This window comes from Tinamus guttatus, unplaced genomic scaffold, assembly GCF_059628265.1.
Source record: "Tinamus guttatus ecotype Peru unplaced genomic scaffold, ASM5962826v1 Tinamus_guttatus_pri_ptg000770l, whole genome shotgun sequence".
Taxonomy (NCBI): domain Eukaryota; kingdom Metazoa; phylum Chordata; class Aves; order Tinamiformes; family Tinamidae; genus Tinamus; species Tinamus guttatus.
In genome coordinates, this window is record NW_028289304.1 from 105,155 (window position 1) to 172,954 (window position 67,800).

Below are 67,800 nucleotides of genomic sequence, written 5' to 3' on the forward strand. Positions count from 1 at the left end.
CAGCGGAATTTCATTCCTTATTGCTCCTGTCATACCACTCTGCAGCATGGGGCTGCAGATACCCCAGGAGATGGCATCCTGCAGTGACAGGTGACGGCATCCCTGGGGACCTGCAGCATAAGCATCTGCTGACGCGGTGGGGAAGTGCTGCCATCCGCGAAGGAAGCCAAGGGGAAATCATGCTTGACTAACCTGATAGCTTTCTATGATGGAATGACCAGCTGGATAGATGAGGGGAGAGCAGTGGATGTCGTCTATCTCAACTTCACCAAGGCTTTTGACACAGTCCCTCACAAAATCCTCCTGGGCAAGCTATGGAAGTGTGGGATAGATGAGTGGACAGTGAGGTGGATTAGGAACTGGCTGGATGGCAGAGCTCAGAGGGTGGTGATCAGCGGTGCAGAGTCTAGTTGGAGGCCTGTAGCTAGCGGTGTCCCCCAGGGGTCAGTCCTTGGTCCAGTCCTGTTCAATTTATTCATCAATGACCTGGATGAAGGCACAGAGTGCTCCCTCAGCAAGTTTGCTGATGATACTGCCATCCAGAGGGACCTGAACAGACTGGACAACTGGGCGGTGGAAAACCTCATGAAATTCAACAAGGCCAAGTGCAAGGTTCTGCACCTGGGGAGGAATAACCCCAGACACCAGTACAGGCTGGGGACCGACCTTCTGGAGAGGAGCTCTGCAGAGAAAGACCTGGGTGTCATGGTGGACAACAAGTTGACCATGAGGCAGCAGTGTGCTCTTGTGGCCAAGAAGGCCAATGGGATCCTGGGTTGCGTTAAGAAGAGTGTCTCCAGCAGATCAAGGGAGGTGATCCTGCCCCTCTACTCAGCCCTGGTGAGGCCACATCTGGAGTATTGTGTCCAGTTCTGGGCCCCCCAGTACAAGAGGGATGTGGAGCTGCTGAGAGTGTCCAGCGCAGGGCCACAAGGATGATCAGGGGCCTGGAACATCTGCCCTATGAGGAGAGGCTGAGGGAGCTGGGCCTGTTCAGCCTGGAGAAGAGAAGGTTGAGAGGGGACCTGATCAGTGTCTATAAGTACCTCAAGGGAGGGAGTGAGGAGGATGGTGCTGGTCTCTTTTCAGTGGTGGCCACTGACAGAACTAGAGGTAATGGCCACAAACTGAAGCACCAAAAGTTCCACAGGAACTTAAGGAATTTTTTTTTAACAGTGAGGGTGACAGAGCACTGGAACAGGCTGCCCAGAGAGGTTGTGGAGTCTCCTTCTCTGGAGATCTTCAAAACCCGCTTGGATGCAGTCCTGTGCCACATGCTCTAGGTGACCCTGCATGTGCAGGGGAGTTGGACTAGATGACCTCTAGAGGTCCCGTCCAACCTTAAGCATTCTATGATTCTATGATTCTATGAAGTGCTTCTTTCTCTCAGTCTCATGGCTCTCCTGTCTGTCTTCACCTCCTTGCCAGGTGACAGAGCGGGATGCCCCAGGGTCCTTCCCGAGCCCACACTTTCCGTGCCACAGGCCCTCCAGGCAGGCAGGCCTGGGATCTGCTCCTCCCCTCACCAATCCCACTCCTTGTCCCTGAGCCCTGAAGCTCGCAATCCCCTCAGCTCCAAAGAGGACGTCCCAGCTCTGCACGCCGCACTCAGAGGGGCAGGCTCAGGCTCTCACCCAGCGGTGACAGGACGTAAGCAGGTACTCACAAGCCAACGAGGATGGTCTGCATCAGCAGGAGCAGCAGGCAAAGGAGAGCCAGGCTGAGGGCTGCCCAGCACTAGGGCAGCTGCTTCATCTGCAGAGGAGCTGAGAGAGAGATAACCTGGATGCCCAGGACTCTGTGGGAGAGCAGTAGGGACCCAGGAGGGCACCTGGGGAGCCGGTGTCTCTGCAGGCATCGATCTCCTCCAGACCACGTCCCCAGGAGCTGTTTGGCAGCAGTGCCAGAGCAGATCTCAGGACAGAGCGGGGTGGGAGCACTGCTGGGGGGAAAGGGCCCTGCAAAGATGAGTGAGCTGCAGGAGGGCAAGGGGAAGTGGCAGGAGAGCTGGGAGTGCGACGGGAGTGAGCGGGACAGGGCGTCGCCGTTACCTGGTGCAGGGGGGAAGTGCAGGTCAGTGTACATGACCCTCTCTTCCATCTCTTGGGCTCTTGCGGTGCACTTCATCAGCGAGGCAGCACAGACCTCCCTGACCCCTCTGGTAGCTGGGAGTTACATGAAATGGAAAGTGTCACTTCCTGGTAGCATCCCCAGAGACACCCTTGAGGCCACAGCTTGAGTGAGCCCCAGGCAAGGCCAGGACCCAGGAGTTCCCGGCACGAGGGAACCCAGCAGCACCTCTCACACAGCCCTCACCACATAGGTCGGGCCTCATGTAGGCTCTCCTTACCAGCCCAGTCCCCAGCTTCATGGGGCATCAAACAGCACCACTCTGCTCCTCCCTGGCCTCCTTGCTGGCCCACAGCAGGTCGGAGGCTGTGGGCTGCCACATCCTAGCTCTTCATGCACTCTGCTTTTTCAGTCTGTTGCAGGGACTGGGGGGCTCTGTGTTACCCTAAGGAGCAGGGCCCATCCTTGCCCCCAGATTCGGCATGCTCTGAAGCAGTGAGGCAGCAGCGGCACTTGCACAGATACGGTTTCTGCTGCCTTTTTTGCATCGGGCTGCAGCTGCGTGAGCTCTGGAAAGCCTGTGGCAGCCTGTTCCTTCCCCAAAATACCTGTGGGCTACTCTGCTCTCACTCCCCCTGTACCCTGCTTGTGCCTGGGGGGGGCCTCCCGAGTCCCCCCTCCTCCCCCGGGGATGGGCTGTGCCACGGGGCTCCGCACGGCAGGGCCAAGGCCCAGGCAGTGGAGCGGGACAGGGGCAGCAGCGCCCGGGACTACGTTTCCCAGCGGCTCCCGCCGGGTCTGCGGGTCGCACATGCTCCGTGCGCCGGGTGCCCCTCCCGGCGCGGCGCGGCGGCTCCCGGGGCAGCTCCTGGCGCGGTTCTCCCGCCGCAGCCCACGCTGCGGCCGCCCCGAGCCCGCCTCGCCGTCGGGCCGTGCTGCCGTGTGCGCCGGGGCGCCGGCCCCATGCCCCGCGGTCGCGCGTGGACGCAGGCGGAGATCCGCTGCCTGCTGGAGCTTGTGGGCGCCTGCGGGGAGGTGGCCCTGCTCATGGCCTCCACGTCGCGGCCCAACGAGGCGCTGTGGAGGGACATCTCGCGGGGGCTGGCGGCGGCCGGCTACAGCCGCACCGTGACCCAGTGCCGCTCCAAGTGGAAGGCGCTCAAGCAGGCCTTCTACTCGGAGCGCGAGACGTGCCGGCAGGCCGGGCAGCACTCGCCGCGCGTGCCCCTGCACTACCGCGCCATGAAGGCCATCTGGAAGGTGGCCGGGCGGCCCGTCTTCGGCGAGAGGCGGCTGCCAGGTAGGTCCCGGGGAGCCTTTTGGAGCCAGCGGGGGAGCGTGCAGCTGGGCTGGGGGGGTAGGAGGACTGCTTGACAGTGTCTCTATGTCCCCAACCCCTGTGCTGCTACTCACTAGGAGCTTGCTCCGTGCTGCCAGCTCGGTGCCTCTTCCTCCTCTCTGCCTGATCCCTTCCTGTCTTCCCAGACCGGGTGAAGTTGTCTCCCAGGAAGTGCGGTCCATCCATCGAGGACCACGCTCCATCCTCACCTGAGCAGCAAGGTACCTGCAGGCTGGGGTGGCTGAAGTGGGTCCTGGCGAGGTTTGCATTGCAGAGGGGCTGGAGGGAGCTTACGTGGTTTTGGAGGCCTGGAATGGAGGGCATGGGCATTTATGTCCCTTCCTGGGATGTTGCATTTCTGTCTCCCCTTGTTGATTGCTGCCTTGTGGTGGGCAGCAACTGGTTGTGCTCCCTGGTTCAGGCACAGGACTGGTCCCTGTGGGGCTGTGTCCAAGGCTGCTGTATCCGAGGGTGGCTGGGACCCCTTGTCTCTGCTACTGAAGAGCTCTTCCCATGGCACCTCCCCTGCTGTCCCCTCTGCAGAGCTCATCAGCTGCACGGACACCCTGGGCACGCCACCATCGCAGTGCGCAAAGGACGAGCCCGCGAGCCGTAAGTACAGGTCTGCCCTGCTGCGCCGGGCTGCATGGCCATGACTCCAGCCCAAGCCCGCTCTGGCATGACAGGAACGTGATGGGCCTGAAGAGCGAGGGGCCTTTCTCCCAGGAGGGACCAACTGCAGTATGGTCCCTAGGCAGGGCTGCTCCTGTGCACGGAATGGGGATGATGGGACTTCTCCCTCCAGAGGCTTTGGCTCCGAACCAGCCCCAGGGTGTGAAGGGATAGGGAAAAGTGAGATGGAGGACAAGTCCACAGCTCTGACCCAGACTTGGGCACAGGGAAAATCGCTGGCTTGTGGGGACAGGTGATAGGGCTCAACGCCTCTTAGGGGACAGTGGCCCTGATCAAGTGCAGGGGGCTCTTCTGGCTGTGTGGCAATGCAGGCCTGTGACTCCTCTTTAGCAGGTCCTGGCTCCCCCGCGACACCATAAAACTTAGTTTGGGGAGGGTACGAGTGCCATAGCCCAGAGTGCATGTGCCCCGCAGCTGCCCTGCCGCATACTCGGGCACAGATCCTGCATTCCCTCACTGTCTGCACACCCAGACCAGTGCTTGGGAGTTTGCCACCAAGGGGATCCAGGGTATGTCCTAGGGCCGATTTGTCTAGGCAGGGGAAGGAAACAGTTGCTGTTCCCGCGAACCTGCTCGCTAGCTGGCCAGGATTAGATCAGAAACAGGTTAAACGTCTCCCCTGCAAACATGAGCAAGCAAAATCAGAAGGGTTAGATCTCTGGCTGGTCTTGATCCCAGGGCACTGCACTGCAGGAGCCTTCAGGAAAGCACTGGCTGCTTCATACCCCTCCGCATCTCCCCTTGCTAGCGCCAGGGAGTGACCCCCCAGCATCCTGACCAGCCTTCGTACTGGATAATTACGTTCTGTCTCCATAAATTCCCCCTGCAGTTTCAAGTGGATGTGGGATTCTCCTTCACTCCTGTCCTAATCTGTTATGTAGCGTTGCTGTGCACTGCTAAACAGCTGCTGCCTTCCACCCCAGAGGTGGCTTCATTGCAGTGGTGGGTGAGTGACTCCTGCTTTTGTATCTAGCTTGTAAAATGCTTTGAGGACTGGCAGGGCGCTGTGGAGCTGTGGCTAGGGCATGTTGGGCTGCGAGGCTGGCCGTGGCAGGCGAGGCAGGCCCTAGGCTGGTTGGGTTCCCACCCGGCTCCCAGCAGAGCGCCCATCTCTCCTCTGCTCTCTCCCAGCAGCTCACCTGGACCAGGTTGCTGGAGCGCCTCCTGCTCCCTCTCCTGTAGCACGTAAGGTTTTTTTTGCCCTGCTTGGCCCAGTAACCTTCCTCAGCCCCGTGGGCAGAGGGCTGTGGTGCCAGCAGTTCTCACATGATTCTTGTTGCAGACGCTGGCCGCCCGTTCCCTCCCCTGCCCCATCTTGGTGAGTATGGTGCCTGTTCCATGCTTGCGACGGCTGGGAGGTGATGGTGCCCACTCATGTGCTGCTCTCATTCCAGACTTCCACGTTGCCTTCCCAGCCCTGAAGCAGGAAATTGCTGAAGGAAAGGCTGGTAAGAGTCTGCATTCACTTCTTGCACGGTGCAGCAGGTTCAGCTTGCTTGGGGGGGCAGCTCTGGGCTACCTGCCCATGGAGATGTGGACATGTACCTCCCGGAGGCAACTCTGGCATCAGGGATGCCAGCACGGGCATGGAGTGTGGTGGGCTCTGCGAGCCTTGTGCTCTCTCCATGCCAATCTCTCCTGGCAGGTTGCCCTGGCGAAACATCCCTGGGGATGGGAGCAGGGAACCTGCCAGTGGTTACCAGAGCCTCAGGCTCCCCCAGAAGGGCTGCCGTAAGTGAGCAGACAGCAGCCAGTGAAGAGGCGTCAGGCACAGGCCTGCAAGGTGCGTCCTCACCCCCATCAGCTGCCCTGTGCGCGGGGCAGAGCCGCGTCGCCTCAGGGCACTGCCCAGGGCTGGCTCCTGCTGACCCCGCACCCCGTCTTGCTGCAGGCGCCGGCATTGCAGCCCTGCTCCAGAGCGTGCAGCAGCTTCTGGTGCAGATCCTGCAAACGTCGCAGCAGCAGCAGGTGCTGCTGGAGAGCCTGGCCAGCGACACCATCTCCCACCTCCACGTCATCTCCGACAACCTGGTGCAGGTGGGCGAGACGCTGCACGAACTGCTGCTCTGGGCGCACACCTGCGCCGGCACCCTTCCCAGCTCCCTCGACCGCTATATCAGTCATGTGCCTCTTTTCGAGGGCGGCCTCCGGCCCCCACTGCTCCTCGGGGTGCCCTGCTCCCCTGGTGCTCCCCAAGATTCCCCCTGCCACAAAGAGGAGCCTCTGTGGTCCCCTGCCACTGGTTTTGCGCCCCCGTGAGCGCTGCTGTCCCCTGGGTTCCCGTGGGGGCAGCCCACATCCCCGGAGGGGTTGGCTGTCCCACGCAGTCGCTGCACCGATCTTTATAGCAAAGATCCTGGATATTTTGGGCATTTATAAGAGACAGATTTTAATAAAATTAAAAATCGCTTTTGTAACAGCAACAGCACTCGCACAGCTCTTCTCCCTTCCCAGAGGGGACATTCTCCTTATCACTTTTGAGATGAACAGAAGGGGAACTGGGCTATGTAGAGCATCAGAGAAACCCCCAGGCTGCAAACCGCAGGGCAGATGTGCCTCCTCTGAGCTTGCCCATGCTCACCAACCACCTCCAGCTTGGCCGGGGGCCAGCAGCGCTCCCCGCATCCAGGAAGGGCTATGTAGCTCATGGGGCACATGGAGAGGCAGCGGTGGGCAAGCATGGGGCTGTGCATCGCCCTAGGGAGGGGAAGGCACTGTCAAGGAGTCAAGACCTTGGGCCACCCTGCCATCTATGGGTCTCTATGGGGGACCGTGGCCCAGAGAAGCACCAGCCCCCATGGAGAGGGTGACACTCTGTGCTATCCACATGGCACTGATCCCTGCAGCACCACCAGCCAGACCTGCAGCCCTCTCGGGCTGAGGGAGTCCTGGGCAGAGGGGCACAGGCCCACAGCAGGGCCCATCTGGGGTCTGCCCTGCGCATGGCCTGAGCCGCTACCCCAATCATGCTACCAGCTGGAGCATCTCCTGCTCTGGCCACTTGCCGCGATCTGGCCAGGGAAGGAGAGGGACTGCCTGAGGAAGACTGCTGAGCACATGCGTGCCATGACTGCATGTGGCCCCTGGGTCCACCGGGGCCCATGGCTGGCCTCTGGGTGATGCACAGAAGTCCTGCACACAGCTAGGCTCAGGCGCCAGGCACTCACTTCCAGCACGTGAGCTCGAGGCTGTGGCGGCAAGCACTGTGGGCCTGCAACATGCTCTGCTGGGCCGCCTCCTGCTCGTGCGGGCTCAGGTGGTGGATCACCATGAGGTACCGGTAGTTGCAGACATGCCACCGAACATTATGCTTGGCAAAGCAGGCGCTCATTCTGGCCTGGACCCCCGCCTCCTCGGCCAGGATGCCAATGTAGGCATCTTCCACGGGGATGGGGCGGACATGCTGCGTCGCCTCCAGGATCTTCTCGGCCGCGTCCAGTGAGAGGATGTAGCCGATGCCGCTGGTGTAGGGTGGGTACTCATCGGGCCGGTAGTCCTGGCACGACACGTACCACTTGCTGAGGGCTCGCAGATGACCTGCCGCTTCTTGCGAGAGAAGAGGGAGCCCACGTAGAGGCCCATGCTCACCATGTTGAGCTCAGCCAAGAAGGCAGGGAGGCAATTGGTGTTCACGAAGCAGTCTTCATCCATCTTGAGGATGTAGCGGGGCCGGCACTGCTCGCACGCCCACTTCAAGCCGTGCATGACCTTCAGGGTGAGGTTGTGGTACGTGTCCTGGTAGCTCCCCACTAGCATGTCCCCAAACTCCTGCTGTTCCCTCTGCACACCCAGGGCCACCGCGGCCTCGGCCACCTGCCCCCGCCAGGAACACCGTCTGCCATGGGTGAGTGGGCCAGCCCTCCTGGGCAGCCCAGATCCTCCTGACGACATGCCAGGCCTCTGTATTGCCTGGCGCCAAGGTCACCAGGATGAGCAGCACTTGCCCCTGGGTACAGCGTGCTCCGGCCTGGCTCCCCGCGAGCAACAAGGTGTTCCGGATGGGCTCAGGATTCAGCAATAATCAGCCAGAACAAGGTGACTACATCGAGCATTTATTCAGGTGAAAGCACATAAAATAAGCAAAGTATGGATAACTACTCACGAGGTGATACCTGCTGATCTGAGCCCGAACATCCTCTCAAGCTGGCAGATCAGAGAGAGTTGCTGACCGGCTCCCACAGAGACAGCGCAGGCCTCAAAGTTAGGAGTTTCTTCTCCCCCCGCCCCCACTCTCTCCACACTGTCCACTTTTATACCCAGTGCATCCTGGCACTAGGGTCAGTACGACCCAGGAGGCAGGCCGGAGGGCGGACAAACTCCGCCTCTTGTTGCGCAACTCTCCCCTCCCCCCGGGTGCGCAGGCGCGCATGCCAGTCGGGGGTCCCAGCCCTCAATTTGAGGGTCCTGCCTTCCTCCTCTTCTTCCTCATTTCCGGGTGTTTGACCTCCAAAGCTAGTTTGGAGAATGTCTGTGGTTAAGTTGGCTACAAGCCCAGCTGAGCGGCCAGCTTCAACAGGTTTCCGGGGGGGGCTGCCTGTGAATTGGGCTGAGCAGCTGCATCCGTGCTCCTTATCGCTCAGCCTAGGCAGGCAAACATCTTCTTTCCCAAGGTCTGGCCTCTGCTTCTCACAGGAGATTTTTATGACTCTACAGATCACAGAAATTTCCATCTCCAATACATGCCACCCCGTGATCCGTAGAGATCATAAACAATCATAAAGGTTCTCACCTCCTATACATACCACCCCGCGATCTGTAGAGGTCAATCTATCGTAGCCAAGCACCCAAACAGATAATGTTTTCATAGCAGTTTCAACCATGCCTTGTGTCAGCATCATTATGCAAGGGATACAGCATATGATAATATTGCAAATAGAAATAACAGCTCGAATAACAGTTTCTATAGCCATGGCCAACCCCACGTCCATCGTCCGTCATCGTCCATCATCGTCAATCACCATCCACTCTCAATTGATGAGTCAGGTCCTGTAACGTCCGGACCTGGGCATGCATATACGTGGTGTGATCGCTTAGAGTCATGCAGCACATGCCCCTGCCTTCTCACATCTGTGGTCATGCATAAGCAGAAGCATAGTCATTGCAGCAAGGTTGCGTGCCGAGCCGAGTCTACATCTACTAACAACGATGGCAAAGCTGTCGTTGTAGCACTGCTGGATTTTGCTAGCCAGCATCCCAGTCTGCATAGCGTGGTCGGTGCTTGTGCAGCAGTGATCCCTGGAGCAATGACGTTCTTACATCTCTCTCTCTCTCTCTCTCTCTCTCTCTCTCTCTCTCTCTCTCTCTCTCTCTTTTTTTTTTCTTTTTTAACCTGGTCTGTAAAATGGTAAGCCACCCTACTGTGCAGGATGGCGTAAGCAGTCCAGCGGGCCTACATGTGAGTTAGCAGAGTTAGCATAAGCAATTTTCAGGCAAGTTCTGTGTACTTAGTCACAAGTTAATTACGCTAGCTGTCACTCATGCCAGCAGCAGGCCGTTTGGCCTACACTTGCCTCCTAGATGGCCCTCAGAGAGAGAAATGGCCATCACACATCAAGGTCTGGCATGGCATGTGTCCCCACCGCTCAACGCCTAATGGGTTGCAGCCAACAGCGGAGCTCGAGGTTCTTCTTGGTGGCAAACACAGAGGCCAACCCAGTCTTGCCCTTGACTATGGTAGGAGGCGTTTAGACTTTTCAGCTGGTCATCAAGGTAGTGTCTCACTTGCCTCATGCAGTAGCAAGGTACAATTATGGCAACACACACACAGATTCTCATTAAACATGGGTAACATACACAAAATCACAGCCTCTAGTAAAAACTACACTGTGAGCACACGTATTAGAGTCATTAAACACAGTTTGATTATAACTTTCATTACTTAGCATGTATTTACAAGTTGCTCTAGAACACACACATCCTTTCCCTACATAAACTAATGTGGTTTTACTATTACTCTGTGGATTGATCCCATAATGGCATCTGCCCTCTTTGGTATCAAAAGGAAACATTGCTCGCCTTAAGGGCATCATCTTCAGGGGTGTGGGGGTAGGGGTGGGTAGAGCACAGATAGACCTCCTCGACAGTGACATCCACCAGGGTCAGTATGTAGGTGATGACTGCGCGGAGGACCTGGTCATGGGTGAAGTTCACAGGTCTCCATCATGCTTGAAGCTGTCGCTCTTTCTCTGTGGTCGCGTCCCACACGATTTTTTTTCGGATCTTGATAGGGAGGATTCCGTTGTCTCCATCTCTCAATATACCTGCAATGACACTCTGCACCCACGTCTGGGCCTGGGTGCAACTAAGAACAAAGGACACATTATTTTGTTCAATTCCCAGTGCTTGCAGCACACCTAATGATCTCTACATGGGGTCGCTGGCCCTTCCATGCCCCTCATACTGGACCTTGGCTGTCGCTTCATTCTTGTATTCTATACTGAAATTATGTCCCTGGTCTCTCTGCAAGGATACAAGTCAGAGTATGGCTCTCAATCCTCCTCCTCTTCCCAGAACATCTGGTCCACTTGCGGGGAAAGGCGGGGCAGGGAGGGGGGAAGCCGGGGGGGGAGGGTTTGCCTTAATTTTCAAGAAGTCCTCCTCCGGGATCCCATTCAAGTATTCCTCTATGGTTTAATACCAACCCTTCCCTAGCAGGGAAGAGACTAGAGTTTACTCCAGATTCATATGCTACAGTCGAGGTGGCTACCGCACGATTTACACGGGGTATCCCTCTCATCAGGGTAAGGGGTGTCCACTCTTTGGTCACCCCTCTATTGTTGAGCACCCTGGTTGATTGGATCACCTGGACCTTCCCTGGTCGCAGCACCCCAGCAGTTTCAAGAGTCTGGTGTATGGCTTGATGGCAGTCAGTCACAAGTTTTTCCTTGACAGGCTGGTCACTTAAACCCCAAACAGGGATTACTTCCCCCTTGTACTTTTCTGGGTTCCCGTGCACTACCGTGACCTCCGCTCCCGTGTCCACCAAGGCACGAACCGTTTGTCTATTTTGTTCCGAACAATAAATGGCACGTGTAACAAACGGTCGATCGTCTTGGCGAGCGATGTTACATTGGAACCCTTCGGACACTGGAGCTTGGCCACGCCCCTATTCTTGTTTCAGGCATCCAAGCCCCTCCTGAGGGGGAGAAACTGTCTCCAGCTTCTCCTTCGGTCTGAATCTTAACACTGTCTGCTCTAAATCCTCCCACGGGTGCAACACCTGTGATCTATCAGCCTTGGACATTATTCCTGAGCGCTGCTTCGCAGCCTGGACCGCACGGACATTATATTGGCGTGCTAGTTGGCGTAATACTTCTGTTGGTTTCCATCAATTTCCTGTCTATTAACGCCCTTCTGTAAAAGCAGACGGAAGATCCGAGCTCGCTCCCCGCATTCTGACCCTGCCTTCCCACTCAGACCTCTTTTCTCACTGCCGCCTTTTCCATCCACCTCTAACGTCAATCCTGGAAGGTCCCCTATCTGTTGCAACTTTTCAATTACGTTCTCAATAGGGTTTCCTTGTTCTGACATCAGAACTGGAATTAGATAGGGGCGCCACGCTCCTGAGCATCCCTCCAACAACTTATTTCGCATCACGGGTAACAACGGCTGTTGTAGATAAAGCTCTGGACTTCCCAATTCTATAGCAATCTTCATGGCCTCTGCCTTAAGCATCTGGCATGCTTATCTTATAGTTACCCAGAAGGAGCTGGATGGGGGCCAATCGCTGTCATTAGTGTGGCGGTAAGCGAGACCCTCGGCTACCACAGCAATAAGACTCTTGCCGCTTCCGTCCACTCTTCGCAGGGCGGACTGTACATACATGTCATTAGTTAACCCCAAAAACCTTGAGGCATCAACATTGTCAGTTATCACTGAATCAGCCCCTTCTTCCATTAATCTTACCAACCAGGACTGTGGTTTCTCCCCGGGTTGTTGTTTATATTTTGCTAGCAGATTCTTAATATCTTCAGGGGTAAAATCGGTTAGTTCATCCTGTCGCACCACCTGTCCCTGCCCTGTCAGCACAGCTTTCTTTCATATTACCGGGGCGGCTCGCCTTTTTGGTTTGTCCTGCGATGGGCCCTTCTCCTCTGGTGTGGGGCCTTCCTCGTCTGATTCCCAAATATCCCCATCCCAAGTTTCCGGGTCCCAGTCAGGGTCGGTGATAATAGTCCGCACCCAGCTTCCCTTCTGCCCCGGTTTTCTCCCTCTCCTGTTCTTTACCACTCGTATCGCGTAATGTGTCACCAGTTTAGCACATTTCTCCTCCAGGAGCTCCCTCTGATCATTGACCTCCAGCAGAGCCTGCCTCTGCACCACCTGGGTGGCTCCGACTGCCTGCAATTGCTCTTAGAGGAGCTGATTCCTCTCCTGATCCTCCTTTAACTGCCCCGCTAAAATCTTACATGCACACAGAAGAGCACCTCCCATCCGATCGGCATGTTCCAGTCGGACCAAGTTCTTAGTATGGTCCGTCTCCCCAAACTGACCCCAATACTGTTAACACCACCATGGGGTCCTTCTGCGTCCATGGTTCTGGAGATACCCGGGTGCAGGTCTCCCATCGGTTCCACAGAGTATTCCATGGTTCTGGCCCCCATTCAGGGCATTCCCTCGGAGGCGCAGCCTCCCTGCAGTCACCAGTGCTGCCTGCAGCTCTCCCGAAAAAGAACCACCGCATCTCCCGAAAAAGAACCACCGCATGTCACACACACAATAAAGAACGCAGACACAAACAGCACGAACACAATTTCTATCCAGTGGCATGACCTCACGTAGCTGTGCACTCCACTAGTGAGTCCCACTGTTTCAATAGCACACTTTCTATCCAGTGGCACGTTCTCACCTAGCTGTGCACTCCACTAGTGAGTTCCACTGTTTAATTGCCGAATCCCATCCTCGTCGCCAATTATGTTCCAGATGGGCTTGGGATTCAGCAATAATCAGCCAGAACAAGGTGACTACATCGAGCATTTATTCAGGTGAAAGCACATAAAATAAGCAAAGTATGGATAACTACTCACGAGGTGATACCTGCTGATCTGAGCCCGAACATCCTCTCAAGCTGGCAGATCAGAGAGAGTTGCTGACCGGCTCCCACAGAGACAGCGCAGGCCTCAAAGTTAGGAGTTTCTTCTCCCCCCACCCCCGCTCTCTCCGCACTGTCCACTTTTATACCCAGTGCATCCTGGCACTAGGGTCAGTACGACCCAGGAGGCAGGCCGGGGGGCGGACAAACTCCGCCTCTTGTTGCGCAACTCTCCCCTCCCCCCCGGGTGCGCAGGCGCGCATGCCAGTCGGGGGTCCCAGCCCTCAATTTGAGGGTCCTGCCTTCCTCCTCTTCTTCCTCATTTCCGGGTGTTTGACCTCCAAAGCTAGTTTGGAGGATGTCTGTGGTTAAGTTGGCTACAAGCCCAGCTGAGCGGCCAGCTTCAACAGGTTTCCGGGGGGGGCTGCCTGTGAATTGGGCTGAGCAGCTGCATCCGTGCTCCTTATCACTCAGCCTAGGCAGGCAAACATCTTCTTTCCCAAGGTCTGGCCTCTGCTTCTCACAGGAGATTTTTATGACTCTACAGATCACAGAAATTTCCATCTCCGATACACAAGGTGAAGTTAAGCCCCTGCCTGGCTCCAAGATGGGGCCGCGCTGGGAGGTGCCCCCACGGCGCCGGGTGGAAGCGTCTGGCCGCCAGCCACTTCTTGTGCACATCCCCAGTGAGCAGCAGCAGACAGCTGAGCAGCAGCGAGAGGAAGAGGCCAGCGCAGAGTAGCCTCTTCCAGCACCACGAGCGCATCGGTGCCCTGGAGGGAGGCCAAGGGCATGATCAGCCAGGCTGGGATGGAGGGAAGGGACCTCACGCACCTGCCTGCTCCCAGCTCGCCAGCATCATGGCCAAGGCCAGCACTGAGCTTGAGCTCTCGTGGTGACACTGCAGCCGGCCTGGCTGCTGGCAGGGCAGCAGCTCCGGGCCCGTTATGTCTCGTGGCTCCGTCGCTCCTTCCAGCCACGCTTGCCAAGACATAGAGCAGGGCTGGCGGCCAGCATGGAGCCGGCCCCCTGACGCAATCCGGCAGGGAGCCAGGGGCACGTGGGCCCCAGCATCCCGTGCGCCCCGTGCGCTCGCCTGGAAGCGGGGGAAATCAAGGCACAGAGTGGGGACTGCGCTCCCACAGCTCCGCACACAAACCCTCCTCTGTGCTTCCCACAGCAGGGGCTGGCTGCCTGCCAGGCCTCTGGCCTTGAGCCTGGGCGCTCGGGGGCCGCTGCGTGCAAAGAGCATTGGATCAGTGTGGCCAAAGGCCAGGGCGGTCAGGCAGGGAGATGGGGACCTGCTGCAAGCAGCCGCGAGACGGGGGAGGCTGCAGCGCTGCGTGGTCCTGCATGGCAGTGCTAGGGTGTCCATGCCTGGTGGCCTGTGAGCTGGGGGCGCCCTGGGCAGGCAGGCTTGGCGGGAGGGGAGCAATGGGAGCCCCATGCAAGGGGCAGAGGCAGCAAGGAGGAGCGTGACATTGGGAGGGGGTTCCTTGCAGGGAGAGGATTTCATATGGGAGAGGGTGCCATGGCAGGAGGGACAGAAGGCCAGGGCGCATTGCGGAGGTGTTGGCTACAGGGGAGAGGGGTGAGTGGGGCAGGTAGTGGGGGCTGCATGTGGCGGAGAAGGCAGCAGAGATGAGCGGTAGCACATGCGCTGGGGGTCAAGCGCGGTGGGTTAGGGCTGCAGCAGGAGGCGGGAGCAAGGGGAGCGGGTGCAGCAGGGATGCCATGGGGGCAGTAGCAGGGTAACAGTGAGGGCACCGAGGTGTAGATGGCTGCAGCGGGGAGGACCCTGGGATGCAGCAGTGGGTGCAATAGGGGGTGTGGGGGGGCCTGCAGTGGGATGTGCTGGGGTTGCAGTCAGGGCACCATGGAGCACAGGGGTGGCAGTGGGGATGCTGTTCTGTCCCTCCACATGGAGATTCCCCCCAAGGTCACCCCCCTTACCAGAGGCACCCCCTCACCAGAACACCCTCTTACTTTGCGGAAAATCTCACTGTCAAGAACTGAATGTCCAAAAAGGAGACAGAGGAGTCCTAAAACTTTATTCGAATAAAGGGAGAGTCCCCTGGGCATATCCCTGTGGGGTCTCTCAAATTGCTGGAGGTCGCAGCCCCCCTTTTATCCTAATTTCCCAACCGAGGGACGCCCTCTCCTTTTCCCCATTGCCAAGGTACTCAGAAGTTACAGCCTTCCCTGCCCGCCTATACCAAACTCCTGCCTTGGCTCATCTGTCGGCACCGGGAGGCGCCTGTACTCCTTGCGTCCCTTGCTGAAGAATGTGGGGGAATTCCCTTATTTCCCTTATTTGTAAAGGCCCTCACCTCTTGGCAGATGCTCTTTTGTCCCACTCGCTCATGGCTCCGCTTGGTATCCCCCCCTCCCTTTGTCCTGTTCTTCAGCCAAACTGTGGGGGAATCCCCTTATTGGCGAATACACAAACTTGAGCATTCCGCTCATTACCAATCCCAGAGTGGGGAATTGCCCCCCAGTGTAGGGGAGGGCTCCTTGCTAGGGACTGTGTCCCTAGTGCCCGGAGGAGCAGCCTGCAAGGAGAACCGGGAGCTCAGGGAATGCTGGAGGTAGCCGAGGGGTGGGTGCTCCCATCGGGTCAGACACAAGCCCTGTGCCTGGCAAGGTCCCTCAGTCTGCAGCGCCCGGCGGGGAGCAGCCTGGAGGGAAGCCCCACTCATTTTAGGGCACAGCAAGCCTTCCGCAGGCTGCAAATGGAGGTGAAAGCACCAGCAAGTCAGCAGGATTTCGGTGCTGCCATGTAGTGGTTCAGGGACCGCTCCTGCTCCACAGGCAGGCGCTGAAGGCATACAGTTCTTTTGAAGATCTCCAAAGAAGGAGACTCCACAACCTCTCTGGGCAGCCTGTTCCAGTGCTCTGTCACCCTCACTGTTAAGCAATTTTTCCTTAAGTTCCTGTGGAACTTTTGGTGCTTCAGTTTCCAGCCATTTCCTCTAGTCCTATCAGTGGCCACCACTGAAAAGAGACCAGCACCATCCTCTGCACTCCCTCCCTTGAGGTACTTATAGACACTGATTAGATCCCCTCTCAGCCTTCTCTTCTCCAGGCTGAACAGGCCCAGCTCCCTCAGCCTCTCCTCATAGGGCAGATGTTCCAGGCCCCTGATCATCCTTGTGGCCCTGCGCTGGACTCTCTCCAGCAGCTCCACATCCCTCTTAAACTGTGGGACCCAGAACTGGACACAGTACTCCAGATGCGGCCTCACCAGGGCTGAGTAGAGGGGCAGGATCACCTCCCTCAACCTACTGGAGACACTCTTCTTAACGCAACCCAGGATCCCATTGGCCTTCTTGGCCACAAGAGCACATTGCTGCCTCATGGGCAACTTATCATCCACCATGACACCCAGGTCTTTCTCCGCAGAGCTGCTCTCCAGAAGGTCAGTCCCCAGCCTGTACTGGTGTCTGGGGTTATTTCTCCCCAGGTGCAGGACCTTGCACTTGCCCTTGTTGAATTTAATAAGGTTTTTCACTGCCCAGTTGTCCAGTCTGTCCAGGTCCCTCTGGATGGCAGCGCAGCTCTCTGGGGTATCAGCTCCCAGGTTTGTATCATCAGCAAACTTGCTGAGGGAGCACTCTATGCCTTCATCCAGGTCATTGATGAATAAATTGAACAGGAGTGGACCAAGGACTTACCCCTTGGCTGCAAGGATGCCCTGGGGCTGGGATACAGCAGGATGTGGGAATGGGGCAGGGGCCATGGGTGTCTGGGTGCAAGGGGACATGGGACGAGGCGGCACTGGGACATGGAGAAGGGGCAGTGGGGACTTCAGGGCTGGAGCGCAGAGAGCAGACGGGCGCTGGGCTGCAGGGGAGATGGGGTGACAGCATAGGGCATTCCTGGCTCCCACTGTGCCGCGGACACTGGAGCCCTGCACGGTGTGGGGTCTGCAACGCCCAGAGAACTGGAGCGCATCTCCAGGAAGTCATCAGGGATGCCTGAAAAGACAGGGCTGGGGAAGAGCTGGATGTTGGAGGGCACTGAGGGACTGGGGGCTGAGCAGCGCTGTGGGCCCTGTTAGTGCAGGGTGGGCATCCTGGCTTGGGGCATATTCCCCCCGCAGCCCATCCTGCAGCCATCCTTGTTCCACGCTTGCTGCAGGCAGAGCACCCCGGTCTTCCTGGGAGAGGGGAGTGGGCCTGGTATGCAGGGATGAGGGCAGCCCCACTGGAAATGAGCTCGTCCTGTTTCCCCAAACTGCCCTGACATCATCGTCCTCCTTGGCCACAGCTGATGCAGCCAGGTGACTTGTGGCAGGGTCCTGCAGGAGCACCAGGACTGGGGATGAGCTCAGCCCCACGGCAGCGCACCAGGGGCTGGGAGCGCCAGCATGGCGGCACTCAGAGCCAGGCCCTGCAGCGTAGAGCGACTGCGGGACAGCCCGGACAGCCCTGCTGGGACCCTGGCTTTGCAAACGGAGACATCCTGGGTGCGAGCACCGTCCATCCTTGCTCCTGCCTTGTGCTCTCAAGCATGGAGTACCCCAAGCAGCTTCCTTGGGTCCCAATGTCCCCAAATACCTATCCCCGCTGGCTCTGCTGCGGGGAGGAACATCTGTTCTGTTGGTCTGGGTCTGTCTCTGCCAACCTGCGCCTCTCCAAAGGTCACTACATCCCCTCAGATGGCTAAATAGCATTCAGGAGAGGTTATCTTTGGCCAGGCAATAGGGTGCAGAGGCTGCACCCCTGAGACAGCGAGTCCCTGACCTTGGTCAGAGTGCAGCCACATCTGCCCTGTCCCACACTTGCCCAGAGCACGTGCGCCTGTCCCCAAGGCAGAGACTACTCAGAGTTGATTTAGCCTCTTGGAGACGAATATATCACTTGAGAAACTGACTTCACCTCAAGCCAGTAGCTCCCCAGTGACACATTAGGGAAGAGCCAGGAGGTGGCAGAGGCTAGACCAGCCCAAGCGGTGGCACCACACAGACCTCTGGGCTGTCTGTGCCTGCTCCCAGACCCATCTCCCTCTTGCCTTCCCTGCAACGTGAGCCCTTCTGCAGCCTGGAGAGCTGCTCTGGGCCCAGCGTGGCAGCTCTTGCACAGAGCCTGGCTCCAGGCAGGGATCTCCGCCTTGTGCAACCACTGCAGGGAGGCACACAGACCGTCCAGGAGCCAAGTGCTCCCTGTCCCCTTTAGAAAGGGACAAGAGAGCCTGCCTAGGGCACAGATAGCACAGCTCTGATCCTCCACAAGATATTCCCTGAAGGCTCCAGTTCTGCCTCCACGGTCCTACAAGAGCTCTGAGGGGCAAGGATCTGTACCCTGTGAAAGACACAGATCTATCATCTCTGGGAACTCAGACAGGAGAGTGGGACCAGAGGGGCCCTCAAGGTCAGCCTGCGTGGGCATATGGGAAAGAGGAGGGACTGGATGCTACAGGAGGCAGAGGCAGGACAGTCTGCACGCTGAGGAGGGTCACACATGAAAAGCAAGGCACAGATGACTTGAGGACACCAGGCATCTCTGGACCTCAAGGGTCTCTTTCACAGATGGCTGGATCTCAAGCCAGGAGAGACCCATCAGTGGGAACAGCCTTGTGCACAGCAGTGGCCAGGGCCTTCTGGCAAACGCATGCCCAGAGGCTGCCAGGAGCCCAGGAGATGCACAGAGAGGCTGGCAATGCTGGGCTGAGGAAGGACCCGCTGGCCTAGCCAGTCCCAGCCTGCCCTGTCTCCACAAACAGACAGGGACAAAGCTCACAGCAAAGTGTCACATTCCTTTGGCTCCTCATTTCTACAGAGAGGCAGCCCAGATGACATCACTTGGCTCTAGGATCTACCATTAGCCCTCGGGCAGGGGTTATTTCCATAGGGACATTCCCCAGCACCGGTGTCCTTGAGCCATACAGGGGATGCAACCAGACAGGCAGGGGACACACCAGTCCCCAAGCCAGCAGGCAAGGCCGAGTGCTGGGGTCCCAGCCTGGTGACAGGTCCCACACACCATGGACCTGCCTGGGACCGAGCTCTGCCAAGCGCCCTGTGCCCCCATGTCAAGGGTCACTCTGTTGAGTGTCGAGGCTCACCCCACGAGTCGGAGTGAGCAACACCTTAATATGAAGCAGGTTTAACTCACATCAAGTGCCAAGGCCCTCTCCACAAGCCAGAGTGAACAACACCTCTATGCAAAGCAAAAAACCAACCCCACTCTACTGTCGTCTGCAGCAGAGCTTTATACCAGTGCACGTGGGCATGTGCTAAGAAGCAGCATTCTCATTGGCTGGCTATAGGCTCCCAGCTGATTGGTGCTCCTCCCAGTGTTTGGTTCCCGGGCGTTGGTCCCGTTCCCCACGAACACGTTCTTCTCTTCCAGGTGAATCCCATTACTCCAGTTTCTTATATTCTTACTAAGGCCCCAACAAGGCCCCAACACCCCCATCCTGGGGGAGAGAAGGGATGTGGTGGGAGCAGGTCCTGAGGGAAGCTGCCCGTAGCCCCCTGCTCCGCAGCTATCGGGAGCTGCCCCGCAGCCGCCCCCGGCACCCTCCTTCCATCCATATGTCACAAGTCACCACGGTTCCCTGGCAACCCCGAGCATCCGGGCCGGGGTGCCCTGGCCATGTAGCACCATGGCTGGGTCACCCATGGAGGCTGAGGAACCCCAGGCAGAGGGTCCCACCGAAGGGCCCGCGGCCCCAGCCGACGGGGCACAGGCAGAGCCCCCACTGCCCATCGGGCCCCCCCACCCAGCCACCCTGGACAGCATTGTCGGCTGCGATCGACAGTGCCTGGTGGGGGCCCCACTGGGAAAGCAAGGATATGTGAGGCATGTACCCACCTCTGGCTGTCCTGGAGGGCGAGGAGATGGGAGAGAGCTCCCAACAGAGGCAGATGAAGCCCAGGACGGCCAGGGGCCAGAAGAAGGCGGTGGACAAGACGGAGGCAGCGGACAAGATGGAGACAGTAGGTACGCAGCTCTGCCCCTGGGCCAGCTCCGGGACAGTCTGAGGATGAAGTGGCCCTTAGGGGTCTCACAGTGGGAGGGCGGCAGCAGGGGACCGAGAGGGGTAGCAGGGAGCCCCTCTCCCCTTCCTGATGCTTGGGCAGAGCTCCCCCATCCCAGCCCATCTCCACCCTTGTCACGGAACAAGTGGTGGTGGGGGTGAATGACACAATGCACTTCACTCGTGGGAAAGAAATAGGAATAGGTTTTATTGGTAATGACAATGGTTTCATGAGATTCTATGGCAAGGTCACTTATTAGTTACTGCATGGAGGTTCAAGATATACACAGAATTATCAAGGACACCCTCCTGTTGGTTCACGAGGTTCAGACTGGACCCCCTTGCTTTCCAAACTCCTTCTGAGAGGAGTCTGGGTGCGGCTGGATCCAGTCCTAGTCCCAGACCTGGTCAACGGTTTATGTCTAAGGGATTTGTGCACAGTTACAAAGTAAGGTTTACAAGTTCAAAAAGAGAAAGGCGCGCTATAGTCACTTACCACGAACCTGTAGTGGGAAGGATCTCTTAACCTCGAGGAGTATCCTTGAGAGGCATCCCTGCTCAAGGGGAGATCCCAGCGTGCAGCCCGCTGCCATGCAAGGAGAGCTCAATGGGCTCTTGGGCTGTCTCCGTATTTATGGGATAAGATGATTGACTGATAGTCATTCTTTCAATTCGGAAATGACTGTTGGCTGATGTACTCACAGTTAGCCTCATCTCCCCATCAGGATAGGGCCATCAGGACTGTTATTGATGGTTAATGTCTGGGTGGGGGAAGAAATCAGGGAGGCAACTACCAGGATCAGATAATGTGGTAGTTAACACCTGAACAGGGCTACATGTGAGAAGTCAGGATGAGCTGGGGAAGGAGCATATCCGTCACAACCCTCAACCGCATCCCCTCCACAGTTACAGTGACTGCAGCGTCACCGCCCCTCTGCCCGCGTCCCTGCTCTCTCCTCGCTCTCCTCGCAGCCAGCTCCGTGCAGCCTGTGCTCCCAGCCGAGTAGGCTGAGCTTGTGTTGGTGGCCAAGGGCATGCACTGCAGCCATTTTGGCCAGCACATTGAGGAACTGTTCCAGCAGGAGAAGGAGGCGGTGCTCAAGGCCCTGCACACAGGTGAGCGCCGGGAACAGCACCGCGGGATGCCAGGGATGGCACCACAGGGCACTGGGGTGGCCTGTCCCATCTGTGGTGTGGGGCTGAGCTGCGGCGCATCTGGCCAGGCTGTACGTGGGCTGGCGCTGCCCCGACTACCTGTGGGACTGCTTCTGCATGGGCGAACACTCCAAATGCTTCTGCGGGTACCTGCTGAGCGAGCACCAGCCATATGCAGGTGCACGCGGGAGCTGCCAGGGGGACCCCCCGCAGGGTGCCAGGTGCTGATGGGCTGGCTATGTGCCTCAGAGGGGCTCAGAGCTGTGCCCTGCGCCGCTGAGCGCTGCGAGTGCCACAGCTTCACCTTCGTGCCATCATGACTTGAGGACATGGGTGAGTTCTGGCTGCGGTGGCCTGGCACACCATGTGCTGCTGCAAGCACAGCCACGAGAAGCACGCACCCGGCAGCGTGCGGGCCTGCCGCGCCGCAGGTGAGCCCGCCGCTGCACTGTGGCTGCGGGTGGCTCTCGGGGGGCACAGGAATCCACCCCCCAGGGTTTCACACACCCCGGGGCCAGCTGAGACTCTGCTGGTGATGCCGCACGTCCCCTGGGGCTGGCATGGGGGCCATAGGGGCTGCCGATGCCTGTGTGTCCCACCCCTGTCACCTCCACAGGCTGCTCCTGCAAGGGCTTCGAGTCCACCTTCCTGTGCATGGCCTGCGACCAGTGCTGGGAAGAGCACCAGACGTTCTTTGAGAGCATGGAGGCGTGGAAGCAGGGCAGCCTGCCCTACGGTATGCAGGGAAGAAGAGGAGGAGGAGGAGGGGAATGAGGAGGAGTGGGGCTGTAGCCCCCTGCCCCACGCCGCCTCTGCCTGCCCCCAGGAGAGCAATACCTGGTCTTTGTGGAGCTGCTGGAGATGAGGAATGCTGTGCTCACTGGGAAGCTCAGCGACGACTCTGCGTATCTGGCACTGCTGGGAGAGCTGCCCAGCCCATCGGGCTCCCAGCCACCGCCCCTGCCCTCCCCAGAGCTCCCCTGTGCCCCCAAGTAGGTGCCCATGGGCTGGAGCCCCATGCCACCCCAATAAAAGGATGCTGTGACATGTGGGATGTCTCTGCAGGCCCGGGGAGCTGGGAGTAGCGTCCACACTGCGCTGGGAGCCTCCACCCGACCCTGGGAGGAGCGAGGGAGGTAGGAGTTCGTGGGACCCTGGTGGCAGGGACCCATGTGGAGGGGATGGCGCAGGGTGCCCCTGCCTGTTCCACAGCCTGCTGCGCCAGTGCTTGGGATGCTTGAGCCTTGGGCCTGGAGCCCTGGGTCTGCCCCACCTGGGGGACCCCTGGGCGGCACCACTGCCCGGTGCTGGGGCACAGGCTGGGGGCATCCAGGGTGGGTTGAGGGCAGCTCCTGAGCAGCCCAGCTCCCAGCACTGCGCATCACTGCTCCTCCAACTGCTCCCAGATCCGCTCGCAGCCCTGCTCCTGCAACTCCCCCCCATCTCCAGGACCTGGGCCCAGGCCCGCAGCTCCCCCCGCTCCCAGGCCTGGACCCGCACCCAGACCCGGTTCTGCATCTCCCTGCCTCCCACACCCGCTCCAGCTCCTGTATCTCCCCCGCCGGCCCGCTCCCGCCACCGCGCGGCACCTCGGGGCAGCTCCGGCCGCGCCACTCTGTGCGGGCTGCAGTGGCAGTTCCACTTCCAAGCCCCGCTGGTGCCGCGCGCTCCCAGTGCCCCCCGCCCCACCATGTTATTCCCCGCCACGCTCTTCCCTCGTACTTCGCGGCAGGGCCGCCACACAAGGCGGGCAGCAGTGGCACGGCTGCTGGCTGGGGTGAGCGCGGGTGCGTGCTGGCCAGCGGCCCCACGACGCCCTTCGTGCCCCACCGCGGTGGCTCGGGCGAGAGCTGGGAGGCGGCCGAGGCGGCAGCCATGCCCCTGCTGCCGCCCAACATGGGTGAGCGCAGCCACCGCTCCAGCGCCGCGCAGCGCCAGCCCCTCCATGCGCCAGGGCCCTCACAGCCGCAGTACCAGCCGGCTCCTGCCCTCTCCCCGCAGGCTGCTGGGGGCACCCGCTCATGCCCCAGGACATCCTCTACCGCGGGGTCCTGCACAGGAAGCTCCGCTCAGGCAAGGCTGGAGCGGCGCTCGACTTCGCCAAGCAGGTGAGGCCTGGGTGGCGCGTCCTGGGGGTGCCCCAGGTTGCTCTGGATCTATGGGGCTACACGGTCTCTGGCACTGCAGGGGAGCCTGGTCTCCCTGCAGTGCCCCCATCTCCCCCCAGCACATCCAAGCCCTTGCTCCCGCACAGCTGGGACACTTCTTTGTGGATCACCCAGAAGACGCGTTTGGCTCCCTGGGACGACTGCTGCACAAGAACTTCTACCTGGGTAATGTCAAGCTGAGGGTCAGTGTCTTTCTGGGGGTGCCAACGCTGCATCCCACCCTGTCCCATGCAACTGGCATCCCCAACCTGTGCCCCATCTGCTCCCTGAACAGACAGGCGTGGGACACCACCATCCAGATGACATCTCTGGTGGAGGAGATCAACCGGCTAGAGGCCAGGCAGTAAGTGCCCTCTACGAGGGAGGCCCGGGGAGCTTTGCCACAAGGGGTTTCGCTCGAGGAGATGCTTGAAGAACTTGCCCGTCGGGGTGTGGGAAACCCAGGAGCATTTTGGGGGGCTCAGGTAGAGCAGGCATTGCTTGATTCAGCAGCGCAGCAAGCCCAAGTATTTTGTGTCTTAGCCGCTGCGCTACAACCTTTGGTGGGCCCGAGAGGAAACCAAGGAAAGAGGGAAAACGCGAACGGCCCTAAGTGCTTTAGGTGTGGAAGGAGGGGGTCATATCCGAAAAAACTGTAGTGAAGGGTGAGTTTGGTGTCCTTGATGCCAGAATAACACCCATGCTAAACTAGAGAAGAGGGAAACACAGTTATTGAGTACTAGTAAAGAAAAGGCACAGCTGGAGGAAGCTTATGATAACCTTAAAGATGAAATCCTTAGAATGAAGGAAGAGAGCAATAGCATTTCATCCCTTAAAGAGGAGTTCACTCAGCGAATAGCAGATGCTAAAAAGAAGCTCCAGCTTGCATGCAAAGAAAGGGATGCAGCTAAAAAGGAAGTAAAGGATGTTAAAGAAGAATTGGCTACTAGACCTAATTGTAATGAAACAGCTGAATTACTGAAAGAAAAAGATGAGCAAATCAAAGGATTAATGGAAGAAGGAGAAAAGCTTTCTAAACAGCAGCTGCACAATTCCAACATTATTAAGAAACTAAGAGCAAAGGAGAAAGAGAGAAAATACTAACACAAAACAGAACAAAAAGATTAAGGAACTGGAAGAGGAATTGCAGCATTTAAAACAGGTACTTGATGGCAAAGAGGATCTTGAGAAGCAGCATCGAGACAGTATTAAACAACTGAACAGTGTTGTAGAGCGACAAGAAAAGGATCTTAATAAGCTCCAGGCAGAGGTGGAAGATCTTGAAGAAAGGAACAGAAGTGTCCAGGCAGCACTTGACAGTGCTTACAAGGAACTTGCAGATCTTCATAAAGCTAATGCCACAAAGGACAGTGAGGCACAAGAGGCAGCCCTAAGTCAGGAAATGAAGGCAAAGGAAGAACTTGGTTTAGCTTTGGAGAAGGCCCAGGATGAGGCACGGCAACAACAAGAAGCTTTGGCGATTCAGGTGGCAGACCTGCGGCTAGCGCTGCAATGTGCAGAACAACAGGCAGCAAGAAGAGAGGACTACTTACGGCAGGAAATCAGTGAACTACAACAGAGACTGCAAGAAGAGGAGAGTCGGAACCAAGAACCGAGTCAAAGTGTTACATCTGCTACACGGCCACCACTGCTCCGGCAGATAGAAAATTTGCAAGCCACGCTGGGAGCGCAAACCTCCTCGTGGGAAAAATTGGAAAAGAATCTTTCCAACAGACTTGGTGAATCTCAAGCCCTTTTGACAGCAGCTGCCGAAAGAGAATGGGCTGCAACAGAAGAACTTCTTTCTACTAAAGTTCAGATGTCTTCTACTGAATCCCAGAATAGTCTTTTAAGGCAAGAAAATGCTCGTCTCCAGGCTCAACTAGAAGGGGAGAGAAACAGACTGAAGAAAATGGAAAATGAGAACAGTAGATACGAGGTTGAACTGGAAGGTCTCAAAGATGAGTATGCAAAAACCTTTGAGGAGGCAAGAGGGGAAAAGGAATGGCGTAACGGAAATGTTACCCACAATACGGGAACTATCCGGCCTAGGAAGCTTCCCACCGGGTGGTTTTTGATATGTGGGAACCGAGCTTGGGCTGGCATTCCGTCCCAGCCTATGGGTGGGCCTTGCACATTTGGTCGCCTTAGTATGATTTGGCCACACGGCCCTCCGGGGAACAGCAAGACCCTGTTAAGGCGATCAAAAAGAGCAGCAAACTCTCTTAGCTCAGAGTGTGAGGATAGCATTGATCTCTGGAGCACTTGGGAGGTTGTAGCAGCGTCCTTCTTCGTCCCCGGGGTATCAGCCGCGCGGGCACACTGAAATATTGAGCGCCTTGCCTGCTAGGCCTTGAAACAAGCGAATGCAACCAGTACTATGCTTAGTGAATTGTCAGATGATTTACTTATCCCAGGTACAACATGCTGTGCTGCAAAACCGTGCCGCTATTGATTTCCTGCTTCTTGCTCATGGACATGGGTGTCAGGACTTTGACGGCATGTGCTGCATGGACTTGAAGGATCATTCGGCAGCCATACACCGCCAGATTCACAATTTGATCAAGCATACAGAGAAGGTCAACAAGGATGTGGGATTTTTCGGTCTAGACGGACTAATGGACTGGTTAGGAATTGGGGGATGGATAAAATCTGTACTCAAGTCCTTGCTGATGCTACTGTTATGGGGATTGTTACTGGTAATTGGGTTGATGATGGCCTGGGCCTGTGTTCGCACTCTATTAACCCGCCTACTGCATGCCTTTTCACGCAATCCGAATCTGACACCTCAAGGCTGGCTTGCTTCCCGGGGTCACCTAATCTAAAGAAAAAGGGGGAATTATAGAACAACAAAGACCTGGGTGTCATGGTGGACGACAAGTTGACCATGAGGCAGCAGTGTGCCCTCGTGGCCAAGAAGGCCAATGGGATCCTGGGGTGCATTAAGAAGAGCGTCTCCAGCAGGTCGAGGGAGGTGATCCTGCCCCTTCTACTCAGCCCTGGTGAGGCCGCATCTGGATTATTGTGTCCAGTTCTGGGCTCCACAGTACAAGAGGGATGTGGAGCTGCTGGAGAGAGTCCAGCGCAGGGCCACGAGGATGATCAGGGGCCTGGAACATCTGCCCTATGAGGAGAGGCTGAGGGAGCTGGGCCTGTTCAGCCTGGAGAAGAGAAGGTTGAGAGGGGATCTAATCAGTGTCTATAAGTACCTCAAGGGAGGGAGTGAGGAGGATGGTGCTGGTCTCTTTTCAGTGGTGGCCACCGACAGAACTAGAGGTAATGGCCACAAACTGAAGCACCAAAAGTTCTATGATTCTATGAATATGTCTCTCGCAGCCCTCATCTCCCCAGCAAGCTGGCCATCTGCACCGAGAGCAGAGCCATCTACCTGTGGAGCGTTGAAACCGCGTGAGACACAGGGCAATGGGGCCCTACAGCCAGGGATGGATCTGTCCCCCCACTCTGTGCTTGGCCCGGGCCCAGCGGTGACAGCAGTGCCTTCTCCCCTCAGCTGCAGCAGCTCCACCGGGACATCCAGACCGTGTTTTTCCGGGACCACTCGCCGTGGCACTGGAGCGAGTTCACTGCCCACTCGCAGGTGCTGAGCTGTGCTGACCGCACCAGCCTGCAGTGCCTGGATGCGTGGGTGAGCCTGGGAAGGGGCCGATGTGGGTGGTGGGAGAGGCCCCCCGGCCCTGGGTGCTCACACATCCCGCTCCGCTCTTCCAGGCACCCGGGCGATGCCACTTCGATTTCTTCAAGGTGGGCGAGGAAGCCGGGTGCCAGCAGGGCGAGAGCGTGGCGCTGCCCATGTACCTGGGCTGGGCTCACCCCTTGCAACACCTTGTGGCCACCCAAGTGAGTCCCGGGACACCGAGGGCAGCGGACGGGGAAGTGTCTGTGGGTCCTGCTGAGCTGTGGCCCGTCCCACTTCGCAGTGTACGTGATGGATAAGCGCTTGCCGCTGGTGCCCATGCTGAAGTGGGTGCATATGATGAAGGCCCCACCACTGTTTGCCCACGTGATGCCAAGGGGCCTCAGCATATGATGCTTCTTGACGCGTCCCACATGCAGGAGCTGCTGCTGCTGCAATATATGGGTGAGAGACGAGGCTGTGGGCTTGGCTTGGGGCCTTCTCTGGAGGCCAGGCCTGGCAGAAGGTGGGATGCCCACCTCCATGGGGCTGCTGTGATGGGAGCAGGGCTCACAGCAGCCTCCTCACATCCTGCCACAGGGGGCAGTGGGTCGGCCTGTCAGCTCAACAGACCTCCACAGAAGCTGCACAGCATCTTCGGCTGCCTGCAGCACCTGCCCGCGCAGCTCCCGCACCGGTACCGCCTGCTCCAGCAGCGCCTCAGCTTGGGTTGGGGGCACGGGGAGGCTGAGAGCAGCAGGGCTGGGCAACCTGGCAAAAGGACGGCAAAGAGGTCTCCTGATGGCGCTGGAGAGGCACCAGGCTCTGCTTGGAGGAGGCTAAAGACAGGACAAGAGGCAGTGGCACAAGTGACTGGCGGGGACCTTTCCATTAAATATTAGGAAATATATTTCCCGTAAGTGCAGTCAAATCCCTGGAGCAAGGCCCAAAGTGGGAGCCTCCATCCGGGGAGACTTTCAGTCCTCAATGTGGCCAGGGCCTGAGCAACCTGTGGGAGGTTGGCCCTGTTTTGGGGGCTTGGAGCGAAGTCACCCCCATCCCTTCCCACCCCTGTCCCTCCATGACTGGTGCCCATGTCCCCGCAGGGCTGGCAGCAGAGCTGCACGTGCAGGGACAGCGCGAACTCGTGCTGGTTTTCCAGCTCTCCGAGGCTGGGGACATCTTCTACCAAAGCCTGACACATGAGCTGGCACAGCCTGGGGCTCCCAAGGGGGAGGATGAGGATGTGTCAGCCCCCAGCCCTTCCCCTGTGCCAGAGGCTCCAAGCGGGAGCACTCCTGGCTCTCCATCCGGGTCTGGCGGCGAGGAAGCGGAGGAGGAAGCAGAGCAGGAGGAGTAGGATGAAGAGACCGAGACCTTCTACTTGTCCAACCTGGAGGTAATCCTCCATGAGGAGGATGAGGTGGCCGCTCCAGCAGCTCCGGAGGAAGCCCAGCGCGTAGAGGAGCCCTGTGCCAGCCCCTGTCCCGAGCTAACTGTGCCCAGCCTGGCCGCTGTCCTCTGCTACCGCTGCTGGCTGAGGGAGCTTTTCAGGGGCTGGCAGGCGCCGTCCCGGCACACGGGCACCCGCGCGCCCACCACCATCAGCCAGAAGTACCTCTTCACCACCAAGGAGCTGGCGCACGCGGCTGGGCTCAGCAAGCTGCACGCGTGAATGTGACAGCAGCTGCTCTGCACCATATGCCAGAGCGGCCTCCTTGGGCGCTGGGCCCCAGCGCCCAAGCCACAGTCCCTGCCTTAGCCTGGCCGGACAGCCTGAGCACCCGCCTGAGGGCCACCTGGGCCGGCAACTGGAGCCACTGGTGGGAAGAGCAGCTGGGACTGAACATGGCGCAGGGGCAACGGGCACTGTGTGAGCGCTGGCGGCGGCAGAAGCACGCACAGGGCCACCGTAGCCTCTCAGCCAGCTTCACCTCCTCCGTCACCTACCAGTCGGAGCTCAGCAACGGGGCGCCCGCCTCAGCACTGGGCCCCTGCTGTCCCCCAGGCATCCCAACACGCTTCCCCATGTCTTCATCGAGGCCTGGGGGGGCCTCCCCGCGGCGTGCGTGCCTTGGCCGCCCGCGGGGGCTGCAGCGCCTCCTCCTGCTCTGTGCTCTTGAGACGCTCCGCGTGCGGGAGGGGTCGCGCAGGGCTGCACGCCCTTTACCTGTGTGGGTGCAGGGTCCCCCCGTCACGTGCGCGGTGAATTGTGCCACCTCGCGGAGCACCTGACGTGTATCTGCCCGTGGGACCCCCACGCAGCGTGGGCCGTAGCCACCCTGCACACCCCCCTGGGCACCTGCCCTGCCTGGGGCACTCTGTGACCCCCATGCCCCTACTTGCACCCATGTCAGCCCTTGCTCTCGTCCCTTGGTGACTCCGTGGGTGCATCCAGCCCTGAGGTGGCTCGGGGGGGGTCCCCGCACAGTGTCACTGCAGTGTTCCCACTGTGCCTAGAGATGTTACGCGGCACCCAGCGGGCAGGTGGCCAAAGCGCAGCATGTGGCGGCAGCGGGCAACGAGCCACAGCAGCATCCCACCATCTTCAGCAGGATCCTGGCCCGCACCGTGCCCGCCACCATCCTCTACAAAGATTGTAGGGATTAAAGAGTTAATATAGAGTGCTAATAAGCTAGTCAATACTTAGTCTCAAAGTGCAGGAATTCTTGATAAATGGCAGGACAGGTGGCTCTGCATGGAGGGGTTGCCTATCTGCAAGGACTCCTGATATATGGCAGGTCAGGACGTTCTGCATGAAGGGGTTGCCTATCTACAAAGACTCCTGATATATGGCAAGACGGGATGGTCTGCATGGAGGAGTTGCTTATCCAGAGGTGTCCCAGTCGGCAATAAAATATAGATAACATTGACATGAAAGCAGAACAGGAAAACGGGAGGGGGAAAATGTTTGGGGTAAGAACGGTATAAAAGAGGAACGACCAAAGTGGTTGGGGTCCGTGGTGTGACCCCTGCGTGGGAAAGCCCGGACCCCAGCTAGCTGGTAATACTTATTATCTTTCTCCTATTATTAAAAGCACAATATATCGATGGTGTTTGCCTCTTTCTCTGTCAATTCGAAAACCGGACCCAACATTTGGGGGCTCGCCCGGGATTCGAATATGAGAAAGAAGAAAAAATAGAGAAAGATAATAGGTCAGGGGAGACCTGTGGTGGTGAGCTGACGGTAATCCAGGTGGACGCACCAAAGGATTGTCGGCTGGAGCCCGAGGGAGACGTCCCTCGGACTCCCAGAAAAAGAAAGGGTGGCTGGTTGGGAATACCGTTTCTCCTTGACGAAAGGAGACCAGTTTGGGAAGGGTGAATTCTGTTAATAATCGCCCTTACTGGTTTACTGGCAGTGGTATTAATTTTGGTTTTAAGCGACGAGCTTGATACAATGGGACAAGGGAAATCCACCCTTTGTCATTAATGTTAAATCATTTTGGATATGTTAAGCATCGGGCACATGATTTATCTGTAGAAGTGTATAAAAACCGATGGGAGATATTTTGTAAAAGTGAGTGGCCAAGTTTTGACGTAGGCTGGCCGAGAGAGGGAAGTTTAGATTTAAAATTGGTAAGGAAAGTAAAAGAGGTAATAATGAGATCTGGGTCGGAAGGACACCCAGATCAATTTCCATATATAATCACCTGGGAGGATTTGGTTTTACATCCACCCCCATGGCTGAAACCTTTTGTGGGAGGGAATGGAAAGGATGAAAAGGTTGATATTTACTTAATGAAAAAGGAAGGGAAAAAGGCGGTATTATCAGATTCGACTTTATATCCAGAAATATTGGATGAAGAAAGTGGGCACAATCCCCCCCCCCCCCCTTACGCACCTCCGCCTGAGGCACGAAGGGAGGTGAGTAGTAGTGATCAAAGAAGGGAGGGAGGGGAAGACAGGGGCCCAGCACTTGGGACTCGATCGCACCAAAGGGGAGACGAGGGAGATGTGTCAAGCACCTCTCAAGCTTTCCCAGTTAGAGCAATTGGAACAACAGGGCTTCAGGGACAGCGTACGTATCAATACTGGCCATTCTCTTCTAGTGACTTGTATAATTGGAAAAGTCAAAACCCCTCTTTTTCCGAGAAGCCGGGGGCGTTGATTGATTTATTAGAATCCATCTTGTTTACATATAACCCTACCTGGGATGACTGTCAGCAGCTTTTAAAAGTACTGTTTACGACCGAAGAGCGTGAGAGGATCCTGACCGAGGCACAAAAGTTGGTGCTGGGAGAAGACGGGAGACCCACCATGCAGCAGAACCTTATCGATGAAGGATTCCCATTGGTAAGACCACCGTGGGATTTTGAGCAACCTGAAGGTAGGGAGCGTCTCTGAACATACCGGCAAACGTTGATGGCAGGGTTGCGGGCGGCGGCGCGTAACTTAACTTAAGTAATTGCTGTCAGGCAGGAAGCCGAAGAAAGCCCTGCCGCTTTCTTAGAGAGAATATTAGAGGCGTTTAGACAATTCACTCCTTTAGATCCTATAAAGGAGGAGTATCGGGCAGCTGTCATCTTGGCATTTGTAAATCAAGCTGCACCAGATATAAGAAGGAAATTACAAAAGATTGATATATTGGGGGAACAAGCTTTACAGGATCTTTTAAAGGTAGCAGAAAAGGTGTATAACAACAGGGAGACTCCAGAAGAAAAACAGGAAAGAGTGAGAAGGGAAGATCGGGAATATCAGGCGAAAGAAAATCGGAGAAATCAAAGGGAGATGGCTAGGATATTTTTTGAAGCAGGAGAAAAATCAGGGAGGCGAAGAAGGGGACCACCACCCCCTAGAGGAGTTGGGGCATGGTTAGGAAGGGATCAATGTGCAATTTGCAAAAAGAAAGGACATTGGAAAAATGAGTGTCCGGAAAAAGGAGAAAGGGGGTCACCTAGAGTACTGGTGGCAAATGAAGATAGCGACTGAAGGGGCCGGGACTCGGAACCCTTCCCCGAGTCTTAGATAGAATTAGAAATGGAAGGGAAACGTATAAAATTTCTGGTAGATACAGGGGCTGAATATTACCACCTGCAACTGCATGTGCTAGGCGGGCGGCAGCTGGGCTGGCCGCCGGGCTGAGCAGCACCCTCATCGCACCCCAATAAAGCGCTGCCGAGCACCCTGCCCACGTCCCGCACCGCCTGCGTCCAGGCGCGCCGCCCGGGCAGAGGGTGGACGCAGATATGGGGCAAGGACATGGGGCACGGCCGGCTGGGGCAGGCGGCGATGTGCAGGCACGCAGCTCGGTGCACAAACGCGAGCTAGTATGGCAGCACTTGCAGAGGGGCCGCCCACGCTGCTTGCCCCGTGCCTTCTGCTCCGCCTGTTTGCTTGGCTGCGAGCTCGGGGCCATGCTCTATTTAGCAGCGGGGCGGCGCTGGCCTACCTGGCGTGGCCTCGGGGGAGAGGGTGGTGCCGCCGCGCATAATGCTTGCGGTGTGAGGCCACGGCGGCCCAGACTGCCTCCTGCAAACCCGTGCCGTGCCCTTAGCCCTGCAATTGCCAGGGTGTCACGAGGGGTCGGTGCCTGAGCTGGAGCTGGGGCTGGGCTTGGGGCTGCACTGAGGAAAGGGTCAGACTCGAGTGGCTGCACTGGGCCCCTTGGGAGTGACCAGCTGCATGCTTGGAGAGTTTGAGGATGGGGTGAAAATCCTGAGGGTGGAGGGCACCCGGAGGGTGGGATGAAGGTCTCAAGGATGGGATAGAGACCCCGAGGATGGGGTGGAGATCTCAAGAGTGGGGAATAGATCCTGCAGACAGGGTGGAGATCTCAAGGATGGAGTGAAGCTCTTGAGGATGGGCTGAAGACCCCAGTGATGCAACAGATATCCCAAGTGCAGAGTGCAGATGCTGAGGATGAGGCGGAGCTCCAGAGGATGGACTGAATACCCCAGGGGAGAGTTGGAAACCTTGTGGATGGGTGGAGATCCCCGAGGTGGGCAGTCATCCCCAGACCACAGTGCAGCACTGGTCACAGTGTGAGGACCTGTTGCAAGGTGCTCGGCACATGGGAGCCACCTTCTTGGAGGGCTCAGCAAGGGCCCTGGCAGCTCCCACTCAGCACAGCCACTCCGGTGGGGGCGCAGAGCAGCTCCGGGACACGTTTCCTCCTCGCTCCCGAGCCACAGCCAGGAAGAAGAGAGGCTTCTGCACACAGGGTGCCTCCAGGCCCCCACACGCCCGGCAGGGCCTCGCCTGAAGGCGCTACTTGTTGTTATAAATATCCCCGGGCGGCACTGCCGGCCTGCAGGCGCTGACCGGGCTCCATGGCTCCTCCCTGGCCGCCAGCGGCTTCTTGTGCCCGGGGCCAGGACCCGACCCCGCGTCCCGCCCATCCCAGAGCGCTGGACACAGCCGGACTAGCCCCGCCCCTTTGCCCCTGGCACCGCCCCCCTTTGACCGTGGCCATGCTGCTTTGCTCCTGGCACCGCCCCGTTGCCGCTGGTCCCGCCCCCTGCCGTGTCGCGGAGAGGGCGGGCACCGCCCCCCTCCCGCCGCCAGGCGCTCCGCCAATGGGAGGAGCGGCCGCGCTCGGCGCCGCCAATGAGCTGGGGCAGTTTGGGGGATGGGTCCGGGGCGGAGGATATTTACGGTCTCCGTGGAGACGGAGCAGTTGGTGGGCCCGTCCCGTCCCGTCCCGTCCCGTCCCGTCCCGTCCCGTCCCGTCCCGTCCCGTCCCGTCCCGTCCCGTCCCGTGGTTGCGCATGTACAGGAGGGAGCGGTGGAGTCCCACCGTGGAGCCCGGAGCGGGCCCGAGACCCCCCGAGGATGGGAAGGGGCCTGGGGCACTTGGGGGAGGGGCCCTAGCTGGGACCTTTGGGGCGCAGGGCTTTGTGGGGGGGCATTTGGGGTACAGGGACATGGAGGCACTTGGGATGCAGGGTGCAAGGGGGCTTTAGGGAATGCAGGACCATGGGGGGCATTTGGGGGATGGGAACATTTGGGGTGTGGGGCCATGTGGGCGCTTGGGGGATGGGGCCCTAGGGTCATTAGAGGACTTGGGAGCCAGAGTGGGAGGGTCGTGCCCAGGGGACCTTGGGGGACAGGGTCCAGCAGGGGAGGGGTCTAGGGTTGGGGGTGGCTGGGGAGGGGACCATGGAGGGGAAGATCCTTCTGGAGCGGAGACTCAGCAGTGGACTGGTCTTTTGGGACTGCTGCATTCCAAAAGGCAAAGGAGCCCCACCGTCCCCTGACACAGGAGGACCCTCAGTGCTGCCAAGTGGGGACCAGGGTGGGAGCACGGCAGGGTGACCCCGCAGGGCAGCTGCCAGTGCCTCACTGCAGTGACCATGTCCTGTCCCCACCCACAGGGTAGCTCTCACAGGTCACGTGCCTGGCCTGCACCCCGGTGAAGGGCCTGTGCCCACAGTAGCCAAGGAAAGGCTGTTGTGCGATGGGGAGATGCTTGTGGCCACAGCTGGGACCCCCAGGCTGGCCCTGGCAGCTCCCACGGATGGACCTGGAGTGGTGCCACCCGAGGAGGCCAGGACGGAGCCCCTTGGGCTGGAGTGGCCGCCCTGCCCTGGGAGGGCAGAGCCCTGTGTCATGGAGCAGGTGCTGCCCATGCCTGCACAGGTGCCCACAGAGCCACTGAGCCAGCCTGGCGCCCGGGGGAGCTGCCTCATCCACAACTGGCAGGAGGAGGTAACCCCCCGCCGCCATCATCCCCACGCTGACCTGGCTTCCCGAGGGCTGCCAGCCTTTCGGGAGCAGGGTTGATGTCCTCCATGCTGTGTCTGTGGATGAGGTGAGGGAAGGGCCTGGGAGCACCGTCACGAGCACCCTTGGTCTGAGCCTGCAGCAGGCACAGCCTGTCAGCACCCTTGCCTGAGCCCTCTCGCTGTAAATAGCTGCCCTTGGCCGAGCCGGCGCTCCCAGCATGACCTTGACATCCACGGAGTGGAAAGGGGATTAAATTCAATAGTGCCAAAGGCGCCAGCACGCACGTAGGGACCAAGAGTGGGAATTTGTGCCGTAATCTGGGCGCACGTTGTTTCCTAGGAGAGAGGAAGGTGTTACAGTTGATCATGGAGTGGTGATGCGCTGACAACCGGGGATGCCACAGTGACAGCAGGGATCGAGGTGATGCAAGGAAGCGTCAGGCTGGGCAGTTTCCAGCAGAGCTAGGGAGGTGTCTGTGCCATGGGCAGGGCCCTGCTGAGGCTGCTGCTGGAAAAGCCAGCACAGCTCGGGAGCCGCCGGTGAGGCGAGTCGGGCTGAGGGGACCTCGAGAGGTGGATCCCTCATCCCTTTGCTGAGCCCAACTGCTGTGTCCAAATAACCTTTTCCTGCACAGCTGAGGAAGCTCTTCTCACTGCTAGCTTTCTGTGGCTGTAAATCTGTCAGGTTTTCCACCAAGAGATGGTCAGCAGTGGGGCCAGGGTCTCCATGTGGAGAGGCTAATTCCCCTTGCACTCAGCGTCTGCCCAGGAAGTGTCCCAGGTTATGCAGAGGGCCCTGTCCCTTGGGTTATTTACCCAACGTGTTGACAGCCTTACCAGTCTCCTCGCCAGCTGCTCACTGCATTCTCGCTGCCCGGCAGCATCCGCTTTGCAAAAGCCATGGCTGCCGCAGGCCCAGGTCTCCCTTAACCCAGCCCCTTTGTGATGGAGCTGCTGCCAGAGCAGAGCTGGAGAGCTCAGATTTAGTCTCAAGTGTCTGAGCACGTGAGAGCCTGGTGCTCACGCAGCACCCAACGCCCTGGGGTGCCTGCGGAGGGAGAGCCTGGGCAGGGGGCACTGCTGTCCCACTCCATGTGCAGTCAGAGTGGAGCCATGTGGCTGGTAGGCGCTGGACTGGCAGCACAAGTGCAGGCCACCGCTTGACGCGTCTGCAGAGGGCCGAGCGTTCCCCGGGGCAGCGGGGCGCCCTGTGTGCAGGACGTTGGATGCATCCCAGGGCAGCCACCCAAAGGCCGTGGGCACATCACACTGTGTGCTCTGGCGGCACGCCAGCACCGATGAGACGCAGTGACTCTCCGTGACAAGGCTATGGGGATGCCCTCTTGCCATGCCAGCTGCCCTGGAAGAGGCTCAGAGGGGCTGCCGGATTGCATTAGTGCCACAGCAGGGCTTGCCCAGCTGTAAGGCCAGCCGGGACAGCTGTGCAGGGCTGCTTTCCAGACACACTGGGCACCTTCACCTACTCAGGGTCTGCGTAGCTACACAAGGATGTCCAGCCCTTGGTAGGGTCCTATCCAGGCTGCTGGTGTCTCTTTTCCAGCCTTGCTGGTGAGCAGGGCTGATGGGAAGGGCAGTCTCCCTTTGGCAGACCATGCCCCAGTAGCCAGGGCTGCCCCTCAGCAAGGTGCTCTAGGACATTTCTGTTAAGGACTGAGGGGGACGAAGGTTTTGGTGCTGTGCTAGATCCAGCCTGATGGTGCACCTCTACACCAGGGCCTTGGGGGCCGTACACAGAGGCCCAAAAGCAAGAGTGCTGTCACCGCAGCATGGTGGTGGCTACATGGCATGGGCATGACTCTGTGCTGTGGTAGTTGTGTTGATGGACACTGCCTGGGGGTCGACATGAACTTGGGTATAAGTGGTGATGCCCACAGCACGGGGCTCATCATGTTTGGGGGGGGGGGCAAAGGCTGTGGTCACCACGTGCCCCTCCCCATTCTGTGTTCCCAGAGAGCCACGAATGAGCTGGACTGCATGCCGAGGCCGGAGCTGGGCAGCAAGGGGTACTTCTACTGGCATGGCCACCGCAGGCTGCTCACCCACCAGCTCCCCTCCTGGCTGGCCAACAGCATCACCATGAAGGACTCCTACTACCAGCCCTGGAGAACTGTGCTCCCGGCCCACGGTGAGGCAGCGCTCCCCATGGGGACAGTGAGCGTGGGGGAGCGGTCCGGGGACTGACGGTGCCCGCGTCCCCCGCAGGGCAGTGGGAGGCCATGCTGGAGTTCATGCTATACCAGAAATACAGGCAAGTCCACGTGCCTGCAGGCCCTCACTCGTGAGGCGTGAGCAGTGGTAGGGGGGCTCTCTATGTACGTCCGAGGGCACAGGAGCTGAGCGGTGCCAGGGGTCCTGCCCAGCTGGTGCCTCCAGAGCTCTCCTGCAGGAAGGAGGTGCTGGAGGAGACCTGCCACCTGCTTCCATGGAGTCGCTCTCCATCACGCACTGGGACTACCGCGCTGAGGGCTTCCAGCCCGCGCCACTGCCCCCCACTGAGGTACAGCTCGCGCCGAGCGGGGGCACCTCCTGGCTCGCCTCAGCTCCCAGGCTTCCCGCAGCTCACACCAGCTGCCCTGCGCAGCACTGGGAAGAGACGGAGGACTCTGGGAGCCCCCAACCCTCCTGGGGCCCCTCAGAACAGCTGGGTGCCCTTCTCCCCTCTCATGGGTGCTGCTCCTCTCCTACCCGCAGCCCCATGACTGCTACACGGAGCAGCCCCGCAGCTACTAGCTGGAGCAGCGTGTCCGTAAGCCCCCCGCTGCCCTGCCCCGTGCGCCCTGCCCCAGCTCTGCCCTGCTCATGGCCACCCGTCTCCTTCCCCTCCAGGGTGTCACCAGCATCTGCACCACCGACACTCCCTTCAGGAGGAACGCCACCTTCTCTATGCCTGTCACGGAGCAGCTAGGCCAGCCCCTGCCCTGACCTTCACCAGAGCTACCCCCACTGCCGGTCTGGCCGAGTAATAACGATCCGGAGATGGCAGCGTCCTTGTGCTGCTGCAAGACAAGGCCTGGCTCTGTCCTGGGCCTACCTGCATGCCCCCACCGCCACAGGCACCTTTCTCTGGCCAGCTCAGGTGCTGGCACAGGGGTGCCCCACATCCAGAGCACCCCGTTTCCCGTAGCTCCCCGGGGGCGCATCACTGCCCACAGCATGGCCCCACTGCACACCCCTCAGCCCTGCATCGTCTGGTGCTCCCTCCTTGGCCTTCCACTCTTGGGCACTCGCTGACAGGAGGACAAGCCCTGGCCTGACCTGTATCCCAAGGAACGTGTCCTCTCCTAGTGCCCAGGTAATGCGTAGTCCCCAGGGCTGGACGGGGGGCCCCGGGCAGCGCCGCTCCCCGGGCACAGGTGGGTTCCAGTAAGCGGCAGCAGCGCAGCCAGAGCATGAGCTCAGAGGAATGCACTGCAGCCTGCAGGCCAAAGCAAACCCTGCGGCGGCGAGGCCTTCCCAGAACTGCCCTGAACTCTCTCCAGCACACGCCGTGGCCTCCACAGGGCAGCTCTCCACACGTGCCCCGTGCCGGCCCCCGGCCCTGCTGAGAGCCTCTGGCCCCAGCCTGCTCGCCGGCCCCAGCGCGTGCTCGGGTTGGCTCCAGCCCTCCCTGTTCTGCAGCCCCAGCAGTGGCGTGAAGCACAAAGCAGAGGCAGCGGGCTGTGGGGAAATCTGTATTTCAACAAAATAGCTTGCACTATCTGACTGCTATATTTACACCTGCATGGAGGGGGGTATTTACACAACCTGGCGTTGGGGGGACTATATACAGGGGAGCGGGAGGAAGGTGACAGGGGCAGGGGACATGGCAGGGAGCAGGGCGCTTGACTGGCTCCGCCTGAGGGGCCAGTCCTGGTGGAGCCCTGTCTTCACCTCTGGGGAGGGGCGTCAGGGGCTGCCAGGGCCGGAGGAGGGAGGAGGCAAAATGCCTGGGGTGGGGGCAGCCAGGCCCCAGGGAGCGGGGCTCAGAGCCAGCTGAGCTGGGAGGGGAGAGGGCGCGAGGGCTGGAGGACAGGGAGTGGGGATGGGGACTGGGATGGATCCTCCCCTCCCCGAGGGAGGTGGGCTTTGCTGGTGCCTGTGGGGGAAGGGACAGGCGCTGCCTCCTTGCTCCAGGATGCCAGAGCCAGGAGACGTGGGTGCCAGGTGGCCCCCTGTGCATGGCATGGCCCCCGGGGCGCAGGGAAGCGTGGTTGGAGGCAGAGCATGGTGCGGGGCTTGGCGGCGCGGCCGGGCTCAAACCCCCTGGGGGTCTTTCCTCTCACCCAGCAGCCAGTACGTCCGCATCTTCCCCTTGCCCTGGGGGTGGAGGGGAGCACTCAGCGCTGTGACTGAGCCAGCCCCAGAGTCAGACTCTCCTGAGCCTGCGGCCTGGCTGCAGCGCGGACCTTGTCCAACACTCACCCTGGGGGCTCTGGTGCCACCACTGCCCTCTTGGATGTGACCCGGCATGTCTGCCAGAGCTCCCAGTTCCCAACTGCACCACCCAGCTGCACCAGTGGGTGCCTTCCCTGCCCCCCACCTTGTCCTGGCCTCACCTGCACCAGTGGGTGCCTTCCCTGCCCCCCACCTTGTCCTGGCCTCACCTTCATCTCCACATCCCCACGCAGCTCCAGCTCAAAGCAGCCAAACTCATCCAGGACTTCCTTGGTGGTGGACGAGATGTGGATCTTCAGGGCTGGGGCACACACAGACGGAAAAGAGGTGTCACTGGTGCGTGGGAGCAGGGTGCAACCCGCCACTATGAGCCCCATGGCTGGTCCTGGCCTCAGCACTTACCCTGGCCGTTGGACTCCATGCGTGAGGCCGTGTTCACTGTGTCTCCAAACAGGCAATACCGGGGCATCTTCAGACCGACGACACCAGCGCAGACAGGGCCTGTGGGCACAGGAGCATGTGAGCTGCTGTGTGGTGGGAGAGTAGCTCCCAGCTGTGGCCCCAGCCACAGCCTCTCTAGGAATGCCCCAGTGTGGCACTTGGGTCACCCAGGGGTGGCAGCAGCTCCCTGCAGCCCTGTGCCCTCCACATGGGCCAGCGTGGGCCCAGCAGGGCTGACTCACATGCAGGGCTCACATGGGGCTCACCAGTGTGGATGCCGATCCGCAAGCAGAGCTGGTTGTTGGGCCGGTGCTGGATCTTGAAGGTTTTGACGGCCTCGAGCAGGGCCAGGGCCATGCGGACGATCTCGTGGGCGTGCAGCTTCCCATTGCGCACCGGCAGCCCCGACACCACCATGTAGGCATCCCCAATGGTCTCCACCTGCGGCGGTGGGGTCAGGGGGAGCAGCGGGCCCCGCGCCACCCCGGCAGCACCCGCATCATTGGGAGCCCCCATGCCCAGCCCTCAGTCCCGTGACCCCTCACGCCAGCATTGCGCTGTGTGGGGCTGCGTGCGCTCATGTCCCCCACCTTGTACACATCAAAGTTGTCAATGATGGCATCAAAGCAGGTGTAGAGATCATTCAGCAGCGTCACCACCTGGAAGGAGCACAGGTGAGCGCGGGGCTGCGAGTGGGCACGTCCCTCTCAGCGGCCCACGACGCGGGCACGAGCAGGGGGCTGCCGAGGCAGGCCACGCTCTGCCGCCACCCCACCTGCATGGGGGTGCTCTCAGCCGAGAGGGCGGTGAAGCCCACGATGTCGCTGAAGTAGATGGTGACGCTGTCGAAAGCCTCGGCCTGCACCGTCTCCCCGCGCTTCAGCTGCTCCGCCACAGAGCTGGGAAGGGAAGAGGGGACAGCGGGCACCACAGGCCAGTGCTGCCCCTGCAGAACCCTGCGCTTGGTGCAACCATGAGTTGGGTCACTTTCTCCCTCCCCAAAGCCCAGCACCCCAGGTCTCCTCCCCTTTACCCAGCACAGGCTGCAGAGCCGGGCTGGGGACCCCGCACCTGTCTGGCGGCGGGTGCAGGCTGGCACCCATCCCCGGGACGCTGCGCGCTCCCGTCTCGCCCATCCTCACTGGGGCAGGATCTGGTAGAGCAGGTTCTCTGCCTTGCGCTTCTCCTCCAGGTAGGCCTGTGTCCGCTCCTCCACCAGCTTTTCCAGGTTGTTGGCATACTGCTCCATGCGTGACAGCAGGTTGTCCAGGATGCTGGTGCTGCCCTCCCTGGGGGGACACGGGCACATGGGAAGCAGGGGGGCCGTGACGCACTCTCACTCCCAACAGGGTGAGGTGTTCCCCCAGGGTGGCTCCAGGCACCCATGGCCGTCCCCCTCTCTGCCGGCACCCACTTGTTGAATCTGCGGATGAAGATCTTGATTTGGCCGAAGTCGGGGCGCTCGGCGGGCTCCTGCGCCCAGCAGCGCTCCATGAGCACGGCCAGCTCCTCGCTGTGCACGCTGATGTCGATGGAGGGACGGAAATACGGCTTCTGGCTGTTGCGCACCTTCTGCACGATCTCTGCCGGCACGGGGGGATGCGGTGTCAGCACCGGAGCGCGGGCACCGCGGCAGGGCCGCTCCATCCCGTCCTTCTCTGTGCCCCCCCACTTCTCACCTTTGGGGCTCAGGTCCATGCCCTCAATGTAGAAGGGGCCGTTGCGCAGGGCGATCTCCTGCATGATGATTCCGAAGCTGTACACGTCAGCCTTCTGCATGCCCTGCGGGAGCAGCTGGCCCTTCTGCAGCAGCTCCGGTGCCGTCCACAACTTCTCTGGCAGGACAGGGCCACGAGGCAGTGAGACAGGATCACCCCATCCCACCCCACGGGGACCAAGGTAGGGCTGCCTAGGGTCTGGCGCTCACTGGCGTAGAGGGTGTGTGTGTCCTCGCTGTCGCAGGGCGAGCGGAAGCTGGCCAACCCATAGTCGGTGATCTTCAGCACGAAGCGTCTGTCCACCACGCAGTTGGATGACTTGAGGCTGCCGTGGTGCCCGATGATGCTGTTGTGCAGGAAGGCCATTCCCTGCGCCCAACAGACGGACAGTCAATGCAAAGCTGGCACCCTCGAGCAGAGCCTCAGCACCCATCTCTTAGCCCAGCATCCTCACTGGGGTACCTTGACGATGTCATTGATGAGTGAGTAGCGAAACATCCAGTCCAGATTGATGCTCTCGTTCTCCAGGACGTCCTGGTGAGAGTGTGTTGGATGTGAGCAGAGTCTTGCTGAGCACCGCTGGACAGCAGCACCAAGCACTTGGCCTCACAGGGAGCCAAGGCTTGGCTTGGCCGGGGTGGCTTGGTGGCACCAACCCTGTCACATCCAAGAGCCTCCACCCTGCTGGCACCCCTATTTGCATGGCTGCTGTCCTGCTGGCAAGTCTTGCAGGGCTCGAACAGCCACCAGGTGTTTGTAGTCAGTACAATGAGGTCACCAGCCATCAGGGCTCAGCATTGAGAAAGCTCTGGGACCCTCATAGACATGGGGTGCAGCCAGACTGGATGCCACCCCCTGGGCCTCCTCACCGCCCCCCTACCTGCAGGCTGCCTCGTGGGCAGTACTCGGTCACGATGCAGATGTTGGGGGGGTCGATGCACGCCCCGATGAACCGTGTCAGGTGGTTGAACTGGATGTCTCGCATCTGGAGTTGGAAGCAGAGCCGAGCCAAGATCAGGTGGGACATCCACAGACTGGCCTAGCCCCACGTTCTCATGCCCCCCGCTGCTGACAGGACCAGCCACTGTGCCCCAAGCAGGGTGACCCAGCAGAGCCAGAGCCCAGACCCCACACCTACGTGCTTCAGCTCAAAGAGCACCTGCCGTGTCAGCTCGATGCGCTTCTTATTGACATGCTTGATGGCCACCATGTTGCCCTGGGACGGAGGGGATGAAGGAGAGGTCAGTGCCACACGGGGAGGATGAGGGGTGCACAGAGGGGGGGATGACCAGACACGAAAAATGCTGTAACAGGGACTGTGGGGACATGGCAGGAGCGAGATGACATGCTCACCTTGAAGTGACCGGTGTTGGCAAAGATCTGGAACTTGCCATGGGTGGTCATCAGAGAGCCGTAGCTGGAGCCGTGCTGGGAGAGAAGGAGAGGGTTAGGGATGGGACTCCAGGACCGAGCACCCCGGGGGCGGTGGGGAACGCAGGGGACAGTGCAGAGTGGGCTCTGCAGGGCAAGATCTGGGGGGGCTCAATGCTCTATGGGGAGGGTGAAGTCTATAGGGGCAAGTCTGCCAGGGAGGTGGCTCTACAGGGGACGGAGAGCCGCGCAGGGGCAGGACAAGGCATGGGGCTCCGTGGGTCGCTGTCTCACCAGGGACAGCGTGAGGCGGCTGCCTGCTCTCTTGTGGTACCGCTCGGTGCTGCCGAAGTGCAGCTCGTCCCAGCGGATGCGCCACAGCATGCTGGCCAGCTCCTTCTCCAGCATCAGCTTCCTGGGGAGCACAGCACGGTCAGGCGCCCGTGGCCCTGCACGGGGACACCCAGCGGGCAGGACGGGTCCCCCACTATGCCTAGTGCCCAGCGCATCCAGCCTGCCCCACACTAAGTCGAGGGGTGCCCAGGGCTAAAGTAGAGGCTTTCTGGTCCCCCACTGTACCTGAAGATGAGGAAGCTGGAAATGCCGAACATGACGAAGGTGAGGCCGGCGCCCAAAGCCACGATGGCCAGCATGGAGAGGTGAGCTGCAGGGTGCAGGGGCTGTTAGGGCCACCCAGCTTCCCACCCCACAGAGCTGCCAGACCCTGCAGTGGCAGCAGGTGGAACAGCACCCACTGGAAACCACCTCGAGAGCCTGGCAGAGCCCAGCTGGTGGGTTCCCAGGCACCCGCTGGGGACTGAGGGATGTGAGGCTGAGGCTTAGGGGCCAGCTGCTCTAGTACCCACTTTTATTGCAGGAGGGGTCATCCACATCGAAGACGCAGGGCGGGTTGTCCAAAGGGGGTGCCCCCTTCACCCAGCGGATGGGCTGGCCCAGCCAGTGGATCTGCTTCTCCGCACCCGAGTAGTGTCCCACCACCTACAGGGAGAGAGAGCTGAGCCTGCGGATCCCACAAGCCCCAGGGCCTTCCAGCCTACTCGCAGTACCCCGAGCATCCCGGCCCCGGCTGTGGCATGCTCCCCGCTGTCCTGGCTGCGCAGGACCGGCGCCAGTACCCACCTCGTACTGCCCACTCTTGGGATCGCCCATGGCCCACAGGTTGAAGTCCATGTCCCGGTCGTTGTTGCTGTCCATGCTCACCAGCCCGGTCACCCCTGCATGGGAAGCGAGATCGTGGTGGGACAGGGACACTATCACAGCACATGTGCCAGCACCGCTGCATCCTGGCCAGGCCACCAGCCTCGGCACCCACCCTGGCCCTGCCATTACCCTGGAACTTGCAGTCTCGCATCTTCTGGATGATGCGCGTGACGTTCTTCTTGGAGCCGCCCTCCCGCAGCGTCTCGTTCAGCACCATGGCGTACAGCAGCAGCCCGTCATAGAAACAGCCAGCTACCAGGTTCATCTGCGGGCAGAGACATCAGCATCCCCAGCCCCACTACCCCAGGCACCAGGGCCGTACATGCAGGCTCCAGAAAGAGAACCTCTGGCATTGCATGTAGCCATGTCATTGCACACTAGTGACATACCACAGCCCTACTCAGACCGGTCCCCACAGCCCCGAGCCCAGGGCCCCACTTACCAAGGAGTAGTTGAGCTGCACCCCAAAATTCTCCTTGGCTCGCAGGATGAGCTGCGTTTGGAAGTGCTGGTACTCGGGGTTTTGGGGCTCGTGGTAGGTGATCACCAGCACTGACTGCAACCAAGCACAGCGCCGCAACCGTTCATGCAGGTCCAGCGGTGCTGACCCTGTGCCCATGCCCTGGCAGGGGGGACACAGCACTGCTCACCTGGAAGGCCTCGCGCAGTCCCGAGTCCTGGCCCTGGCCCTGCTGCCAGGGCTTGAAGGTGTCACGGGCAGCGTCGCCCCACAGGCTCTCCCCGAAGACATCCACATAGAAGAAGACGTAGTCACCGTTGGTGAGGTTCTCGCTCTGCGCCCGCTGCATGATTCGCCGCAGCATCTCCAGCGGGCCACACAGGTAGATCACTACGGGGGACCCAGGGCAGGGCTTGTAACCTCCTTGTAATGTCCACATGCTCCTGCCCCCATGGTCAGAGAGCCCAGCCAGTGCCATGGCTCTCATTGCCCTCACAGACCATGTCCATGAGATGCTCCCCATCCTTCCCAGTCCATCCCAGAGCAGCCAGGAGCCTGCTGGTCCAGTATCCCCACTCGAGGGGCTCTGGCGTCCCAGATCGAGGGGCTCCACCAGCCCCAGGCAGGGCAAAACAGGCCCAGCACGGCCCTGGGGCCAGGCCCTGGAGGACGGCAGCCTTTGCCCAAAGGACACCAGGGAATCCAGACTCGGGAAGGGACAAAAACATGTTTGGATTTGCGGTCGTGCGGCAGTAATGTGCAGGTTCCCGGATTCCAGCACCTTTGGCAGCTGCGGCATTAATTGGAAACAGAGCATCTGCTGGTGCGATACACGCGACAAGGGGGTGCCCAGGCCCCGTCCCGCCGCCCCGGCTGCCCCCAGCCCAGCGTCGCGGCTCTGCCGGCCCTGGTGGGACACCTGGCCCCGGTGCTGCGCAGGGGCTGCCCGGGAGCACCACGGGCCATGGGGCCAGCCGCTGCACCGGCTGCGCCCGAGACCGTCTGAAACCCCTCCGAGCAGGGGCCCTCTTCGCCCTCGGAGGGCCAGAGCAGAAGATCCTGCCACTGCCTCCTCCCTCACCCCGGAAAACCAGGGCCCCTGCTCCAGCCAGGCTGGCTGGGAACCCGGGATTGAGCAACGTGGGAGGAGGTGGTGGCGGGCACTGGAGGAATGTCATGCTCAGGCGCTGGCCCCAGCTCGCAGCCCTCCCGCGCGGGGCCAGCGCCCCGCCAGGGCCCTGGCCAGATTTGGAGCACAGGGAGGGAAGAGGGAGGGATGGGACAAGCGAGGAAGCCCTGGGCTGGGTCCCGTGACAGGTGAGCCCCCTGCCGCGTGCGGGCTCGGGGCCAGGCAGGCCCTCCTGACCACCTCGACCATCGGTGCAGCGAGGCAGCCCACAGAGGGGAGCGGAAACCCCATGGGGCCACGCTGGGCACCCGTAGAGGTGCCAGGAGCTTCTTGTGCCAAGTGCCAGGAGGGAAACAAAGTGGCAAACGTGCCACAGAGCGGCCAACGCAAAAACCCCTCTGGCATCACTGCTGAGCCCGGTGCCCCAGCGGCAATGTGTCCCTGCACAGCCAGAGGCTGCTCCTCCCCATCCTCCTCTAGGAACCTCCGCTCTCTTCCCAGGAGATTCAGCTGGGCAGCTCTGCTGCAGGGATGTCCATAGCAGGACATCCTTCTGCCCTACCATCATCCCCGTTCCCGGCTCGGTGCCACCAGCATGGCTGGCCCTGCTGGGAAGGGTCAAGGAGCTTGGGCACAGGGTGGGCGCCTGCAGCAGGTCAGCAAGGGAGGCACAAGCAGAGGATGGGATTTCCTAGCTGGTCAGGTTTTTGACTCCTCCTTTGGCACCTCCTTGGACACACTCCCCCTCGGCCTGCCCCATGGTTCCACGCATGCCCAGCACCAGGACACACATCATCTCCCGCAGCCCAAAGCGTCCCACGGGACAGGCAGTGCAGCACCACGTAAGAGCCACGCGGACGCCACGGGCCCCATGTGGGGCCGCCCCATGCAACCATCACCAGCCTGAAGCCAGCGCCAGGCTGAGGGACGCTGCCGAAAAGCAGCCTAAAGCTCCCAGCAAGAGGCCCAGTGCAGGCTGGGGAACAGCAACAGATGGTGGCAGATGGTGGGACACGGGCGCAGCAGCCTCAAGTGCCAGCAGCAAACCCAGCCTGGCCAAAAGGCCATGCAGAGCAGGGGTGAGCGGGTGATCCCCGGGGGCAGCGCGCGAGGGGCGGGCAGCGGGGCAGGCAGCGGGGGCAGCACGTGGCTCGCTAGGATGCAGGTGGTTGCTGACGCCAGGGAACGAAACCCACACCTGGGCGCCAAGGGAGAGGGACCGTCCTGTAAACCCCCGCTCTGTACTGCCTGCGAGGGATGCACAGGGTGCCTGCGACCACTGTGCTTTGTGTTGGTGCCATTGCAGAGCAGCGCTGCCAACACATGGCCCCCCATGCAAGGCCAACACCGTTGCCCCAGTCCAGTGACTGTTCCCATTCCCGGCCATACTGTGGGGATGGGGAGGACAAAATCCACCCTTCTCCTGGTATCAGCCCCCCCTCTCCATCTCCCCGGGCAGAGGACCTGTGTAGCGCAGGCAGATGCTCTGCTAATTTCCTCAACCTCAACTCTAATCACATGAGCACCTTCGCGAGCTGCGGGAGAGACGAGGGCCCCTGCACGTCACCCAGGGCCCAGCAAGAGGGGCAGCGGGAAGCACGGGGCCTGCCCCCCGCTCTCCAAACCGCGCTGCCCCCAGCTTTCCCCAGCAAAGGCTCATCAGGCTCCTGCCCATCACCTAGGGAAGGAAACTGAAGCCGGAAGAAATGGCCCCCCCGTCCTGCGCGGGATGCTGGCACCGCAGCCCCAAACACCCACTCCTGTCCGCACGCCCACTCTCCAATCTCTCAGCCCCACGTCCTGCCCCCTGGCACCGGGCTGTGACCAGGGGGCCCAAACTCCTCTGCGGGCCAGTCAGGAGGGCCCACACACTGCCCCTGCGGCTCTGCCCACACTGGGCCTCCTCCTGCATCAGCAGGGATCGATGCACATCGGGGAGATTTATGGCACATATGCTGTTTGGAATCACTGATTTTAGCTTTTTTTTTCTGTGCATGGTTTTTTGCTCCCATCCCATGGAAAGTGCCAAGCCCCACAGAGTACAGGGAACCTTCCACCCCTGCACGCAGCCAAGCAAACTGTCCGCTCCTTCTGCTTGTCATGGAATGCCCATCCCATGGGGGAGCTGGCACTACCAGCTTCCTCACCTGTGAGAGCCCTGAGCACCTGGGACGATGGCCCCAAAAGTGGAGCACCCTGACCTGCGCACTCAGGGTCCCAGATACGGTAGAGCCCAGACCGAGCCCCTGGCCCCCAGGAGCCCAATGCAGCCAGGTCCTCCCGTACGCCAGCTGCCTGGTCCATCACAGCCAGCAGCAATGTTCTCTCCACCAGATTTCCCCCGTCCAATCGGGCCCCGCTTGCCCCGGCTCCATGTCTTTCTTAACGACACAGCATCATTTCAGGATCCATTAAGCACCAGCATGGAGCAGTTGTCTCCAGGATCAATAACCCCCGCTCATCAATAATGAAGCAGCATTAGGCTGCCCTTGGTCTCCAGCTGCCTCTGTAAGCCCGTCCATTTCCTCCTGCTCCCGATATAGCAGCTCTCCTGAGGCGCTCTTGGGGCACCAAATTGATTTATCCCTCTATCAGCAGGGTGGGGCGGTCCCCAACCCCCGTCCCTGGGGGCCAGTGCAGCCCTGGCATCTGCCAGCAGCACTCGCAGCTCGCCCGCGTGTTGGTCTCTGCCTGCCCATGCCTCCCCCCCGGGGCTGCCATCACCCCGTCGGTGTCACTGGTGTCACCAGCACAACGCAAGGGCGACCCGGCTGGGGGACATGGCCACCTCTGTGTGCGAGTGACCGCAGCAGGACTGTCCTTCAGCGACGTCCACACTGTCACATGCCGTGCAGGGCACCCGCGGCCAAACTGCCCCAGGGTGGCCGCAACGCAGCCAGTGCAGGCTGTGCCTCGGCTTGCTCAGGAGAGGGCAGGACAGCTGTGACAGGCTGTGACAGGGGTGTGCTCACAGGGCTACCCAAGTGTTCCTGGCCCTGCTCTCGCACCACATGTAACCTGAGACACCCGATAGAGCCCCTGGCAGTGCCCACCTGGGTGAGGGGACAGGGGGATACACAGGGGGATGGGGAGGGGGAGCGTGTGGTCCCCTGGCTGCCCTGGCCACAGAAAGCCTGACAGCAACGGCTGGGAGCGGGGCCAGGGGCTGCTCTGTCCCCTGCTGTGTTGCCCCCATCCCTGTGAGAGTCCCACACAGCTCCCACTGTGTCCCCAGCCCCACACTGTGCCCCACAGCTCCCTCGGTGTCCCTGGCCTCTTTCTGCGCCCTCTGCAGTGCTTTACCCCTTCCCTCCTCCTGAGCCCCACAAAGGGGCCCTTCACCCCTCACATTGTGCTCAGTCCCATGCAGGGCCCCCCTGTGCCCCCTGTGTGCCCGACCCCACACAGAGCCCCCCCCCCTCCCTCTCCCTCACACAGCTCCGCACACGGTCCCTGTGCACACCCCCCCCCGCCTTGCGCTCCCCCCCCCACTGCACGCAGCCCCGCGCAGGGTCCCCACGCAGCCCCCTCGCCCCATCCCCATGCCACCCTGCTGCGCACCGCGCCCGCTGGCCTTGATGAAGTGGACGGCGGCATCGGGGCCGCCCTCGTCGGGCGAGTAGATGTGATGGCGCAGGGTGATGTTGCTGCCCTCCTGCAGCTCCTCGTAGACGCCCTCGATGGTGAAGTAGTAAGGCCGGTCGTCAGTGCGGCGGTCGGCGTAGAGCAGCGCGGCGCGGCTGCTCCAGTTGAAATGCGCGTGCAGGTGGGCCACAAAGGCACCCAGCTTGTGTGCTGAGGGCCCCATGCGCACCGTTGTGCTGTAGAGCTTGCGCTTCTGGCTGAAGCCGGTGGCCACGGCGCCCGCCGTGATGAGCGGCAGGCGCCAGTGCGAGGCGAAGCGGCCCACTGTGGCGGCCGGGTACACGCAGCCCGGCCCAAAGAGCACGTCAGGGTCATGGTAGAGCTTGAGGTCCACGGCCTTGAGCGGCGCCACGTACTCGGAGCAGGCGCCCTCCATCTCCGAGCTCATGAACTCGATGTGCACCGAGAAGGGCCACGGCAGTAGCGGCGGCTCGCCCCGCTCCAGCGCCTCCAGCGCCAGGCTCAACGCCGGCCCCACGCGCGGCCAGGCCCACGCGTAGCTCACGTTGCGCTCGGGCAGCACCACGGCCACCGTGAGGTTGGCGTCTGCCCCGTCGGGGGCCGTCGCCTGCCGCCGCCCGCCGCCTCCCGCCGCTGCCAGCAGCGCCGCCAGTACCAGCGGCAGCCGCGGAGCCATGGGCTGCGCTGGCTCCTGCGCCCCGGCCGCCGCCCGCGGCTCCCTGCGCCGCGCCCGCCCCGCCGCCGGCACCTCCCCCCGGGTGGGACCGCGCCAGCCGCCACGGGGCCAGCGCCCCCTGCCGCCCCTCGCCGCGCCGCCGGCACCGGAGCCGCCGTCGGGGCGGCCACGCGCTCGTAGCGCACCTGGGCGGCGGGGACCCGCGCGGGGGTCCGCGGGAAGGGGTGTCTCTGGGGAAGCCCTAGCTCTGGGCTATTAGGGGGTCTGTACGGGGGGGGGGGGGATGCTGTAGGATGCAGGGGGACGTCCTGCGTGTGGATGTTCCCTCTGAGGGGCACTCCAGGTTATAGGGGTCGGGGGTCAGAGGTGCTCTGAGTGTGGGGTGTTATCACCCCGGGTGGACTGAGCTCTGAGGTGCGGGGAGCGGGGGGGAGGACCCTGGGTATGGGTGTCCCTGCCAGGGGGTGTCCAAGGTTGCGGGATCTCCTTACAACCTTGCCGTCCCCCTGTCCCAGGTGCTGTAGTCACACCGTTGGGGTGGCACAGGGGGCTTGGACTGGAGGTGCTGGGGACAGCGGGGGCTCAACCCCCACCACGGTATCAAGCTGCTGGTAACAACAGGAACCAGCTGGGCCAGGGGGTCCAGGCAATGTCCCTTCCCCAGACGCCACCCCTGGTACCCCCCGGCTCCCCACCATGGGGGGCTGGAGGCAGCAGAGCATCTGCCCTGCGTCTTTCAAGTTGCTGCAGAGGCCCCAGAGCAGGACACTGATGCCAAAACTGTCCGTGGGGCACAAGCCTGTGGGGTGAGGGGACAGGAGGGAGGGGGGGACCCGCTGAGGGGCTGTGAGAGGAGCAGAGGCCCTGGGACAGAGCCCGGGGGGCACCTTGGAGTGAGCGCCAGCTGTGGGGCAGGAAGCCCTGGGCACCCCCAGCACTTCCAGAGCCACCGTGGGGCCGAGTTCGAGTGGCGGGAGGCGGGGGCTGCGCTGGGCAGACGCCCCTGCTCGGGGTTGCCAGGGGTTGCAGTGGGGCCGCGGCAGGGGCAACGTGCCCGCCGGGCTGCGCAGCCGCCGCACACCACATTCCTCGTATTCCCAGCCGGCCTGTGGCCCCACAGGGCTGCTGCGCGCTCCCCCGCCAGCCCCGCGGCTGGCCCCTGCCCCACGGCTTGTGGCCGCATCCGTGCTGTGCAGCAGGGTGACGTTGCCGGGTGCGGTGCCACGGAGTTGCGACGGTGGCCGGGCTGGCACCTCCGCGGGCTGTCCTCCTGCCAGGACCACGGCACGCGTCCCCGTGATGAATGACGTGTCCTTCCCCGCATGGAGTCGCGGAGCTCGGCTTGCACAGCCCGCACAACCTGAGCTCCTGGGATTGGGTTGCCGTCTATAAATACCCCAGAGACGTTGCGGCTTCAAGTGGCAGAGCCCAAGGACACGGCTGGTGTGGGAGCAGATGTAACCAAATGGGGAGCGCACTTGGAGCGGGGAGGGTCTGGCAGCTCCCCCATGGGCAACAACACTGAGGGCTCCAGACCTGGGGGACCGCTGGGGACCCTGGCGCAGGAGGGTAGTGCAGGGGACACCTCTGGGCTGACACATCCACCTCCCCGAGATGGGTCGTGCTGCCTGCACCGGGGTGAAGTGATGCCTAGGCCGTGGGGAGCCCACCCAGGAGTGCAGGGGGCTGCTGCTCTGTGTGGAGCTGGGCTTTGCTCCGGGGCCAGGCTTTGCTCGGGATCCGGGGCTGTGCCGGGCTGGGCAGGGAGTGTTTGCGTGCAAATGCAAACCTGGAGAAGAGAAGGCTGAGAGGGGATCTAATCAGTGTATATAAATACCTCAAGGGAGGGAGTGCAGAGGACGGTGATGGTCTCTTTTCAGTGGTGGCCACTGATAGGACTAGAGGAAATGGCCAGAAACTGAAACATCAAAAATTCCATAGGAACTTAAGGAAAAAATTCTTAACAGTGAGGGTGACAGAGCACTGGAACAGGCTGCCCAGAGAGGTTGTAGAGTCTCCTTCTCTGGAGATCTTCAAAACCCGCTTGGATGCAGTCCTGGGCCACGTGCTCTAGGTGTCCCTGCGTATGCAGGGGGGTTGGACTAGATGATCTCTAGAGGTCCCTTCCAACCCTAAGCATTCTATGATTCTATGATTCTATGAAATGCCAGCAGAGGGGGCCCGGTGACCGTCGCCGCGCGCTGCACAGCGCCCGCGAGGGATGTCGCACGGCCGGGGCACCGTGCACGGTGGGGATAGCGAGGGGCTGGAAAGGAGATGGGGGCTCGCGTGCGGCTCATCCCTGCAGAAGATCTCTCCCCAAAACAGTCCGTTGTTGCCAGTCTGGAACAACCTGAGAGATGCGGTGTGGCCTCCGCAGATGGCAGCCTGCGGGTGACACAGGAGACCCCAGTTGGATCCTGAGAGACACAGAGCTGGCACGTGTCGCTCTAGGGACTGGATAACCACATCACCTTCCCCTCCTGCAGGTTCTGCACCCTGTAACATTGCACTTATTTCCTGCACTTGGATCTGGCTTGGACCTGAGAAGTTTTCCACTCAAAAGCTCATTTTTAAGGATTCAAGGTGAAAGCCACCTCCAAAGCCTTGCCCTGGATCGATCTTCCTGCAGGAGCCCTTCCAGAGACCCCTGTCCCTCCTGAGAGCTCCCTGCAGCAGCCTTCCCCATGTGGTCGGTCTGCTCGGGGGCCCCGGGCTGTCACACATCAGCGCGGAGCTGAGCCCACACCCAGCCATGGTGCTCCCTGCCTGCTTGCACATGCCCCAGTGGTTCCTGTCTTGCTGGGCAAAGGTGGCAAAAAGAAGCTCAAAGTCCCCAGAGCTGGTGATTGTTTAATTGGTAAAAAAAAATGTCCCCTGGGAAGGAGCAGAGGCCACCAGCAGGCTGTGGGAGCATGCCAGCCATAGTCACCTCCGCGCAGGAGCAGACCAGGAAACTGTCAGCCTCGGAGGCGGCTGTGAAGAGTGCTGCAGGCACCAGGAGTGAAGTACCTCAGCACCGCCCGCTCTTGCACCATGCAGAGGAGCCGCACAGGACATGGGAGACGTGTAGCAAACCCGGTCACTGGGAGGTCTAGTGCTCTGGCATAGTCCTGGGAAAGCATGTGGTGGCTTGGGCAGGTGCTAGCTCTCTTTCTGCAGCCACGTTGTGGGCTGGGAGTCCTAAACAGGTTTGGTAATGGGAGGATTTGGGGTGGAAAGGAGGCAGGAGCCACACGCAGGGCCTGGTGGGCTCTGCCCCACCAATGTGCTGGAGGAGGAGAGCTCCTCAGGAGGACACCTCGCTCTAGAACATCTCCAGAAGGTCTCGGCCTCCAGCGCCTGCAGCCACATGGCCCCTCTGAAGCCCTGGAACAGCTTCTGGGAGCTCAGCAGTTCCCCAGGTGCTGTGCGCCCTTCCCTGCCTGCACATTGGCCCTGTGGGTTGCGGAGATGGAGGCGAGCGCGGAGCCATGCCAGGTGCCAGGCTGTGCGGGAGCAGTGAGCTGGCAGCATGAGATAATGTGCAGGGATGGTGTGGTGCACGTGGGGCGACCTCTGCGTTTATGGGCTTCCCGTGCTCTTGTTGTCAGGGTAACCCGAAGGACTCTGTGTTTGCCTTTGGATTTTATGTGCCAACAATGGAAAAACACGGAGCAGAGATGAATATTTTAAAGGGAAAAGCATGGGTAATGTGACAGTTGTGTTGTTCACAGAATCACAGAATGGTTGAGGTTGGAAGGGACCTCTAGAAATCATCTAGTCCAATCCCTTTGCTCCAGCAGGGTCACCTAGAGCACGTGGCACAGGGTGGCATCCAGGTGGGTTTGGAAGATCTCCAGAGAAGGAGACTCCACAACCTCTCTGGGCAGCCTGTTCTAGGGCTCTGTCACCCTCACTGTAAAGACGTTCTTCCTCACATGGAGATGGAACTTCCTGTGTTTCAACTTGTATTCATTAACTCTTACCCTATCACTGGCCACCACGGAGAAGAGTTTGGCCCCATCCTCCCTACATTCTCCCCTCAGATACTTATACATATTGATCAGATCCCTTCTCAGTCTTCTCTTCTCCAGACTAAACAAGCCCAGCTCGCTTAGTCTTTCCTCATAAGACAGATGCTCCAGTCCCTTAATTATCTTTGTCACTCTACACTGGACCCTTTCTAGAAGTTCCACATCCTCAGGGCAGGTTCAGGGCAGGTCCATGCAGCAAGGACAGAGACCCAGTGTGTCCATCAGGTAACATGTTTCCTGAGAGCCACCAGCTGCCAGTGCCTCTCTATGTCCCATCACCTAATGAGACCCACACATGTTGATGGAGTCACTGAGGGATGGTGGCTGGAAGGGACAGCAGCAGCTCAGTCTGAGCCCCCAGAGCAGGGCCAACCTCCAGCAGGTTGCTCAGGGTCTGGCCTCATTGAGGGCTGAAGGTCTCCAAAGATGGAGCTTCCTTCTCTGGGCCCTACTCTAGGGTTTGACCCCCCTCATGGGGAAATGGTAGAATCATAGAATCATTATGGTTGGAAAAGACCTTTGAGATCATCAAGTCCAACCATAAAGTCATCACCACCATGCCTGAGAAACTGTGTCCCTAAGTAAGTGCCTCATCTACACATTTCTTGAACACTGCCAGGGACAGCGATTCCACCACTTCCCTGAGCAGCCTGTTCCAATGCTTCACTACTCTGGAACAGCGCTGGAACAGGCTGCCCAGAGAGGTTGCGGAGTCTCCTTCTCTGGAGATCTTCAAAACCCTCTTGGATGCAGTCCTGTGCCTCGTGCTCTAGGTGACCCTGCGTGTGCAGGGGGGTTGGACTAGATGACCTCTAGAGGTCCCTTCCAACCTTAAGCATTCTATGATTCTATCTTTCTATTCTTTCTGTGTAGAAATTTTTCCTAATTTCTGACCTGACCTTCCCCTGGAGCAACTTGAGGCCATTTCCTCTTGTCCTATTAGTAGTTATTTTGAAGAAGAGCTCGACTCCTGCCTCACTACAATCTTCTTTCACTTTTCTCCTAATATTTAATAACTGGTAGCTTTGAGTGAGTCGGGATGGCAGGGCCACCAGACCCATGGAGGGTCAGTGTCACCAACCGATCTCGAAGGGAAGGGCTCTGGAGCGGACGCTCGTCCTGGAGCTCCTTGTCTAGAGGCGAACAACAGAGCGAGAGGCAGCCCCAGCGCCGACCCCCGTGGAGGCAGTGCTGAACTCCCGGCCAGAGGCGGCTCTGACTCAGCGGGGGCGGAGCCGGCAGGGCAGGCGGGAATTCAAAAGCTGCCCCCAGGGAGTGCGTGCGACCAGGAGCACCGCGCGGCAGTTAGCACAGGCAGGGGTCAGGGAGTCTCCCCCCAAGTGTGGAAAAGAATCTTCTCCCCGGACTCTTCCAGCAGCGGGAGATCAGGTAAAGCCATGGTCTCCACTCGGCAGAGAGCTTCCACCAGGAAGACTGTGGTTACCCGGACTGAACTGCCACAGAAACATGCAGCGGTCCAGGTTTCTGGATGTGGGGAATGTCTGAGCCTCTCCACGTTACCGGGGAGTGGTGAAAGCACAGCCTGCCTTAGATGTGAGCAGGTGGATGACCTGCTCAGCCTGGTGGTGGAGCTAAAGGAGGAGGTAGAAAGGCTGAGGGCCATCAGGGAAAGTGAAAAAGAAATAGACTGGTGGAGCTGTGTTCTGCAGTCTTCCCAGGAAAGCCACCCTGAGAACCCCCCAGTACCCAGGGACAATCAACAATGGAAACAGGTCCCCACTCGAGGTGGCAGAAGATCCCTTCCACGGCCCACCTCACCTCCACCTGTAACCACATTCAACAGGTATGAGGCCCTGGAACTTGCGGATCAGATAGAGGAGGCCTTGAACCAAGGCCCGTCTAGGGGGCTGTCTACAGAGAGGCAGTCTGGTCCATGCTGCAAGGCTGCTCCCCCTAAAGAGAAAAGGAGCATCTGGAAGAAGCGACGGGTGATTGTCGTGGGTGACTCCCTGCTGCAGGGCACGGAGGCACCGATATGTAGACCGGACCCCTCATCCAGAGAGGTCTGCTGCTTGCCAGGGGCCCGAATAAAGGATGTTACAGAAAGGCTCCCAAGGCTTGTTCAGGAGTCTGACTATTATCCTCTGGTATTGTTTCATGTGGGCGCTAATGATGCCGTGGGGAAAATGAGGGATATCAAGCGAGATTTCAGAGCCCTAGGGATGGCCATCAAAGGTACGGGAGCCCAGGCTGTGTTCTCCTCTATCCTACCAACGAGGGGAATGGATTCAAGGAGGAGAAGGCGGATATGGCAGATTAACAACTGGCTGCGCCGCTGGGCTTGGCAACAGGGTTTTGGCTTCTATGACCATGGGGCTCTCTTTTATGACCACTAGCTAGTGGGGAATGATGGGACCCATCTCAGCAAGAGGGGCCCACGTCTCTTTGCCAAAAGGCTGGCCAACCTGGTTAGGAGGGCTTTAAACTAGGCAAGAAGGGGGAAGGGGAGTGTCACACAGACACAGCAAGCAGTACCGCGCAGCCTAGGTCAGATGGCGTCCAGTGGGAGTATGCTAGTGGGGAAGTGAGGATAGGAAATGATCACAGAGGGTCCTCTTTCACCCCTCCTGGGAAACCTGTGGGCTTTGTTGCTTCCCTGAAATGCCTGTACACCAATGCGCGAAGCATGGGGAATAAGCAGGATGAACTGGAGATCTGTGTGCGGTCCCAGCGTCATGATCTTATTGGTATCACAGAGACGTGGTGGGATAGTTCGCATGACTGGAGCGCTGCCATGGAAGGCTATGTGCTCTTCAGGAAGGACAGGCTGGGAAGGCGAGGTGGTGGAGTTGCTCTTTATGTGAGAGAGCAACCGGAATGCATAGCGCTCAACCTGGGGGTGGATGATGAATGAGTTGAGAGTTTGTGGGTAAGGGTTAAACGGCAGGCTAATGTGGGAGACACTGTGGTGGGTGTCTGCTACAGGCCACCTGACCAGGATGAGGAGGTTGATGAGGCCTTCTATAGTCAGCTGGATATTGCCTCACAGTCACAGGCCCTGGTTCTCATGGGGAACTTCAACTACCCTGACATCAACTGGAAGGACAACACAGCCAGGCACAAGCAGTCCTGGAGGTTCCTGCAGAGCGTCGACGATAACTTTTTGACGCAGGTTGTGGAGGAGCCGACGAGGAGAGGTGGGCTACTGGACCTCATGCTATCAAATAGGGAGGGCCTTGTAGGAGATGTGAAGGTGGGAGGTAGCCTCGGCTGCAGTGACCATGAGTTGGTGGAGTTCAGGATCCAACGAGGAGGTGGCAGGGCTGTAAGTAGCCTTGCAACCATGGACTTCAGGAGGGCCAACTTTAGCCACTTCAGGGACCTCCTCGGAAGAATCCCATGGGCTAGGGCTCTAGAAGGAAGGGCAGCCCAAGAGAGCTGGTTAGTTTTCAAGCGGCACTTCCTCCACGCTCAGCAACAGTGCATCCCTGTGTGTAAGAAGTCAGGCAGAGGGGGCAGGAGACCTGCGTGGAGGAGCAGGGAGCTTGTGGCAATGCTCAAGCAGAAGGCGGTGGTATACAGAATGTGGAAAAAGGACAGGCCCCCTGGGAGAAATACAGGAATGTAGTCAGGGAATGCAGAGATGCAACAAGGAAAGCTAAGGCGCGGTTGGAACGCAATCTGGCAAGGGACGTTAAAAATAACAAGAAAAATTTCTTTAAATACATTAACAGCAAAAGGAAGATCAGGGAAAACCTGGGTCCGCTGGTGGACGGGATGGGTACCCTGGTTACGAATTACACAGAAAAAGCAGAGTTGCTGAATGCCTTCTTTGCTTCGGTGTTTACCAAGGGCAGCCCTTTAGAGCCCCAGGCCCTAGGGACAAGAGAAGAAGCCGGTGGAGAGGAAGACTTGCCCTGGGTAGAGGAAGATTGGGTCAGAGAACACCTAAGGAACCTCGATACCCACAAATCCATGGGCCCTGATGGGATGCACCCCAGAGTGCTGCGTGAGCTGGCAGAGGTCATAGCTAAGCCGCTCTCCATCATCTTTGAAAGATCCTGGAGAACGGGGGAGGTGTCGGAGGACTGGAAGAAGGCCAATGTCACGCCAGTCTTCAAAAAAGGCAAGAAGGAGGACCCAGGCAACTACAGGCCAGTGAGCCTCACCTCCGTCCCCGGAAAAGTGATGGAACGGCTCATACTGGCCGTTGTCTCCGGGCACATGGAGGACAAGAAGGTGCTCAAGAGTAGTCAGCATGGATTCACCAAGGGGAAATCTTGCTTGACTAACCTGATAGCCTTCTATGATGGAATGACCAGATGGATAGATGAGGGGAGAGCGGTGGATGTCGTCTATCTCAACTTCACCAAGGCTTTTGACACCGTCCCTCACAACATCAACCTGGGCAAACTCAGGAAGTGAGGGATAGATGAGTGGACAGTGAGGTGGATTAGGAACTGGCTGGATGGCAGGGCCCAGAGGGTGGTGATCAGCGGTGCAGAGTCTAGTTGGAGGCCTGTAGCTAGCGGGGTCCCTCAGGGGTCAGTCCTTGGTCCAGTCCTGTTCAATTTATTCATGAATGACCTGGATGAAGGCACAGAGCGCACCCTCAGCAAGTTTGCTGATGACACAAAACTGGGAGGAGTAGCCGATACCCCAGAGGGCTGTGCTGCCATCCAGAGGGACCTGGACAGACTGGACAACTGGGCGGTGGAAAACCTCATGAACAAGGCCAAGTGCAAGGTCCTGCACCTGGGGAGAAATAACCCTAGACACAAGTACAGGCTGGGGACCGACCTTCTGGAGAGCAGCTCTGCAGAGAAAGACCTGGGTGTCATGGTGGATGACAAGTTGACCATGAGGCAGCAGTGTGCCCTTGTGGCCAAGAAGGCCAATGGGATCCTGGGGTGCATTAAGAAGAGCGTCTCCAGCAGGTCGAGGGTGGTGATCCTGCCCCTCTACTCAGCCCTGGTGAGGCCACATCTGGAGTATTGTGTCCAGTTCTGGGCCCCACAGTACAAGAGGGATGTGGAGCTGCTGGAGAGAGTCCAGTGCAGGGCCACAAGGATGATCAGGGGCCTGGAACATCTGCCCTATGAGGAGAGGCTGAGGGAGCTGGGCCTGTTCAGCCTGGAGAAGAGAAGGCTGAGAGGGGATCTAATCAGTGTCTATAAGTACCTCAAGGGAGGGAGTGCAGAGGATGATGCTGGTCTGTTTTCACTGGTGGCCACCAACAGAACTAGAGGTAATGGCCAGAAACTGAAGCACCAAAAGTTCCACAGGAATTTAAGGAAAAAATTTTTAACAGTGAGGGTGACAGCACTGGAACAGGCTGCCCAGAGAGGTTGTGGAGTCTCCTTCTCTGGAGATCTTCAAAACCCGCTTGGACGCAGTCCTGTGCCATGTGCTTTAGGTGACCCTGCGTGTGCAGGGGGGTTGGACTAGATGATCTCTAGAGGTCCCTTCCAACCCTAAGCATTCTCTGATTCTGTGATTCTAACCAATGGAGCACATAAGATCCTGGACGGAGCAGAGAGCTCATCCCAGAGCCAGTCCCTGTCCTGGACTAGGCTGTTGTATCCCTGCTTGATACATCTTTCTGCAAGGATGTCGCTCCCAAGGTTCCTCCCGAATGCCAGGGATGGCGATGGAGAGTGAGATGCCAGGACCCAGCGGGAGAACGTCCCCTCGTGTCCCAGCTCATCTCGTGGCCGCTCACCGGGGCTGCTCTCCCCTTAGCCCCGGGCTTGAGGGGCGTGCAGCCCTTTCTTGGACAGCACGGCTCCTGCATGGCCCAGGAATGATCTCCCAAGGTTATTTCTGACTCACAGGACAGGAAACATTCTGGGGTTTAAGCTGGGATGAATAATGTGCTCATTTCCTTGTGCCGACTACAAAGTACCTGCTTCGGGGGATTTATGGAGTGCCACTCTCTCACACTCGCAGCACTGCTGCCCACCCGGATGTTTTTATTTTCCCAGGATGGCCAGCAAGTGCCAAGGCCTGTTTTCCTAAACACCCCTCACCCTCCTGTCATGTTTTCCTCAAGAGGAGGCTGAGCGGAGCCACCGGCAGCTGCGCGTGCCCGGAGGTGCCGGCTGAGGGGCTAGCACCTGCCAGCACCACGAATGCAGGTCCCTGCAGCCACCCGACCAGAGGGACACGCAGGGGGCTGTGACCCGCCTGGCACCAAGGTTCGGTGCAGGGAAGGCTGCTCTGTGGGGGTCGAGACCAGGGCTGCCCCGCGCTGTCTGCGTGAGCCAAGTGGTGGGCAAGCTGCTCATGCTGCGGGCAGGAGGTGCTGCTGGCCCTGGGGCTGCCAGGCTGGAGGACAAGGTGGCTTCAGGATGTTCCTCATATCCCGTCTGCTCTATCTCCTTGCCAAAGCAACAGTCCTCATCTCTTCTTAGGTGGTGTCTTTTCCAAAAGCCGCCCTGCTCCTCTCCCCTCTTGTCCACCTGAACCCTTACCATCCCCTTCTCGTGCTGGAAGGACCATCAGGACACTGCTGATCGGGGCTCTGCCCCCCGTGATTTGCATGCCCTTTGCAGCTGTCCCCAAACATGGCCATTCTGAGCAGCTGCACATCATGACGAGCATAGGGAGGAGGACAGGGGCCCAGATGCCACCAGCCTATCTCCATCCCAGTGCATTCACCCAGCGCTTGGGGTCCTGGTGCCCTGTGAGTCTCAGCCGCGCTGCAGCTTGTCCCTGCCACAAGAGTATATCTGTCCCCTCCTCTTGTGGCCACAGGCACCCCTGGGGATGCAGAGAGTCCATCCTGCAAGCTCTGTGCAGTGATGCTGCCCCTGCCCTTGCCCTTACACTGCCACACACACCCTGCAGAGCTGAGGGCAGCACTGGTACCAGGTTGAGGAGAAGCCAGCTCGACCTGGTGATAAATTGGGTTTTTTTCCCCTCCTTTTTTTTTTTTTTTTTTGGTTTTGGTTAGTTTTGTTTAGTTTTGTTTAGAGAGAAAATAAAAGTTCTTGTGGGGAGCAGGAGCCAAGCTCCCCAGTGCCTAAAACAGCAGTCGCAGGATTTCCTTGGATTTATGGTGTTTGCTTTCACAATGCCAGCTGGGATCCTGTTTGCTTCCTGCTCTGCAGCTGCAGCCTCAGCTAAAGGCTCTGGAGATTCAGGTTTTATAACCCTCCTGGATCCTGCCAATGGCAACTTTTCCATCATGTTTATTACCCACGTGCCTCCTGTGGAGCAGCACCAGGCCCTCAGCACCCTGTCCCGCCACTGCTGCAGACATAGAGCGGTCGGTGGCGGCTCCTCCGCGGTGTACGAGCCGCGCGGCAGCGGCTGCAATGCCACCTCGTGCACCCCATGCATGCTTGCGCTGGGCATCCTGGGCACCGAGTCTGGCTCCGGCCTCCGCTTTCCAAGCTCCACGCTGGACCAACATGCTCCAGTGACCATAGGGACACCGTGCTGGGGCCAGGCGGGTGCTTGGCAGCTCCCAGGATGGAGCGGGGCATGCGCAGTTGGCAAGGCGCTACCCGTCCACTCCACACAGCCCTGCCAGCATCATGAGATGCCTCCGGCTGCCCCCTTCATCCTTGCTCTGGCTCCCCCATTTATCGGCACATTCCCCCATTCCTTGCCCTCCATATTTATATAGCTAAATGCTTCAACGAAATGCCCATAGGCTGCAACCAGGATATTAACCTTAACCCTCTCCTTAGGAAACTGCAAAGGTTGAGCTACAGAAATCCCAATAATGTTTTCCCATGTCCCCGTCACAGCAGAGGCAGTGGCCTTCCTTGGGGCCTAGGTCTCTACTCTGAGGATTTCGGGGACCAGGGCAAATGATCTCCAAATTTAAAATACTGCTTTTGTTCAGGATTTTCTCTACTCGATGATGAAATGGTGGTGGGTTATTTCATTGCTAGCATGCCAGACTTCTCTTTGCACACATGCAATAGGAATATTCCTTTACTGCCCCGATGATGGATACTTTCATCCGCCTTGTGCAGTAACAACTCCATACCAAAGGGTTTCTTTGTTGCTGATACACTTAACCATTCCCGTCTGCAGCCCTGTGGTCAGTAGGTTATTCACGGCTACCCTGAGCTTCTCTTCTTTATTATCAGCCTTTTCCAAGTGATGTTTTACTTGCTGCCATCTGCTTCTCCATTTTCTCCCTTAGTTTAATAGCTGTGTTTGGGAATAAATACTTTAAGCAAAGCCATGCTCTTGCAGGAGATCTCTGTGCACCTGGCAAACTGGTTTTAGAGGGTCCCCTGTCCAGGGAACTCAGCAGCATCCAGCCCCAGGGAAGTGCCCATCTCTACGCTCCCAGTCTCAATATTTCGTCCATGACAATATCCTGTCCCCTGCAATCTGGCCCCGATGATCTTGCACTTGCACATAGTCCTCTTCTCTGGGTCAGCCGGTGCCCAAGCCCTCAACACGCATCACGACCCCGCTCCGCTGGCTGGGACCTGCCTTGAAATCAGGTGACAGATCCAAAACGGATAAAAGGAAATATTTTTTCACTCCCTGCTTAATTAGGCTGCTACAGGAAAACATCCTGCCCAAAATTTAGCAGGATTCAAGGAGGCATTGGACATTTATGTGGATAACAAAAATATCCACCTATAATAGCGGGTGCCAACACAAATTCTGGAAGGGATATTGAGCCTCACGTGTCAGGGTGTAACCCTATCCCAAACTTTCAGAAAGTAGGAAGCATAACGTAGGGGCGGATGACCCACATGTGCTACTGCTACTGCAAGAGCATCCCTGGCTGAGCTGCGCTTGGACCGTCCCTGCCGGCAGCCGCTTCTGAAGAGGGCTTCAAATTTCTCTTGGCAATTCAGTACTCCTCTCAAAGGCACCCAGGGATGCATGGCCGCGGCTCCTTGCTTCCTGGCCCTCTGGTACACTCCTGTCCTGTTTCTGTGGCCACTCTGGCCATTGGCTGAAAACTGTTTCCCTTTGCTGAAGATGGGGCCAGTCTGGGAAAGGGATCTTTTGCTCTTTATGTGAGAGAGCAACCGGAATGCATAGCACTCAACCTGGGGGTGGATGATGAACGAGTTGAGAGTTTGTGGGTAAGGGTTAAAGGGCAGGCTAATGTGGGAGACACTGTGGTGGGTGTCTGCTACAGGCCACCTGACCAGGATGAGGAGGTTGATGAGGCTTTCTATAGTCAGCTGGATATTGCCTCACAGTCACAGGCCCTGGTTCTCATGGGGAACTTCAACTACCCTGACATCAACTGGAAGGACAACACAGCCAGGCACAAGCAGTCCTGGAGGTTCCTGCAGAGCGTCGACGATAACTTTTTGACGCAGGTTGTGGAGGAGCCGACGAGGAGAGGTGGGCTACTGGACCTCATGCTATCAAATAGGGAGGGCCTTGTAGGAGATGTGAAGGTGGGAGGTAGCCTCGGCTGCAGTGGCCATGAGTTGGTGGAGTTCAGGATCCAACGAGGAGGTGGCAGGGCTGTAAGTAGCCTTGCAACCATGGACTTCAGGAGGGCCAACTTTAGCCACTTCAGGGACCTCCTCGGAAGAATCCCATGGGCTAGGGCTCTAGAAGGAAGGGCAGCCCAAGAGAGCTGGTTAGTTTTCAAGCGGCACTTCCTCCACGCCCAGCAACAGTGCATCCCTGTGTATAAGAAGTCAGGCAGAGGGGGCAGGAGACCTGCGTGGAGGAGCAGGGAGCTTGTGGCAATGCTCAAGCAGAAGGCGACGGTATACAGAATGTGGAAAAAGGACAGGCCCCCTGGGAGAAATACAGGAATGTAGTCAGGGAATGCAGAGATGCGACAAGGAAAGCTAAGGCACGTTTGGAACGCAATCTGGCAAGGGACGTTAAAAATAACAAGAAAAACTTCTTCAAATATATTAACAGCAAAAGGAAGATCAGGGAAAACATGGGTCCACTGGTGAACGGGATGGGTACCCTGGTTACGAATTACACAGAAAAAGGAGAGTTGCTGAATGCCTTCTTTGCTTCGGTGTTTACCAAGGGCAGCCCTTTAGAGCCCCAGGCCCTAGGGACAAGAGAAGAAGCCGGTGGAGAGGAAGACTTGCCCTGGGTAGAGGAAGATTGGGTCAGAGAACACCTAAGGAACTTCGATACCCACAAATCCATGGGCCCTGATGGGATGCACTCCAGAGTTCTACGGGAGCTGGCAGATGTCATGGCTAATCCGCTCTCCATCATCTTTGAAAGATCCTGGAGAATGGGGGAGGTGCCAGAGGACTGGAAGAAAGCCAATGTCATGCCACTCTCCAAAAAAGGCAAGAAGGATGACCCAGGCAACTACAGGCCAGTGAGCCTCACCTCCGTCCCCGGAAAAGTGATGGAATGGCTCATACTGGCCGTTGTCTCCGGGCACATGGAGGACAAGAGGGTGCTCAAGAGTAGTCATCATGGATTCACCAAGGGGAAGTCATGCTTGACTAACCTGATAGCCTTCTATGGTGGAATGACCAGATGGATAGATGAGAGGAGAGTGGTGGATGTCATCTATCTCGACTTCACCAAGGCTTTTGACACCGTCCCTCACAACATCCTCCTGGGCAAGCTCCAAAAGTGTGGGATAGATGAGTGGACAGTGAGGTGGATTAGGAACTGGCTGGATGGCAGAGCTCAGAGGGTGGTGATCAGCGGTGCAGAGTCTAGTTGGAGGCCTGTAGCTAGCAGTGTCCCCCAGGAGTCAGTCCTCGGTCCAGTCCTGTTCAATTTATTTATCAATGACCTGGATGAAGGCATAGAGTGCTCCCTCAGTAAATTTGCTGATGACACGAAATCTGGGAGGAGTAGTTGATACCCCAGAGAGCTGCGCTGCCATCCAGAGGGACCTGGACAGACTGGACAACTGGGAGGTGGAAAACCTCATGAACTTCAACAAGCCCAAGTGCAAGGTCCTGTACCTGGGGAGGAATAACCCCAGACACCAGTACAGGCTGGGGACCGACCTTCTGGAGAGCAGCTCTGCAGAGAAAGGCCTGGGTGTCATGGTGGATGACAAGTTGACCATGAGGCAGCAGTGTGCCCTTGTGGCCAAGAAGGCCAATGGGATCCTGGGGTGCATTAAGAAGAGCGTCTCCAGCAGGTCGAGGGTGGTGATCCTGCCCCTCTACTCAGCCCTGGTGAGGCTGCATCTGGAGTATTGTGTCCAGTTCTGGACTCCACAGAACAAGAGGGATGTGGAGCTGCTGGAGAGAGTCCAGCGCAGAGCCAGAAGGATGATCAGGGGCCTGGAACATCTGCCCTATGAGGAGAGGCTGAGGGAGCTGGGCCTGTTCAGCCTGGAGAAGAGAAGGCTGAGAGGGGATCTAATCAGTGTCTATAAGTACCTCAAGGGAGGGAGTGCAGAGGATGATGCTGGTCTCTTTTCAGTGGTGGCCACTGACAGAACTAGAGGTAATGGCCAGAAACTTAAGCATCAAAAGTTCCACAGGAATTTAAGGAAAAATTTTTTAACAGTGAGGGTGACAGAGCACTGGAACAGGCTGCCCAGAGAGGTTGTGGAGTCTCCTTCTCTGGAGATCTTCAAAACCCGCTTGGATGCAGTCCTATGCCACATGCTCTAGGTGACCCTGCGTGTGCAGGGAGGTTGGACTAGATGACCTCTAGAGGTCCCTTCCAACCTTAAGCATTCTATAAGCATCTATAAGGGATTTCCTTAGGGATGGTGGCAGAGCTGTGCGCTGTCCCTGTCCCCCAGCGCTCTGGGGTCTTCTCATGGCTTTCCAGCCAAGTTCCTTGTTTCCTTCTCTGTCAATGGTCCAAACCTACATTCACTCCCTGGTTTCTTACCTGCCTGTTGCATCCTGCACATCTTGCCTTGCCTATGGCTGTTGCAGGATTTAGTCTCGCGTCCCCCATAGGGATGGCTCAGCTCCGGCTGCACTCGGCTGCTGCCATGGTCACAGGCTGGGCTTCAAGACCCTGGGGGCTTGGTAGCCTTCTGAGGTCCTTCCTCACCCGCCCCATGACATGGGCATCGCCGTATAGCCTGCTCTCATTCTCAGGAACCGGCCATCCTCCCTTAGCCCGTACAGGGCTGTGAGCCTGGTCTGGCCGGAGTAACCAAGCCATTCTGGAAGGGGGGAACGCCCACTGGCTCCGCTCGGAGGTCTGGAGAAGGGGCAAACTTGTGCTGGGTTCTCCTCACACCTCAAGGCAGGCCCACCAAGGCTGTGCCAGTGTGGTGGCTGGATGTGCTGTTGGCCACGAGCCCCGAGGTGGCCGCATGGCTCCGTGACACAGCAGTCCAGGTGCCACATGTCCTGCTGGCACAGGGCAGGTTAAAGCGTGACTGAATGATGCTACTGAGGGACAGTTTTCTTGCTCTTGCACCAGGCAACCCAGGTACAGCTGGGCTGGAGCATCCGACGTGGTGCCTTCACTCAGGTCCCTTAAAGGCGAGATGCTCCGGAGATCTCTCCTGTTTTGACGGATTAGAGAGGGCTCAGTGTGACCAAGAGAGGAGTCTAGCGCTCTGCTCCTGGTGCTGTGCCAACGGCTCCAACACGCACGGCTGCTGCGCCTGCGACCCTGACGAGGGCAACCCCACTGGGGTCCCTTGGATCTCCCCTCACCACGGAGCCTTGCACCCACAGGGTCTTCCAACTGGAGACATTTCTGGAGGGCATGAATCAGCTTTTCACAGCTTGTTAAAAATCTTGATCCTACCTCTTGTTTTCATGCCTTTCAAATCAGGAAATGAGTTTTACAACTTTTCCAGTGGGGCACAGCTGGTGGCCAGGGTCATAAAGCTGAACTTTTTAAATATCGCTTCTTGGGATCAGGGGAAGAGCATTAAAAAGGCAGAGAGAGAGAGGGAGGGAGGGAGGGAGGGAGGGAGGAAAGGAGCAAAGGGAAGAGAGGGAAGGCAATCTCAGCAGAACCACGAAGAAGCCCAGCTCATCAATGGCCATGGCCACGAGAGCGCAGAAGACGGTGTGTGTCTGGGGCAGGCTTTGCCTGCTGCTCTCCCTGCTCCTCCAGCTGCCGGGCTCCCAGGCCAAATGCTACTTCCAGGCTAAGGGTAAGTAAGTGGCCTGGGGAGGTGAGCCGGGACCTCAGGATGCTGAGACAAGGCTCTTGGTTTCCCCGAGTTCTTGGGGCAGTGGGCCCATCCCTTGCAGCACTATGGGCCGTGCTGCACTCGGGAGCGTGTGCCAGGCTGGCGATGACTGGAAGGAGCAGTCTATAAACCGCAGAACAGCTCCCCAGGGCTCTGGCTGAGAAACTGCTTGTTGGGCCATGGAGAGCTCCTGGCAGGAGCCCAGCCAGGGCCATGCATGCAGGACCAGTGGCAAAGGGTTAGGACTGCCCGTGTTGCTGGTGCCACCTCCTTCTAGGGGTTCAGGGTGCTCAAATGGGCATGGCATGTGCCCCAAGAGCCACCCACCATGGCCTCGAGTCCCAGGGCCACAAGGGCAGTGGGGGAATTATAGGACACAGCCGGGGTGGATGGATGGGAACATCTCTCAGCAGCAACCCCGGCTTCCCACCCCTGCACGGGGAGTCGGGCTGCAGAGGAACGTGGAGAAGACACCGAGTACCCTCTGCGCCACTGAGCAGACGGGATGTTGCGATGCCACCACGTTGCCTCTTTGTGGCAGAGGGCTGCCAAGGAGGCTCCCACGCCTCCGGGCACTGACTTATTGCCGTTTTTGGCTTTCCAGCTCCCTGCGAGTACGAGGGGAAGCAGTTCTCGCTGGGCGAGTCGTGGCTGAGCACCGCCTGCTGTGCACCTGCCTGCACTCCATCGGTGTGGGCTGCTGTGAGATGTGAGTGAGTGGCGTGGGCAGCACCACAGGGCTGGCAGCTGCGCACGCGGCCGAGCAACATCGCAGCCTCTGGGGGTGGTGGCTGGAGAAAGCAGAGGTTGTTCTTGGGGTGCTAAGGGCGGCAGGGTGATCGTGATCCTCACGCTGCCAGGTGGGGAGCCAAGGACAGTCCAGGGCACCCAGCACAGCAAGGGCAGGTGGGGTGGGTGTCCCGCTCACGGCTCTGGACCGTAATATATGAGAGGAGTTGAGGCCCAGGCAGCGTCTGGCAGTGCAGGGAGCCTCCTGGCCATGCCAGCAGCCCAGTACCTGCC

The 67,800-nt window shown here is 59.2% G+C and overlaps 2 protein-coding genes and 4 pseudogenes across 3 annotated transcripts; 4 read left to right on the forward strand and 2 right to left on the reverse strand.

The window, feature by feature from the left end:
- The first annotated feature begins 3,033 nt into the window (after positions 1-3,033).
- On the forward strand, positions 3,034-6,401 carry LOC148591506 (uncharacterized). The gene is made up of 8 exons (XM_088537439.1): positions 3,034-3,370; positions 3,556-3,630; positions 3,953-4,021; positions 5,234-5,287; positions 5,385-5,420; positions 5,497-5,550; positions 5,748-5,885; positions 5,994-6,401. Exons 1-8 carry the CDS (start codon positions 3,034-3,036, stop codon positions 6,359-6,361), a joined length of 1,131 nt encoding a protein of 376 aa, XP_088393565.1. The 3' UTR covers positions 6,362-6,401.
- Positions 6,402-7,265: 864 nt separating this feature from the next.
- On the reverse strand, positions 7,266-9,306 carry LOC104569640 (beta-1,3-galactosyltransferase 1-like; annotated as a pseudogene).
- A 10,635-nt stretch (positions 9,307-19,941) lies between these two features.
- On the forward strand, positions 19,942-32,138 carry LOC148591507 (uncharacterized; annotated as a pseudogene).
- A 1,486-nt stretch (positions 32,139-33,624) lies between these two features.
- LOC148591508 (sperm-associated antigen 8-like) lies at positions 33,625-37,663 on the forward strand (annotated as a pseudogene).
- A 1,311-nt stretch (positions 37,664-38,974) lies between these two features.
- LOC104575503 (atrial natriuretic peptide receptor 2) lies at positions 38,975-49,737 on the reverse strand. 2 transcript variants are annotated; one of them, XM_088537443.1, is made up of 22 exons: positions 49,017-49,737; positions 44,517-44,716; positions 44,309-44,422; positions 43,996-44,131; positions 43,786-43,880; positions 43,512-43,644; positions 43,225-43,309; positions 42,940-43,060; positions 42,628-42,702; positions 42,413-42,490; positions 42,155-42,259; positions 41,737-41,808; positions 41,484-41,643; positions 41,236-41,391; positions 40,971-41,139; positions 40,699-40,845; positions 40,332-40,455; positions 40,147-40,215; positions 39,823-39,997; positions 39,518-39,616; positions 39,325-39,416; positions 38,975-39,037 (listed from the first exon to the last, which is right to left on the reverse strand). In XM_088537443.1, the coding sequence occupies exons 1-22, from the start codon at positions 49,735-49,737 to the stop codon at positions 38,975-38,977; spliced, it is 3,189 nt and encodes a 1,062-aa protein (XP_088393569.1). The 2 variants fall into 2 exon arrangements, with proteins under 2 accessions (XP_088393569.1, XP_088393570.1); XM_088537444.1 differs by having other exon boundaries at positions 42,155-42,277.
- A 16,889-nt stretch (positions 49,738-66,626) lies between these two features.
- The window catches only part of LOC148591509 (prostate-associated microseminoprotein-like), a 1,407-nt pseudogene continuing 233 nt past the window's right edge, over positions 66,627-67,800 (forward strand).

Excerpts from the sequence above, each read along its gene's own strand:
- LOC104575503 (XM_088537444.1), bottom strand. The coding sequence starts at position 49,737 with ATGGCTCCGCGGCTGCCGCTGGTACTGGCGGCGCTGCTGGCAGCGGCG. Across the intron at positions 44,717-49,016 it reads CATCAAGGCCAGCGGGCGCG|TGATCTACCTGTGTGGCCCG; the intron begins GTGCGCAGCAGG and ends GGTCCCCCGTAG. Across the intron at positions 41,644-41,736 it reads TCATCAATGACATCGTCAAG|GGAATGGCCTTCCTGCACAA; the intron begins GTACCCCAGTGA and ends TGTTGGGCGCAG.
- LOC148591506 (XM_088537439.1), top strand. The coding sequence starts at position 3,034 with ATGCCCCGCGGTCGCGCGTGGACGCAGGCGGAGATCCGCTGCCTGCTG. Across the intron at positions 5,551-5,747 it reads AATTGCTGAAGGAAAGGCTG|GTTGCCCTGGCGAAACATCC; the intron begins GTAAGAGTCTGC and ends CTCTCCTGGCAG. Across the intron at positions 5,886-5,993 it reads GTCAGGCACAGGCCTGCAAG|GCGCCGGCATTGCAGCCCTG; the intron begins GTGCGTCCTCAC and ends GTCTTGCTGCAG.